This window comes from Anabas testudineus, chromosome 1 (assembly GCF_900324465.2).
Source record: "Anabas testudineus chromosome 1, fAnaTes1.2, whole genome shotgun sequence".
Lineage (NCBI taxonomy): Eukaryota > Metazoa > Chordata > Actinopteri > Anabantiformes > Anabantidae > Anabas > Anabas testudineus.
In genome coordinates this window covers 8,549-75,000 of record NC_046610.1, presented here as the reverse complement: position 1 = coordinate 75,000, position 66,452 = coordinate 8,549, and the positions used below count along the sequence as shown (strand labels likewise).

The 66,452-nt window shown below is 41.4% G+C and overlaps 5 protein-coding genes across 8 annotated transcripts; 3 read left to right on the top strand and 2 right to left on the bottom strand.

The window, feature by feature from the left end:
• The first annotated feature begins 5,752 nt into the window (after nt 1-5,752).
• On the top strand, nt 5,753-10,731 carry LOC113162220 (reticulon-3-B-like). Its single transcript, XM_026360253.1, has 8 exons — nt 5,753-5,818; nt 6,356-6,506; nt 6,652-6,708; nt 8,087-8,225; nt 9,573-9,642; nt 9,718-9,764; nt 9,988-10,046; nt 10,642-10,731. Coding segments are annotated over exons 1-8 (573 nt in total). The 5' UTR covers nt 5,753-5,817; the 3' UTR covers nt 10,691-10,731.
• Nucleotides 10,732-17,935: 7,204 nt separating this feature from the next.
• LOC113162276 (acylphosphatase-2-like) lies at nt 17,936-26,029 on the bottom strand. 2 transcript variants are annotated; one of them, XM_026360331.1, is made up of 5 exons: nt 25,930-26,010; nt 23,404-23,420; nt 22,594-22,644; nt 18,940-19,049; nt 17,936-18,335 (listed from the first exon to the last, which is right to left on the bottom strand). In XM_026360331.1, exons 1-5 carry the CDS (start codon nt 25,982-25,984, stop codon nt 18,221-18,223), a joined length of 348 nt encoding a protein of 115 aa, XP_026216116.1. In that variant the 5' UTR covers nt 25,985-26,010; the 3' UTR covers nt 17,936-18,220. The 2 variants fall into 2 exon arrangements, with proteins under 2 accessions (XP_026216116.1, XP_026216117.1); XM_026360332.1 differs by lacking the exon at nt 22,594-22,644 and having other exon boundaries at nt 25,930-26,029.
• A 1,630-nt stretch (nt 26,030-27,659) lies between these two features.
• Nucleotides 27,660-38,636, bottom strand: LOC113161959 (equilibrative nucleoside transporter 1-like). Of its 3 annotated transcripts, none has more exons than XM_026359832.1 (13): nt 38,403-38,634; nt 36,566-36,689; nt 36,054-36,135; nt 35,787-35,959; nt 31,704-31,843; nt 31,496-31,630; nt 31,257-31,354; nt 30,953-31,031; nt 30,657-30,712; nt 29,135-29,243; nt 28,801-28,886; nt 28,436-28,635; nt 27,660-28,325 (listed from the first exon to the last, which is right to left on the bottom strand). In XM_026359832.1, exons 2-13 carry the CDS (start codon nt 36,589-36,591, stop codon nt 28,214-28,216), a joined length of 1,296 nt encoding a protein of 431 aa, XP_026215617.1. In that variant the 5' UTR covers nt 36,592-36,689; nt 38,403-38,634; the 3' UTR covers nt 27,660-28,213. The 3 variants fall into 3 exon arrangements, with proteins under 3 accessions (XP_026215617.1, XP_026215618.1, XP_026215620.1); XM_026359835.1 differs by having other exon boundaries at nt 28,228-28,325; nt 28,436-28,477; nt 38,403-38,636; XM_026359833.1 differs by lacking the exon at nt 38,403-38,634 and having other exon boundaries at nt 35,787-35,913.
• A 6,276-nt stretch (nt 38,637-44,912) lies between these two features.
• On the top strand, nt 44,913-45,946 carry LOC113161748. Its single transcript, XM_026359551.1, has 2 exons — nt 44,913-45,778; nt 45,867-45,946. Exons 1-2 carry the CDS (start codon nt 45,097-45,099, stop codon nt 45,944-45,946), a joined length of 762 nt encoding a protein of 253 aa, XP_026215336.1. The 5' UTR covers nt 44,913-45,096.
• Nucleotides 45,947-48,855: 2,909 nt separating this feature from the next.
• On the top strand, nt 48,856-50,898 carry LOC113161747. The gene is made up of 3 exons (XM_026359550.1): nt 48,856-49,603; nt 49,814-50,298; nt 50,476-50,898. The coding sequence occupies exons 1-3, from the start codon at nt 48,931-48,933 to the stop codon at nt 50,896-50,898; spliced, it is 1,581 nt and encodes a 526-aa protein (XP_026215335.1). The 5' UTR covers nt 48,856-48,930.
• Nucleotides 50,899-66,452: the final 15,554 nt, after the last annotated feature.

Below are 66,452 nucleotides of genomic sequence, written 5' to 3'. Positions count from 1 at the left end.
CCACCACCTCCACCTTCTCACCCAGAATGGACACAGTGTCAAAGCTTTCTTCCTCCTGAAGTCCACAACCATCTCCTTGGTCTTGCTTACATTCAGGGTGAGATGATTGTTCCCACACCACTTCACAAAGCTGTCCACCAGACCTCTGTACTCTGTCTCCTCCCCACCGCTGATACACCCAACCACTGCAGAGTCATCTGAGAACTTCTGCAGATCGCAGGACTCAGTGTTGTACTGAAAGTCTGAGGTGTACAGGGTGAAGAGGAAAGGTGAGAGGACAGTCCCCTGAGGTGCTCCTGTACTACTGACCACCCACTCAGACTCACATCCCTGCAGTCGTACAAACTGTGGTCTGTCTGTCAGGTAGTCAGTGATCCAGGAGGCTGTGGAGGAGTCTACCTGCATCTTCAAGAGCTTCTCAAGTCAAGTCAAGAAGCTTTATTGTCATTCCAACCACATATAGCTGAAGCAGTACATAGTGAAATGAGACAACGTTTCTCCAGAACCATGGTGCTACATAAAACGACAACAAGACAAACATGGGGCTGAGGACTGCTAAGTTGTCCTAGCAAAACACATAAAGTGCATCCTGTGCAACCTAGTGCAAACAGTGCAAGAACACAAAGAAAAAGTGCAGACAGATGTCAGAAGACAGTGCAAAAACAGAACACAAAACAGCAGCGACCAGTAGCGGAAATGAATACAATTTTCATCTGAAAGATGGAAACAGTAGTACGGTAGTCATTGAGGCTGCTGATGGAGGTCTTTTTTGGCAGCGGGACAATTGTGGCTGACTTCAGGCATGGTGGGATGTAGGACTGAGACAGTGACGAGTTGAAAATGTTGGTGAAGACCCCAGCGAGCTGGTTTGGGCACTCCCTGAGGACCTTCCCAGTCATACCGTCCGGTCCTGCAGCCTTCCTGGGGTTCACTGCCCTCAGGATACACCTCACTTCATGCTCCTGCACTGTGAGACTGAAGTTGCTGCAGTCTGAAGTATGGACTTCAGCTGTCCCAGGTCTATCCACCTCGAAGCGCGCAAAGAAGTGGTTTAACTCCTCTGCGAGCACAACATCACCCACAGCCGTCATGGTGTGGCAGGACTTGTGGTTGGTTAGGTGCTGGACCCCCTGCCACACCTGTCGTGTGTTGTTGTCTCTGAAGTGGTCCTCAATCCTCCCAAGCTGCCTTGGCCTCTCTGATACCTCCTTTAAGGTTAGCCCTGGCCTTTAAGGTTAGCCCTGGCTGGGTTAGGGTTAGCACATGTTTAAGGTTATTTTAAGCTGACAATAAAAAAAAAAAAAAAAAAATGAAGCCTGCAACTGTGTGTGTGTGTGTGTGTGTGTGTGTGTGTGAGAAATTGGAGTGAAGCATAGATAGATAGATAGACAGATAGATAGATAGATAGATAGATACTTTATTGATCCCCAAGGGGAAATTTTGGTGTTGCAGCAGCCATTACACACAAAAACAACCAGTCACACTGGACAAACTTAATCCACCCCTCCCCAAAAATGACCAAATGAAAGATGCCAAGTGCATAGTTTACTAAAAACTTTGTGTACTCTGAGTTTACCCGACGATTTGCCGACTTTGAAGCCCAGAAATGGAGATTTTAACTGCTCGGTAATCTGTTTGTGGTTGACGTGGAAAGCATACCAACCAGTTTCCATGTTTCCTCCCTGACACACTGCCCCAACTCTGTGCCGAAGCTGCTCAATTGCTCTGTATGTTCGGCAGCACAAATCGAAAATAAACAAAACACCACTCAGGTGTCATCTCACTGATTAACTCCTTCACTCAATCTTGAGGATTTCCTCAGCTCAGAGCCGAACACCAGACATCTAAGAAGAGATACCAGGTACCTCGCTTGAACAAATGTGCATCAGAGTAAATCAGTGTAGCAAGCTGAACTTGAATGATGCTGTTTTTATCCACTTTTTCTACTCCAAGGCATGGACTGCTAATAGCTGAAAGATTGAAGTAAATTATTATTAGTTTGTTGTTTTGCTGTTGTCCTGTAAAAAAAAAAAAAAAAAAGATTTTCATTAAAACGGAACTCGAAAGACTACAGATAGACATAAGACACTAATACCACTGATGTGTGTTACATATCAAATTTAATTTCTCATTTGTTTATAATATTAAGCTTTGCTTGCTCCAAATTTGTTTCAGATTTGTTGACAAGTTTCTTTCCATATGAAAAGGTTTAACGTTACAAATCTGGAGAGATGGGAAAGCATGCACAATTGCAGTAATTTTTTCCATATATATTGAGTTTAGCCCACAAATTCGTCCCAGTTTTTAATTTTTGGCCCACTGCGAATTGGAGTTTGACACCCCTGGTTTAGCCCAACGAGCTGTCACTGCCAATGAACAAACATAAGACTGAAAAACTAAAACTAATCCATCAGAGACAGCGGCAGCTTTGGATGTGGACAAATCAACTATTTATGATAAGCTGATTCAGAGCTCAGAAACATCCAAAGACCCAGAAGAACACAGAAAATAAGTTTGATGGATGAATTTTTTGTAAACCCCTTTACAACAGCTGCTCGGATCCAGAAGGTCGGGGTGTGGATCAACAGAAGGCTTCCCCAAAGACACACGTGTAAACCACTCGAAAATCTCCAAACACCTTTTAGACAACCACAGAAACGCTACCATCAGCTGTTTATTTACCAATTTATTAGGAACACCTTCTGAGAGCATCTGTCTGCACACAATTTTAAACTTGCTGCGATCGACATAGTTTTTTAGCATGCCAATGTTCAGGTACATTTCAGGGACCTGTTTCTAAGCCCCCAAAAGGGGCATAATATGGTCTCTTTAAAACGGGACATGTATGATAAAAAATTGCTAATAATATAGAATAGAACAAGAGTTCTTCTCATTTCCCAGAATGCTGTGTGGCAGCCGTGTGCGTGTGGAGCTGTCCACCGGGCCCCCCCCCCCGTTGCACTCGGTATGACCGGCCCCCAACTCGCCGGCCCTTTGACCCCAACGATAAGTGCTAGGAGTGTGGCTAGAAAGGTCATTACACCTACAACTGTCACCGCTTCAGCCGTCGCTGCCTAAGGCATGTAACCATGGCAGACGCCACACCTAGGTATATCACAGTGTTTGAACCTGGTTACCTGTGAAGCTGAGCCTCCATTGCCAAGTTGGACTGTAACACCATGAAGCAGACCCAGTCCAGTTCAGTCCAGTTGGATCTGTACTTGTCCTGGTTCTGTACTGGTGTTTTGATGTGTTCAGACTAGAACACTGCTGCTGACCATAATCCATTAGTGTTCATGTTAATCTGTAGATAGATGATTCATCAGAGTCAGAACCTCCTCAGAACCAGTGTTGAATTGTCTCCACCAGGATTAACCACACTCCTGTGTTCCGCCGGTCTGGATCTATGGGTTTTTAGACGCAATCCTGAAAATGAGTCTGACTTTGTTGTTCTGGATCAGGATTCTTCCAATAATGTCTGTCTCTCTCTCTCTGCCACCACCAGTCGTTCCTCTTCAGAGAGTCTGGCTGCAGACTGACCTTCAGCTCCGTGTTTTTTGCTTCTGTCACTTTAGTTGATGTGTTTGAGTTTGTATGAACAGCATCATCAGTGATTATCGATCTTCCAGTTTGTGTGTATTTGTAGCTCAGTCACTTCCTGTTAGCATTGATGAATCAATAAAGGTTTATACAAAGACATGTCCTGTGTGGTCATACAGCTGGTTGGGGAGGGCCTGCAGGGGTCCAGGGTCGGTTCTGGTTTTCTTTGTACATTTAGTCATTTGGAAAACGCTTACAGGGGGAGATGTTTTGTCGTATGCTTTAAACCAGGGGTCACTAACAACGCGGACTGCAGTCCGGATCCGGACCCAGAAACTGTCCCATACGGACCAGGAGCTACACACCAAACCGAACGTTTTGATTCCAAATCTGGCGGGACACCTTAACCTTATAGGCGCAGCTATTGCGATTGTTATGGTAATTACTTAGTGGATGCGAGAACGCATTGGCCAATTGAATGTGAGCTAAGCCATCCCACGTGACTTCACTTAGCCAATCGATTCTGTGGATCACAGGCGGTAAAATTAGCAACTCAACAGTAGATGAGGGAAAGTTCGAGGTTGGAAAGAACTAATAAAGAAAGACGACGATAACAGATAACAGACATAGACAGAGAGGAGACATACAGACGACAGAGAGGAGAGAGACACAGACGACAGAGAGGAGAGAGACACAGACGACAGAGAGGAGAGAGAGACAGACGACAGAGAGGAGAGAGACAGAGAGGAGAGAGACAGAGAGGAGAGAGACAGACGACAGAGAGGAGAGAGACAGACGACAGAGAGGAGAGAGACAGACGACAGAGGGGAGAGAGACAGACGACAGAGAGGGGAGATACAGACGACAGAGGAGATAGAGATACAGACGACAGAGAAGGGAGAGATACAGACGACAGAGAAGGGGGAGAGACAGACGACAGAGAGGGAGAGAGACAGACGACAGAGAGGGAGAGAGACAGATGACAGAGAGGGGAGATACAGACTACAGAGAGGAAAGAGGGAGAGATAAGAGGTAAGAGTTGATAAAAGGATGGTGAGACTTAAAGAGGAAGAGATAAATATAGAAATGTCCAAAAAGAGAAGAGGGGACAGTGAAAATTGAGTTTTGAATCCAGAATGAACAGACTCCTTTCTGTTCATATTACCCACTGAACTAAACCAGTGCCTGATATGTTTAGAAACTGTGGCTCTTATTAAAAGAGCCAATGTCAAACGTCATTATGAGACAAAACACAAAGGTTTTGAACCCACATACCCACTGAAATCTGAAGTGTGATCACAGAGAGTTTCTAGTCTCAGAGCCCAGTATGAGCAGTCCACCAGGATCTGGAGCCACATGCTCAGTTTGATGTAACATAAGAATAAATTAGTCAAAGGTTTTTGAATTGTACTGAATTAATTTGATTTGACAGTCATGTATTGATTACATGCAGGGTACTTGATAATATGTTGCAGTAAATAGTTGGACATTAGAATCTTCTGGACCTTTGCTTCCAAAAATATTGTGTAACCGGACCTCTTTAAATTTTAGTTGAATACCCCTGCTTTAAATCATCCCAGCTCAAACACTATAAGGCTTTTTGTTGATTTATTACATTAGTGAGTTTCTGTGCAACTGGGATGGTTTTTGTTCTGCGATTACAGGAAACCACTGGGGAACAGTTTTCATCAAACATAACAGCTTCAGAAAGTCCAGTTCATCACTATGACAAAGCAGAATTGGTCTTTATTCTGAACTGTATATTGCAGTACTCTGTAGAGCATATTTAACCTTTTTATTCAACCCTGGAAAACGTATTTTGTACTGTATACACCAACACAGAACACATCTGGTCCAGAGCAGTCGACTGTGGAGAGTTTCATGTTCAGGTCTATGGACTATGGGCCTGTGACACAGACTGTGACTTTGGGGATTTAACCTGAACCAATCAGAGCTCTGGCAGTTGACATGTGGACTGCCCCCATAAGCTTGGCTGCTGCTGATGTCACATCCGCCAGATATGTAAAGCTGCAGAAAAGCTGCAGGTCGTCACAAATGGAGCAGACAATGGCTTCATCATCATTATCATCTAACAACTCCTCTTCAACGCTCAGAGAGCTCAAACACTCAGGTAACTGACCGAGACATCAGCTCCAGTACACTGTCTGCTTCCAGCCGTACGATACAGACTTCACATAGTAGCTGTCTGGTTGTCATGGAGACTTGTTTCCAGGATGATTGACTGTTGCTTGTGATTGTGCCATCAGTCATCTGATCAGTGAGTATTGTTAGTAATCTGATTACTTCCTCGTCATCTGCTCAATCCAGCATTTGATTAAATTAACTTTGTTGAATCCGTGTGGAGCCTGGTCTGTAACCTTCCGTGACTTAACATGTTAACGTGTTCAGGAACAGAACTGCTTTGTTCTGCAGTTAGCTTAGCATCAGCTGACTACAGAACAGTTCAAGCTGCTTACTCGTGATGCCTGGAGTGATAAATGAGTTTTCTGTGTTTTTTCACACAATATAATCTGCAGATAATTTCTGAACAAATCCAAACAAATGTTTTCTGCAGACAATAACTGGTATCGATTAATTTTACACAAGATTATTTATTTCATCGTTCTGTGTTCCAGCTTCTGCACAAACTAATGCTCATTAACAGCAGCTTGTGGCTGCAGCTTGTTAATAATATCCACATGACTTCTAATCTGGGAGGGGTGATGTGGATTACGGTTGGGAGCCCAGTGGGGGACCGATTACTGTTAAACTCTGCTGCAGAGACATAACTTTATCTGACTTTGTGTTTGTGCAGTGCTGGAGCTCGTCCACTGGAAACAACCAAAGAAGTCTGCGTCAGTGTTTGTTGCGTCTTTACTTGTTCTCTTGTCACTGGCAACACTATCTGTCATAAGTGTGGTGTCCTACCTGCTGCTGGCCTGCCTCTGTGTCACCATCACCTTCAGGTAACAACCACTGACAACAGTGGGTACGGGTAGAATGTCTCACAAAGTGCGTGGTTTGGTTCAGGGTGGAGATGTGTGGGTGGAGGGGGGGGGGGGGGGGGCTCTGACTGCTATTCCATTTACAACAGTTTGTTTCTTTCTGCAGAGTTTATAAATCTGTGATTCAAGCTGTCCAGAAATCTGAAGGCGGCCATCCATTCAGGTAACGCACACCTTTATCTTTTACAACTACCCCCTCAACACTCACAGAGACAGTGTCTGCTCCCCGACCACCTAAATAATTTATATCAAAAACCAACACAAGAGGAGTGATTCATAAGAACCTAATACAAATAAAGAACAAAATAAAAAGAAAACAATCAAATGTGGTCTGTTAAATATCAGATCTCTCTCGTCTAAATCCCTGTTAGTGAATGATTTGATAATTGAACATCAAATAGACTTATTCTGTCTTACTGAAACCTGGCTGCAGCAGGATGAATATGTCTCTCTGAATGAGTCGACCCCCTCAAGTCATGTTAATTATCATGTTCCTAGAAGCACAGGTCGGGGTGGAGGAGTAGCAGCAGTCTCCCACTCAAGTTGAACATAGTTTGAATTCATTTGAGAGCCTCACTCTTAGCCTCTCTGATCCAAAATGGAAAAGTCAAAAACCAGTCCTGTTTGTTATTGTGTACCGTCCTTCTGTCCCTTACTCTGAGTTTTAACTGAAGATCAAGTCACTATTAGACTCTAAATGGAAACAAACCCACTGTTTTAATCACACCCTTGATCTTATTCTGAAATAGTTTTTCCCCAAAACCCTCTTTTATCTGATCATTTTTTAATAACATTTGAATTTACGGTACTAAACTTTACTAAACCTACGAATAAGATTCACTACATTAGATGTTTATGTGAAAATGCTGTCAACAATTTTAAAATCATCAGATCAGACGACTCTGAACCATCTCTTAGTTATGCTGATATAGCTTAGTCTGCTGGGGGACCTCTACTGATACACTGAGCTCCTCTCCTCTCTCCTTTCTCCTCTCTCCATTCAAATTCTACCATTTCATGTCGTTAACTTTGTGTCTTCTCTCTCCTGTAGTTGTGTTTCCTCCTCTCTGTCTCCCTCTCTCTGTACTTTTCTGCAGGTATCCTCGGCCTGGAGCTGTACATCTCCAGAATCCATATAATCTGCCCAATGTTTTTGATGCTTGTTGTTGTCTTTATTGCCTGCTGTTCTTTTCTCTCTTCTCTTTCCACTCACCCCAACCGGTCAAGGCAGATGGCCGCCCACTATGAGCCTGGTTCTGCTGGAGGTTTCTTTCTCTAAAGGGAGTTTTTCCTCTCCACTGTTGCCTAAAGCTTGCTCAAATGGCATTGTTGGGTTTTCTCTATAATTTTTTGTATAAATATTTTCTGTAAGGTCTTAAACCTTAAACACTGTAAAGTGCCTTGAGATAACTTCTGTTGTAAATTGGCGCTATAAAAATAAAACTGAATTGAATTGAATTGAATCTTAAATATACACAAGTGACAGTATGTTGTCTCTTCTCCTCCTCTGTTTGACCTCCCCCTCTGTTCCCCTCTCTCAGGTCTCTGTTGGATAGGGATATTTCAGTGTCCTCAGAGTCAATCCGGCAGCTGGCAGATCAGTCTCTGTTCCATCTGAACTGGTTCACCAGTCAAACCAGGAGGTTACTGCTAGTTGAAGACCTGGTCGATTCTTTAAAGGTCAGTTAGCACATGGCTATTGCAAGGCTACTGTCTAACACTTAAATAAGGAGTCAATGTGAAGGACATGGAACATCCTCCATGTAGACCCACCAGGGCTGAAGGTGGGGGATAATGGTATAAATCCTCTTAAAGCTGGCCTATGCAATAACAAAGGCTGCATTTTAGGGTAGGAGGTATAGTCAGGTTAGCAAAGCCCCTGCTATTAAAATATGTTCTAGGTTAATGGGCCACAATGACCTGTATTTACAGCATTTGCTCTATAATCAGACTCTGGACTGTGTTGGGTCAGAAAACTGAGAGGATGAAAACAACAAAAAACATCTATAGTATGAAATCATTTTGAAATGTTACATGCTTTCAGATTTACAAAAGTGCAAACAGATTATATTCAGATCTCCCAAATATAACAAGCCATTGAATGTGGGGTTTCAAGAGTTGCAATTGAAATAGAAAAAGAAGGTTTCTTACTCTCACTGCCTCTTCGCTGGCGTGCTGCAGGGTTCGGTTCTTGGTCCTCTACTCTTTTCTATCTATACTACATCCCTAGGTTTCGTCATCCAGTCGCATAGCTTTTCTTATCATTGCTTTGCTGATGACACCCAGCTTTTGCTGTCCTTTCCGCCGGATGACTCCACAATCAACTGAGCTTTACCGACCACATCTCCTCTGTCTCTACATCATGCAGATTTGCCCTTTTCAACATCACAAAGATCAGACCCAACCTTTAGGACAATGCAATACAACTTGCTGGCTTCCTGTAGCTGCTGCATCAAGTTCAAAGTCCTGACCAGTTGTCAACTCAACAGCACTGGCCTACCTCAACGCCCTCATCCTGGTCTACAATCTCTCTCGCTCACTGAGCTCTAAAACGTCTTGTGGTCCCCTCAACTCAGCTCAAAAGATCCAAGGTTAAACTTTTCATCTTAGTGGTTCCATGATGGTGGAACGACCTAGCCATCTCTGCATGCTCAGCTGCCTCACAACAGAACTCTTCCACAACTTTCTCTGCAAAAATGATTGCACTCGCACTCCTATGAAACAGAAACAGCTCTTCTCAAAGCACTCTACTATATAGTTTGTCTCTTTGCCTTAGATATTTGCTTTGTACTACACTTGTAAATCGTTTAGGATAACAGCATCCAATAAATGACTAAATGTAAATGTTTCAGCTGTTTATAAAAATATTTTTTGTATAAATATTTTCTGTGAGGTCTTAAACCTTACACTGTAAAGTGCCTTGAGATAACTTCTGTTGTAAATTGGCGCTATACAAATAAAACTGAATTGAATTGAACTGAGTTGAACTTTATTCTCATGTTTCAGTTGTTTATTTTCATGTTTCAGCTGGCTGCTGTGATGTGGGTGCTGACATACGTCGGAGCTGTGTTTAATGGAGTTACCATCCTGATTCTTGGTGAGGCTGATTCTGAATTAAATCACATTTTATGATGACAGATCTGAAACTGAGGTTGAGCCTGTTTCTGTGCAGCTGATGTGATTGTCTTCACAATGCCACTGATCTACCCGAAGAAAAAGGTAACAAGTAGAATCTTTCCTTTTACAGCATGTTCATTTATTACCAGTGGAACATGATCAGGTTCACATAAGTCAGCACAAGCTAACAGTCCAGTTTTCAACCGTAAGATTTTACTTTGATCTTAGGCACCTAAGTGATTACTGATTATTGGCTGTTGATCCATGTTGACTGACCATTGATCATTGCTGACTGATTTATTTTATGGTCGATGACTGTGTTCAGGTTCAGATTGATCAGCACATCGAGTCACTTCGGTCCAAAGTGGAGGAGATGCTGAAGAAGTGAGTTCACATCAGATGCTACAAAAACTTAATTATTAACAGATTTGAAAACAAAGGTGTTTGACTTTGGATGGGTCACTGAACAGACCAGATGTGATTTCAGTGTTCTACAGAAATAAGAAGCAGTGTAACATCATGAGCCCTGCTTGCTGTTAAATCCCCAGACCACATGTTTTGCTTTGAATCTTCTCATGTTAACATTCAGTTCAGTATGTTTACCAACACGTGTGTTTTGAGCCTCACACAGGATAACCTGAAACTACTCACCTACTTGAGTAAATGTATATATGTATGTACTTTGTTACTTACCACCTGTACAGCTTATTGATTCACCTTCCTGTTGATCCAGCTCTGACGGGAGAGCAATGTATCCGAGTCACTGATTATGGAATTGTGTGAGTCTCTGGAGTTCTGATTAGGCTGAGGTTCAGGAGTGTCTCAGGTGTGCATGCTTTCAGGATCATTGTTTGCACCTGAAGCAACTGATTGGATTTTAAACAATTCTTGACTGTGATTGGTTGAGATCAGTCAGGCGTATGTACAGCACACAGGAAGAACAAAAAACAATATAGACAGCTTGTCTCTGTGTTTTCAGACTGCAGGACAAGTTGCCAGGAGCTGTGAAAAGAAGCAAAGCTGAGTGAACCCCGCCCACACAAACTACACTTGCACCCCTTCCTCTAATTGGTTCATTTGTCTCTGACTCACCTGCTGATAATCTTGAAATAAAGGAGGAAACTGATGTGATTTGTGTGTTTACATACTTACGCACACAATTCAATTCAATTCAATTCAATTTTATTTGTAGAGCGCTTTTTACAATTGACATTGTCACAAAGCAGCTTTACACAACCAAAGAACAGTACATGAACAGTGTATGTGTATGAGTCATAATAATGTGATTGTCCCTGATGAGCAAGCCGAGGGCAACAGTGGCAAGGAAAAACTCCCTGAGAAGGCAACAGGAAGAAACCTTGAGAGGAACCAGACTCAACAGGGAACCCATCCTCATATGGGTGATTACATGTTGTGTAGGCAGCAGTCCAGTATAACAGTTAAAGTCTTTTAAGTTAATATGGAGTCCAGTTAGTTATTGCAGGCAGACTTGTTCCATTCCTTGACTATCGAGCGTTGAGTCGAGACCTCCAAGAAACAGCTTCCGACGTCCGCCGAGGCCGGGACCGACATCATAGTAGCTTGTGACCAATCCAGTCTCCAAACGCATCCCAAAGGGCAAACGGTGGATCCAGGCGACGAGATCTCCAGCCAGAAGTTGGGCATCAGGACGAGTCAGACAGGTCCAGAGGGCAAAGGGTGGAATGACGTGTAGCTCGACAGAGAGACAGGAAGAAGGAAAAGAGAGAGGGAGAGGGAAAGAGAGAGAAGAGGAGAGATTGCAGTTAGTTGTATTCACAGTCAGATAAAGTTTGAGGTGAATGTATATTTAGTGTAGTGCAGCAGGGACTCCGGCAGGACTAATTATGACAGCCTAACTAAAAGGGTGGGTTCAGAAGGAAACACAGAGATGAGGGCGCACTGGGATGTAGAGCAACCAAACAATTCACCATCAACAAACCCGAGTGATCAGTGAGAGTTGGGAAGACAGCATCTAAACATACCAGTTCACCATAATGCTCTACGTCCATGAGTCCTTCCCAGATCTATTTACTCAAATGCTTGACTAAATAGGTAGGTTTTCAGCCTAGACTTAAACACTGAGACTGTGTCTGAGTCCCGAACGCTATTTGGAAGGCTATTCCATAACTTTGGGGCTTTGTAAGAAAAAGCTCTGCCCCCAGCTGTAGTTTTTAGGATACGAGGTACTGACAGGCAGCCAGCATCCTTTGAGCGAAGTAGGCGTGGTGGATCATAAGACACTAGCAGTTCACTTAGATAATGCGGCGCAAGACCATTTAATGCTTTAAATGTCAAAAGTAGTATTTTAAAATCAATGCAAAATTTCACGGGGAGCCAATGAAGTGTAGATAAGATAGGCGAGATGTGATCGTATCTTCTGGTTCGAGTGAGGACTCTCGCTGCTGCATTCTGAACTAACTGAAGCTTGTTTATGCACCTGGTTGAACAGCCAGACATTTAGTGACAAAATATTCCTTATCTTGGCAATATTTCTGAGGTGAAAGAAAGCTGTCCTGGTGACTTTATCTACATGAGCTTCAAATGAAAGACTGGAATCTAGAATCACACCAAGGTCTTTGACTGTTGCACTAGATGTAACGGAAAGGCCATCTAGAGTTACGGTGTGGTCTAACATCTTGCTTCTAGCTGCAGATGATCCTATAACTAGTACTTCTGTCTTATCAGGATTTAGCAGAAGGAAGTTAATTAGCATCCAGTCTCGTATATCCTTTACACATTGCTCAACTTTATTAAGCAGTTTGATCTCATCTGGTTTTGATGAAACATATAACTGTGTGTCGTCAGCATAACAATGAAAGTTAATACCATGTTTACGGATAATGTTGCCCAGAGGAAGCATGTAGAGGGAAAAAAGCAGGGGGCCTAAAACTGAACCCTGTGGAACACCAAACTCCACTGGAGAGCATGTGGAGTAATCGCCATTTAGATCTACATACTGATAACGATCAGTCAAATAGGACCTAAGCCAGGAGAGGGCCGTTCCCCTAATTCCAACAACATTTTCTAGTCTGTGAAGGAGAATACTATGGTCAATGGTGTCGAAAGCTGCACTGAGATCGAGTAGCACAAGCATAGAGACACTACCCTGATCAGCGGCCAATAGGAGGTCATTTACTACTTTAACAAGTGCCGTCTCTGTGCTGTGATGAGGCCTAAATCCTGACTGATAGAGTTCATGTATGTTATTAAGATTAAGATTAAGATACGAGGATAGCTGCCCAGCTACTATCTTTTCGAGAATCTTTGAGATAAAGGGGAGGTTTGATATCGGCCTGTAATTTGACAGCTGACAAGGGTCGAGATCAGGTTTCTTGATTAGCGGTTTAATAACTGCTAATTTAAAACACTTTGGGACATACCCACAGCTGAGTGAGGAATTTATGATTGTCAGCAGGGGTTCTATTATTTCTGGCACTATCTGTTTTAGAAAGTGTGTCGGTATAGGGTCTAATGTACAGGTTGAAGATTTTGCAGAAGAGATGAGTGAAATTAGTTCATTCTCTTCAAGAGGAGTAAAGTAATCTAGGTACTGATCTGCTGAGGTTAGCTCGTCACCTGCGTCAACTAAATTGTCTGGTTTTAAAGCTTGAATTTTCTGCCTTATATTTACAATTTTGTTATTGAAAAAGTTCATGAAGTCCTCACTACTGCACAACGTTGTTGTGGAGACATCTGCAGTAGTTTTCTTTCTAGTTAATTTGGCTACTGTATTAAATAAAAATCTAGGGTTGTTTTTGTTGTTTTCTATGAGAGTGGAGAGATACGTTGATCTAGCTGCACTAAGAGCTTTTTTATAGTTCAGGATGCTCTCCTTCCACGCTATCTGGAATACTAACAATTTAGTTTGGCGCCATTTACGTTCTAACTTTCGAGTAGTCTGTTTTAAGACACACATACAAACACACACACAAACCTGTATGGCTGATTATGTTTCAGCTGACAACAAGTTATTTAACCCAAACAGATAAACCACGTGAGCAGCTTTGCATTTCTCAAACAACCATATCAGAAGACACTTCCTGTGGTCATGAAAAATCAAAGCTAAAGGCATCAAAATATTTGACTTTTGTGACTTTTTTATTTATTTTTTATTTCTTGGATCGGCAGTATATGGAAGTTATGACATTGGGAAAATGGATTGTGTCTTTGTCCTTACTGAGCGATCACTGATCTTTTCGTGCATGATATTGAAGTAAACTCATTATACTGCTTGTACAAATTGTGACCAGCTCTTAGTTTTAAAGTACATGAGTGTACAAGGAAGTAGGCTTGAAGGCAGGGTTAACAAGGATCACCTGAAAGCACCATGAGCCCCGTTAGACCGGAAACAGCTGAAAGCGAGCGAGAGAGACCAGATCCCTCAGAAACGGATCTGAAGAAACTAGGTCCTGGAGTGTAAAACCACAATTTAATTCAATTTCATTTGTATAGTGCCAAATCCCAACAGATGTCATCTCAAGGCACTTGAGAGAGGAGAACAGAGGGGGAAGTCAAACAAAGGAGGAGAAGAGACAACACAAAGTTAATGACATGAAATGGTAGCATTTAAATGGAGAGAGGAGAGATGAGGAGCTCAGTAGAGGTCCCCCAGAAGACTAACCTATATCATTTACATTTACATTTAGTCATTTATCAGATGTTTTTATCTAAAGCGACTTACAAGTGAGGAACAAGGCAAAAAATCTAAGTCAAGGAGAAAAACATCAAAGCAAAGTGCTATTAAATAAGTTTTTCTGTTTCATGAGATGCAAGTACAAGAGAGCGTGAAACTGTATGAGTCTCTGGAGTTCTGATTAGGCTGAGGTTCAGGAGTGTCTAAGATGTGCATGCTTTGACGATCACGACCATGTTTTCGCAAGGGTCCAGCCGTTTAAACAGTCTCTTCATGTCTCCCTCTTTGATGGAGTGAGGGGTGGGGGAGAGGGCACCACTGAGGGGTGAGGCTGTGTAGGTGATCCAAGTGTAGCATTTGAATTCAAATCAAATTCAAATTTTATTTGTCACATACACAGTCATACACAGTACGATATGCAGTGAAATGCTTAGGCGACTGCCCGTGACCTTAAAAAATAAAAGACTATTGAAGACTATTTATAGGAAATAAATATAATTGAAAAAGTATAAGTAGATTTAGCTAAGAATAAAATATCTGTACAGTACAAATATAAGAAAAATATAAGAAAATAACAAAACCTGGGTGTACTTGTGCATAATAGAATAAATGGTAATGTAAAAGGTGTGCAGTGACCACTAGGGCCGATGATTGTCCTGAATGTCCAGAGAGAGTGCAAGAAACATGAGTGTGGGTGTGTAAAGTGGTGCCTGTTGAGAGACCAGAAGAAGCTCCTCCTCAGTCTCTCTGTATTGGCCTTCGGGGAGCGGAATCGCTTTCCTGACCTCAACAGAGAGAACAGTCTATTGCTGGCGTGGATGAGGTCCTTCGCAATCTTCCTGGCCTTGGTCCAGCACCGCTTGCTGTAGATTGAGTGTTGGTCAGGGAGCTAGGTGTGGATGATGCGCTCAGCTGATTGCACAACCCTCTGTAGAGCTAGTCTGTCCTGCATGGCGCTGTTCCTGAACCAGGTCATGATGTTTCCTGTCAGGATGCTCTCTATGTTGCCGGAGTAAAAGTTCCTGAGCACCTTGGAGGGCAGTCTAAAGTCTCTCAAGCGCCTGAGGTGGTAGAGACGCTGGCGGGCCTTTTTCACCACGGTGTTGATGTGACAGGACCATGACAGGTCCTGCTTGATGTGGACACCGAGGTATCTGAAGCTGTCTACTCTCTCCACTGGGCTGTTGTTGATGACAGGGGTCTGGTAGTTCCTCTCCTGCTTTGTGCTAAAGTCCTCTACCAACTCATTTGTCTTGCTGACGTTTAGAAGGAGATTGTCCCTCTGGCACCAGTGCTCCAGATTTCCAATCTCCTCCAGGTAGGCCGTCTCATCATTGTCAGTGATCAGGCTTACCACGACGGTGTCATCAGCAAACTTGATGGTGGTGGTGGCGTTGGTAGAGGCTACACAGTCATGTGTAGACACGCATGTTTTTTCGCCTGAGAACAACAGCGGGATTTTTAAACTCTACACAACATTTCTACAACATTTCTACAACTCAGGTACATTAAAATGTCTAATATTCAGCTTGTTCAGTGTGTGGAGTGCAGGATGTTTAGACCGTCTTCCTCCGTCGTTAGTGGTAATTTTACCTGAGACAGGTGTGTGCTAGTTAGCACTCTGACGGAGAAGATATCAGCGTTAGAGGAGCGCATCCAGACTTTAGAGAGGGTTAGAGAGAGTGACAGTAGTGTTATTTCTGTAGCGGAAAGTCTGGGTGCCGCAGGCGGAGATAGCGAGTCCCCGACTCCGGCGTTAGAGCCCTCACAGCGGGGCGAGTGGGTGAGGACTCAGCGGCACACTCGCGCAGCCAAAGCTAAGGCTAAGGCTAAGGCTAGCCCACCGGAGCACACCACCCCCGCGCTTCAGGTGTCTAACAAGTTTGCCCCTCTCAGTGATTCACCCGCTGAGAAACCTGGAAGAACTCTGGTCATATAGGAGACTCGATAATGAGACACGTGAAATTAGCCAGACCTTTAGGGGCTCCAGCGGCTGTGGTCAGGTGTATCCCGGGGGCCAGGGCACCAGACATTGAAGGCAATCTTAGGGCTTTAGGACAGCATAGCTTTTCTAAGATAGTGGTACATGCTGGAGCTAACGATATACGCCTTCGTCAGTCTGAGGTTACAAAGAATAACTTTAAAGAGGTGTTTAAATTAGCGAAGGCGATGTCCGAAGTGGGAAACTGCTTTGGCCCCCTCCCAATGAGACGAGGCGACATAACCTACAGCAGGTTATGGTTGCTGAACCGCTGGATGTCCAGGTGGTGCTCCGAAAACAACGTGAGCTTCATAGATAATTGGAGTACTTTTGAGGGCAAACCTGGCCTGTTAGGGCGGGACGGAGTCCATCCCACTCGGGAAGGTGCTGCTCTCATTTCTTGCAGTATAGCACATAGTCTAAGTTCAGGCCTAGCTAGTTGCTGACTACACAGAGTCCAGGCCAGGGAGCAGACAAACAGGCTAAACCAAGTGTCTGCTAGCTGCACAGAGTCGTCACTCAGGGTTCAACCTATTGAGACTGTGTCTGTTTCTCGAGCTAAACAAAAAGTTAGAAAAACCCAGAAAGTCTGTTTTAATAATTTAATTAACATAGAGACCTCAAATTCAGAGCACACTGATTGTGCAGCCAGCACCTCTGATCTGAAGTTAGGATTGTTAAATATTAGATCTCTTACATGTAAAGCTCTTACTGTTAATGAAACTATCACAGATCAGGAGTTTGATATACTCTGTTTAACAGAAACCTGGATTAAACAGGACGAGTATGTAGCTTTAAATGAAGCAACTCCTCCTGGATACAGCTACATTCACCAGCCTCGTCTGACTGATAGAGGAGGAGGTGTCGCAGTTATTTACAAAGACATACAACATACAAGACAAGGACCAGGTGAAATCTGTGCAGAGAGAGCTGAGGGTGAGTCTGAGGCAGAGTAAAGAAGCGTACAGAAGGAAGCTGGAGGACCAACTCCAGCAGAACAACATGAAGCATGTGTGGTCTGGAATGAAGAAGATCACAGGCTTCAAGGAGAAGGAGAACCAGGTGGAAGGGAACCTGGACAAGGCCAACGAGCTGAACCATTTTTTCAACAGGTTTACAGCACTACTGCCCTCCCTATCTCCCTCCTCCACCTCTACACACTCTGCTGCACCCTCCTCCCCCACCCTCATCCTACAATGAACATCAGAGATGGTCATAAAACCACACCTGTCAGCAGCATCAGAGCCAGCGACACTAAGAAACTGAATAAGCTGATCAGGAAAGCTGGCTCTGAGCTGGGGGCTTCTCTGGAACCTTTAAAGCAGCGGAGCAGTTTTAGTCAGAGACTTCTCCAGCTCCGTTGTGACAAGGAAAGGTACAGGAAGTAATTTGTGCCAACAGCCATCAGCCTGTACAATGACTTCCTGACGGAGAGTCAGTGTCCACGCTGATGGTTTAACAATATGTAACTAAATCACTTTCAGTCTAGTTCTACAGTGTGTTTTGTTGTTATTACTGTATATACTGTCTGTTATTCTTGTGCTGTGTCTCGTGTATTGTTACTCAATGTTCAATGTTTTTGTGTATAATGGCTGCTGCAACACCAAAATTTCCCCTTGGGGATCAATAAAGTATCTATCTATCTATCTATCTATCTATTGGAGGAACCAATAATGTCCTGAAACCTGTTCTAGTTCTAAGTAAACAGACTGTTTTGAATAGGAGGTAGAGCCACCCCTGGGACTGAGAAAAATATCTTAAATGCTTAAAGTTAGATTGTTTTGATATTAATACATGATAGAACATCTTTTTAATTATTTTAAATGAATGACCAAACATATAACATGAGGGAGGAGATTGATCAGTAATCAATAATATGACAGATTTTACAGGTGTCGCAATCTAGGACATGTCTGAGTATGCTCAGTAACGGGTAGAGAAGCCATGGATCTCCAGCTTAGAAATGTCTCTTTGGTTGGAGAAAACTGCTCGATCGATCCGAGAACTGGGACTGCCGACGCTCCTCAGCCACACCTTCCTAAAAACACCAAAAGAAGATGGTGACAGGTGACTGCAGGTGTTAGTTGCTGTTGTCTAACATGTCTACAGAATCAGTTGAAACTGAAGACAATGTTGATATTTAGTCAGATTGTCCCACTGAAAATATCTGTTATCTAGTTTCTGTGAGTTTATTTATAAAAATAAAATAATTAGCCTTAGCACTGTAGTGTCATTGTATTACTAAAACATGATTCCATTCCAACTACCCGGGATTCCTCAGAATAAAAAGTTTTGAAATCCACATAAGGTCTGTAGAGCTTCATTCATAATCTCGATGTTTTAAGTTTTATTTAGTACCACAGTAAAACAGTGTAATTTGTCTGTATGTCCATGACACACTGCAAACGAGAGTTTGGATACTATTAATGGAACCGATTGACTAGGTAAAAAAAAAAAACTATTTTATCTGTTTACACCTAACAAAGTATCAAGGGAACTTACAGCATGAGTAACTCCCAAATAAAAGTTTAAAAAACCTACCATGATAGAAAAATCCATGAATTTCACTTTGTTTCATGTTGCATGACTGTATTTTACAGTAGTGAAAATAAGACTGAGCTGACTGGTGAGCATGGACTCACATGTCATTGACTTTGTCCTGGGGTCCCTGGATTTGACCAACCACTGTCCCCTGTCTGGTGTTCTTCACCCAGCCACTCAGTCCCAGACTCTGGCCCTGATCCTCTGTGTACTGACACACAATGAAAAGCATTTTTAATCAAGTGGTAAAGGAGGTACTAAGTATAATTTTCTACTCTTATAGTTTGGACAGCTATTTTAACCATTATTTTTCAACATGATAATTTGATAAATATTAAGTGACCATATTTAGAGTTTATATTAAATTCTGGGCTGTACTGACACAGGATTATATACATTTTAAAACAGGTTATAATGCTTCCTGAAGCAGCTTCTGTGACCTTAAGACCAAAAAGACTCGTTTAAGCACCTCTGTCGTTTAGGCCCCTTTTCCAGCCATCCCACTCTGTTCTGATTGGCCGGCTTGTGAAAATCTTCCTCTGGGCTAAACTGTGCATCTTTCAGCAACAACCTAGCTGAAAATCCCGCTGCAGGCTGTAGAGTAGATTGTGAAAAAAGTTTGAAAAAAGTGTTGTTAACTGTTAAAACATTGCTCTTTCTGGCCTGTAACAGTCTTCATTGTTTTATGGTTATGTTTTTGATAAAAGTAATTTAATTATCCTGTAATTTTCTCTTGTACTCGTTGTCTGATTAATTATCTTCTGTATTTTAATGCAACTTTAGTCACTTTTTAAAATGGGCTTTGTATGCTAAGTATATATTCACAGTGTTAGAGTAAAAATGATTTACTCAGTGATAATTATCTAATTCTCTTATTACATTTTTGTTTGATTATTGTTTCTTACTTCTTGTCATTATGAAGGATATTTGTTTTTGATGTTTAATCCTGTCAGCAACAGGAACATGTTATACTCTGCTGATGCTGCACTCTGCACACAGACATAAAACAGGACAGGTCAGATAAAGGTCAGCATTCTCAGAGTTGACCAGTTCTTGTTGCTATACACCTATGAGCAGTGTTTTATCCTTATATGGAGTTCTTTTTCCTTGTAAAATGATCATCCTTTAACCATACCAGCCCACATCTGTGACTTCAGGGTGTGTCTCATTTGTAATAAAACGCTTCCAACGTTGATGATAATTTAAAGATACTGACATCACATAGGTCTCAACAGTGGACCCCAGACACCACCACTAGTTTAGAAAACATTGTTTGCCATGTCGGTACCAATTGCTTAAGAAGAAAGCAGTGTCAAATAATTAGATGTCTTCAACAACAAAAAAAAAAAAAAAAATAAAGAAAACAAACCAAAAAACAAAAAAGACACCTTTTACATTTTAATTACAGATATTTGTCTTCCTGCACAGTTGTGCATCAGGGCCTCCCACTCCTTTTTCTGTCCCTGTTAGAGCCGGTTTGTGCTGCTTTCTGAAGGGAGTAGTTTTAGCATTATAAGACATTTTAAGATTCCTTGTTATTTCTTGCATTGAGAAGCCTTCCCTTCTAATGACAACAATAGACTGTCCTTAGAAGGGAAGTTCCTTCTTTCATCCCTGCAGTTTGTACGACTGCAGGGATGTGAGTCTGAGAGGGTGGTCAGTAGCACAGGAGCACCTCAGGGGACTGTCCTCTCACCTTTCCTCTTCACCCTGTACACCTCAGACTTTCAGTACAACACTGAGTCCTGCCATCTGCAGAAGTTCTCAGATGACTCTGCAGTGGTTGGGTGTATCAGCGGTGGGGAGGAGACAGAGTACAGAGGTCTGGTGGACAGCTTTGTGAAGTGGTGTGGGAACAATCATCTCACCTTGAATGTAAGCAAGACCAAGGAGATGGTTGTGGACTTCAGGAGGAAGAAAACTGGCTTTGAAACTGTGTCCATTCTGGGTGAGAAGGTGGAGGTGGTGGAGAGGTACAAATACCTGGGAGTTCACCTGGACAACAGACTGGACTGGAAGTTCAACACAGAGGCTGTATACAGGAAGGGACAGAGTAGACTCTACTTTCTGAGGAAGCTCAGGTCCTTTAATGTGTGCGACAAGATGCTGCAGATCTTCTACCAGTCTGTTGTAGCCAGTGTGATATTCTTTGCTGTTGTCTGCTGGGGCAGCAGCATCAGAGCCAGCGACACTAAGAAACTGAATAAGCTGATCAGGAAAGCTGGCTCTGTGCTGGGGGCTCCTCTGGAACCTTTAGAGCAGGTGGTGGAGAGGAGGATGCTGCACAAACTGCTGAGCATCATGGAGAACAGCTCACATCCTCTCCACAGCCTGCTTATCAAACAGCGGAGCAGTTTTAGACTTCTCCAGCTCCGCTGTGACAAGGAAAGGTTCAGGAAGTCATTTGTGCCAACAGCCATCAGCCTGTACAATGACTCCCTGACAGAGAGTCAGTGTCCACGCTGATGGTTTAACAATGTGTAACTAAGTCACCTTACATTCAAGTCCTACTGTGTGTTTTGTTGGTATTACTGTCTATTCTCTGTGTTATTCTTGTACTGTGTCTCGTGTATTGTTGCGTAGATCATGTTACTCAATGTTCAAATGTTTTTGTGTGTTATGGCTGCTGCAACACCAAAATTTCCCCTTGGGGATCAATAAAGTATCTATCTATCTATCTATCTAGACTGACAGGTCTCTAGTGAAAGTTCCTTCTTTCTGCCTATTGGTACCTATTGGGACCTGTAAACAAACAAACTGCTGATGTTCAGATACTAAACCTGTCATAATTCCAGCCTCGTTGTTGCCTATATTTCCCCCATGCTCTTATTTTGGCAGCTTCCTGTTTCCTCTTCCCAGTCTGATCACATGCACTCACCTGTTTGGTTACACCTGGTTTTCCCCACAGTATAAATACCGGCCTGCTCACCTGTTTCCTGTGCCAGATAGTCTGTTCTCAGCTCTCGGACACTATCCAGCGTTTCTATTGGACTAACTTTTGAATTTTATGGACTCTGCAGGCCCTGGACCTTGTCTCTTGCCTGACCCCTCCTGGTGCTGTGGGTTCTGCTTATTCCCCCCCGCTCACAGTACCAGACCTGGACCTGTATCTCCCTGATTCCCCCACCTGGACCTGCACCCCTTCGGACCTGTTTGTGTGATTCCTCTCACCAGACCTGAACCTGCCTTTGCGTGAGTGTTTTTCCCTAATCTGATCCCCTCCTTGTTGTTCCTACCCTGTCTCTACTCTGTGTGGACCTCCTAGTGTTTTCGACCTGGACTGTCTGTTCTGTTGTGGATTTTGCCTTCCGGACTTGTCCCTGAACTGACTTCTGTGTATGACCTGGATTACCCCTGACCTCCGAGTTTGGCCTTGTGGATTTACTGTTTGGACTTCCTTATTCACCACCTTTAGACTGTTTTCTTACACTGTGTTTTGGACATTTGGTATCCGTCACATTCTGTGACTATTTTACATTGTGCTTCTGTGATACTCCGGTTACACTCCTGGACACTCCCCACCGTTTGTCAGTCGCCACCAATCACCATCTCCATTGTCCTCCATTTTGTTCCATGTGCTCCCCGTCGTTGGTCTGCCATCTTGGTCGCGACGTCACTTCCGGTCATCGATCGCTTTCGGGTTTCCACCCAGACTACACTCACCCTCCACTGACAAATTACCTACAAGAACTCATCTGACTCATTCCCCTGTGCCTTTTGTTATTAATAAAACCCCTGAAAACCTTCTCCTGTACCTTGTTATCTCTGGCCATGGTGTACTTCCTCCAGCTCGTGACAAAACCAACCTAAAGAATACCATGCTCTATTAGTACAACTGTACTAAACTCAGCTGAGCAACATAATTGCAAAGGGGTTTTCTTGTAATCAATTAGCCTTAACAAATGATTACATTGAATTGGCAGCCATACCAGGAGATTGATGCAGAGGACTGACAATGGCTAATAACAGGCCTCTCTGCAAAAATGTAGATCATCTGGATAAAATAGTTTGTGAATTGCATGAAATGTGTTTTTCTTTTGAAAACAAAGACATTTGCAAGTAATCCCAAACTTCTGAGCGGTCAGTTATGGATTTGCACAGTTATGATTTCAGACAGTGTAGCATTTAGCAAAAACTCTTCAGAACATAGCAAGTTGTCCTGGGCACCCAGCTTGAAAAAAAGTAACATCAGGAAATAACAAACATAATATGAACTTTCCAACAGTAACATGTAGCGGCCTAGACTAATATCTTAGGCAGCTAAATAACAATCTTTAAGTTTAGGAAACTATGCATAACCACTTCTTTTGTTTTGTAAAAATGTTAGATGTGCTCTGTTTCTTTATTTCTTCATTTGGTGTTGATGGCAATAGAAATAATTTACATTGGGGTTAAAGTGTATATTGTAGTTTGGTTGCAAAGTACCATGTACAATGTGCTTGTTCTTTGTCCTGAGCTTGTCCTCATTCTATTAGAGGGTGAGGGAAGCGCTGCAAACATAATGAAATTCTCTGTTGTGATGTGATAATGCCATTAATATTTAACAGTAAAATAATGAAACTCACCATTCTGAAGCAGACACCTGAAAACAGAATAAGAACTTCTTCAGAAATGTTAAATACTGTTCAATTTACAATTTTGTTCCTAAACGTTGTATGTAATCTTCAAGTCAAACACATCTGAACACAAGCAAATAAGACTGTTCACTGTAGCTTCATACAGTGATGTGTCAGTTATTTTTATTTATTTACCTCTGTTCTCCACAATTTTAGATTTGTAGAATAACACCCATTTTGGGGAAAAAAACATCCACTGCTTTCTCAACCAAAAAATCTGGATGAACAGCAAAGTCCAGCACCTGTTGCACAATAAAACCGCTGCTTCAGGTATGGTGAGGGGGCACAATATAGAGCTGCAAGAGCCAATCTGAGGAGGCATCCAACAACAAGAGGCAGATAAAGCAGATGTGGCAGGGGTCCAGGAAATAAGCAATTACAGATCCAGAAACATCATGGCCACAGATGAGAATGCTTTTCTGGCAGAAGAGTTGCTCCACCTCTTTGAGGCAGCTGCATCACAGCAATGAACCCATGACAGCCCCTTCCTCATTGTGGTGCAGCATGAGGTAAGGAGCACCCTGCTTATGCAGGTGGAGACTCCCAGGAAGGTGACTGAACCTGGTGGTATCACTGCATGAGGGTTTAAAGGACTATGCAGACCAGGTGGCTGGGGTCTTCACTAGTCTTCCATCATAGTCCTGCTACTAAAGAAGCCTTTCATTAGCAGCCTCAGTGAGTTTAGACCAGTGGCACGTACCCTCATCATCAAGAAGGGCATTAAAAAGCCATAGTCACATTATTTCCTGCCTCCCATACACATTTGACAGACACCAGTCTGCATGCAGAGCCAATAGATCTACAGAAGATCGCGTAGCCACCACTCTCCATACTGCTCTGGCCCATCAGAAGGGAACCTACATGGGGATGCGCATGCAGAGCCAATAGATCTACAGAAGATGGTATAGCCACCGCTCTCCATACTGCTCTGCCCCATCAGAGGGGAACCTACATGAGGATGCGCATACTGCTCTGGCCCATCAGAAGGGAACCTACATGAGGATGCGCATGCAGAGTCAATAGATCTACAGAACATGGCATAGCCACCACTCTCCATACTGTTCTGGCCCATCAGAAGGGAACCTACATGAGGATGCAGACTGGTGACCTCAGCTATACTTTCAATATAGTCTTTATCTCGACAATCTCTATAGTCTATTTACTGATTTAGCACGAGTTCTTTTTATGTACTTGCACTAAAGGATGCATTAATCTCATAGTATTGTATAAAATGACAATAAAATATAAATAAATAATATCCTATCCAAAAAAGACATTCTGAGTTTTTTTTATTTTATTTAAGTTTTTAGCTAGTTTTACCTTTACGAAAATATAGTTGTGTCAGATATACAGTATGTTTTCTCTTGAGTGTGTGAAAGGTTCAGCTGGCTTTAGATAGATTGATTGAATTGGTTAGCGATTAATTGACAATTTTTAGCTTTATTAACCTTCTGTGTCTCTGTAGCAGGATGTTTGGGCTCACTACACAACTATCTAAACTGCACTAACTCATAAATCACTAATTTCAGAATGACCACATTCACCTGTTCATGAGGAATTGCACACCCATGAAATTTGATCATTTATTTTCTTTAAATCACCATACTGCATCTGAAGATTTGTGGTACAGTTTTATTCTTAAACAGAAGAATGTGACCATGGGAATCTTCAAGTCTGTGTCTGAAAACAGCGAACTAAAACAGGATTCATGTAACAGAGTCAGTCGTTGTATCAGAGGAACCAGTCCATAGTTCTGCAGACCTCCAGAATTCTCGTGGCTCTTTTATATTCGATCTCCTGTCTCTGGGTCTAGCCACAGGTTTGCAACTTGCCAAGGATCTTCTGTACTTCTGATCATGATGTGTTATAGAGAGATTTTTCTCCATTTTATATTGTACTGATGCTAAAGTGTTACACCACTTTTAAATTTGTTGTTCTGAAATTGCTATTATGTCCATATGTTTAATTTGTTATTATTTATTAGTTGGAATACAGTTAGGAAACATAGGAAATATGTACACAGTATCAAAATCTGCTTCTTTAGACTAAAGTGACAACTACTGTGCTACTGTTTTTCTCCTATCTTCCCAATTTATTGCTACTTGCCAGATCGACTCTCACGCCGGTGTTACCTGGTCTATGTTAGACTCCTGAGACCGACCAAGTTTGGTAATTCTCATCCCCTGTTATTCATGTTGTCCGGTCACCCCACTTCTTCCTGTATATTAATCAAATGGTGGCACAATACTGTCCATTTATTATATATAATTCTTCCTCACTTTATGGAGCACTAAAAAGGAAAACTTGTGCAAACACACTTGCCTGATCATACCTTTAAACAAATTTGAGAATATTTAAATTTGTTAATAATTTAAATAACAGATGTGAACTTGTGGAGAACAGAGACAAATTGATAAATAAAGGGCATCCATTCACAGACATTATAAACAGTGTTGTATATAATGTGTGACTTACCCTGCACATTGCCAAAAATCTCAAAATCCACTGAAGTCAGTTTGTTTTCAGCCATGGCAACAGTAAAGAGACAAAATAAAATCCCAGATAGAAACATGTCTGTCCACCTTAAATGTAACTCTGAACTCAAGTTTATTTTTGTCTCTGATATTTAAAACCTATGACACCACTATCAAAATAAAAGTGGCTTCCTGCAAAGTCTGTCAGAATAAAATAATCTATGTTAGTGAAAATCTTAAATAACAATAACAATAACAATGGTTTTTCAGTTAATTAGATAGTTGGAAATAATTATTATTGTTCTAAAAAGCATGTGTGGTGAGACACAGTTATTTATGTATAAAATATGCATGTCATGGTTTGCTCCTCAACTTCCAGATTCAGGGCAGTGCACCATCTTGCCACCAGTTAATCTTTGTTCCTCCTTCTCTACAACGGTTTCTCCCCCCAATTATTGTTTTCACCTGCTCTATTTAGCTTCTCTTTATGCTGCTCCAGTGTTTGTTGCCTCACTGCAGAGACTGACTGTGAAGTGATGTCTCTCATCTATTGAGTAACTAATCGATCGATTAAGCCTGCTCCCTGTCGGCTCTGTAAGTCTTGTGTACTTTTTAAATTTTGTGGATTTGTTACTGATCTATTATCAAGCCATAAAAGACAGAAAAATGACTTTTGGTCTTTTTGGAAACTACTTTCCATAACATACAGACTAAACAAGTTTCGTCTTACAAATATTTGTGTACGTATGTGGATGCCTGGAGCAAACATTTTAATTTTATGTTTAACAAAGTACTAGAGAAAACTGAAACCGATTAAAAATGCTTTTGTTCAATCCATCAAACTATTATGCCACAGTTGTGGTTCTCAGTAGGTCTCAGGGACTGCAATTGAATGTTTGACCCGCACGTGTCTTTCCACAGGGAAATATCTGTTATGATAAATGTTGGTGTATGTGATAATGTAATTTGTGGTGTTGGGTATTAGTTAAATGTTTTTGTTCTATAATATGTCACAGGAGAATCTGATCATAAGTGATTGAGCCTTAGTAGCCTATGCCTATCTTGGAAGGTGACTGCATTTAACTACATAACTTTGTTTCTATGCTTCACCATCTTGAACCAATTGTGATTTGATCACACTGGCATGACTGTATACTCCTAAGGTTTATTCAATCAACTTATATACTGGATCCTGGATAATGGATATGTGATTGTGTAAACTATACTGTGGATATTTACTACATTTTGACTTAGATTTAGAGTAGGAGTGAGATAAGATTTTTGCATCCTGGATCTTGTGCAAGATTGTTTATGAGCAATTGGTGTGTCTCTCTCAATTCAATTCAATTTTATTTGTATAGCGCTTTTTACATTTGACATTGTCGCAAAGCAGCTTTACACAAGCAAAGAAACTATGGAAGTTTACATGAACAGTGAATGTGTATAAATCATAATAAACAGATTGTCATAATAAACAGAATGTCCCTGATGAGCAAGCCGAGGGCGACAGTGGCAAGGATAAACTCCCCGAGTTGTTGCTGCATACAGAGTACTGGAGCTGCCATCTTGTCGCTCTGCCATTTTGTCAAGAGACCACCTGTCTAAACCAACTTAACTGCTTTTCTCCCTCGTGCATCATTGGCTATCCCGTTCATCTATGCAGCACTATGATTCTTCAAGTTGCCATGCCTTCAATGGAATTCATTGACCAGTGTTACCACTCTACTCATGTCTGTTTCATAAATCCTCAGACTTTATTTCCACATTTATATGAATATGTCTAAAGTTTTCAGATCCTACTGTAAGTAAAAACATTTAGCTCCCAACAATGTAGAATTTTATTTTATTTTACATAACAAATAATATAAAAAGAGCACAAATTATTTTCCCATGACTTGTTCCATCATCATTGAAGCATTTTAATACTCATAATTAATGAGCTAATCTTTGAATATATATTAAATGTTTGCTGTCAGACAGGAAGAAAAAAAAATATTTTAGCACTTAGAAATTTATATTTTAAACATTTCACATGTACTGTGTGTACTACTTTACTGAATTCCAAGCATCCTTTTAAGTGTTAACACACCATCAGGACAAAAACTGTCAAGTTTTAGATGCATGTTGAAACAAAGTGAGAGGCTGTTTTTCAGGGTCTGACAATCAGCTGTAAACTGAACGTTAAGGATAATTTCTTCCAATCAGACCAGTAACAAGCGGGTAGGGTTTCATTTCAACCGATGTTATGTTAAAGTCAGACCAGTAGTATCTATGTACGTTCCCAGCTAGACCAGTGCTCTGAAGAGAAAGGACAGAGCAGCTCCTGAAGCCAAACCCAGACACAGAAAGAAAGCCATGATAGCTCCAGCAGTTTCTGCTTCATGAGGAAGAACGTTTCTGTGGGACAGATTTTATAATTAATTTTCTTCACACATATTAAAATGAAGTATACTACCACACAGTTAACTATGATGATGTAAAAAACATGCACGTTTTCAGGCTCTTACTTTGGTCCATAGCACATGCACAGGCTGGCCAGGTACCCATTACTAAAGGCAAAGAAGATCATGAAAACAATGAAGAAACCGTCATGATGGAAGAAGACGGGCAGGTGGAGACGAGGCTGCACGTTACATAACATGAAGAGAGGGACGAAGGCTAGGCGACACAGGATGGCCAGGGGGAGCAACACACTGTCCTTTTGAGGCTGAAGACATGATGACTAATCAGAAATTGGTTTATACTCCACAGTAGGAGACAGAATAAAGATAATGCAGAGGAGATTGATATAGAATAATTATCAACACTGCATGAAGCGGTGCCTGCATCCCATGTGATAAAATCAAGGATATGCTGTTGCTATCAAACTCACCCACATACATATGGCTGTTAAGCTCCGCCCAGCCCAGTCACATAGGTTAAAAAGCAGGAAACAGCTGACGGGGATGAAGTACAAGTCTGTAAAATGGATAAAAACATCATAAAACAGTTCAAGTGTGCACAGTGGTCATGCAGGATAAAACCTTTAACCCCAACCCTGGCTCCCCGAGCTCTAAAGCAAACAGATGGCAACAGAAACCAGAGATAAGAGAGATCAAATTAAATTATGCTGGGGGGGGGGGCTTTTTTCTCCCCTTAATGCACAGCCCTCAGCATGTCATTGATGCTGCATTAAAACTACAGAAGAAGAAGAGGTGAAGACTGACCCCAGGAGCCTCCATCAGCAATGGTGGATGTTGTGTCAGCTGTGATGGCAGGAAATGTGCCAATGGTGACAGTAAAGGTGAAACAGACGGAGAAAGCCAGCAGCCAGATCTGAAGGTCATTGGGCATGAAGGAATTTAAGAGTTAAAGACATTCTTATTTAAATCTGTGCCGAACAAAACATTCTTATTTGTTTGTCGTTGTGATAAGTAACCTACTGTAACCCCAAGACCCTAACCCCTAACCACAGACTACAACAAAATATTGCTATTGCAAAAAGTTCACTTCTCCCCAATACTGGTTTGTTTGTGTGCAAGTTTTAACCTACCATCTGGTAAAAAACAGTTATGTTTGTCAGTCTGAAACCCTCTGGTTTACAGGTTATACAGTAGCTTAGAACCCAATGTCACCACAGTAACAAATTAAGCCCTCTTGGTGGAACCTTGGACTTGGACTTCATCATCATCATCATTACCAAACCTTTCTACTCGCTCTGCGAGTTCTGCTCAGTCATTCTTATCAGTGTTTACATCAGTTTATTAAGTACCCAACCAGAGAGGAGAATCTACTGGACTAGAAAGGGCTTGAGGCAATCACAAACAACAAGCCTAGGGCCCCCCACTCTGTGAATTAACTATCCATAAACATTATTACTAGGCTACTGTCAAGGCAACAGGATGGTCAGGATGTGATTGGAAATAGGTCTTTGTAAATTGGCTCTATGTCTCCAGCCATTACATGTTGCTTATGTGACATTTGGTGACTGGTTTATAATGGATCTTCACTTCAGACATGTCAGTACAAAGAGCATTTTCGGACAATCTGAATCAATACGCTGTATAGTTAGTTTGGGTGTCGATTACCACTTGAAATTTGTGATGCGGTATGATCACTGTAATGCTCTTATGTATTTAGAGATGTAAAGTGATTAAAAGCCTGACACTCAGTGAGCAGACGACAATTAACCTATAAAGTATAGTGTTTGAGTAGATTTATTTAAGCATCTAGACAGAGATGGACTGAACTTGAAAGCAGCTGTTGAACACGGTTGAAAACGGTAAATTGAGAGCACAAATGAATTAATGTGTGCACAGAGATTACTTGATTTGTGCTCCCAGTGTAGTAATAGTAGTATCTCTGCACATTTCTTCTCTCTCCCCCCCCCCCCCCCCCCATTGCACCTCCCAGGTTCAGTATAGCCACTTTAGAATAACAAGTGCAAACATATTTAATTGTCACCGTTTACAGAAAATCTAATGTTGTAAATTAGTTAGTAAAGCAGATGTCTATGATTCTTGGGGTCAAGGGTTTGAGTCCTTGGACAAGGTCATTAGACACAGAAATCTTGTAATAGTGCTATCTCCTGTTTGACAGCTAAACTACATGTAAATATATATGTAAATAAATAATAAATATAATAATAAATTGTAATAACCAACTGAAGTGTTTAACCACATCACACAGGCTCTGAACTGAAGCTGTCAATCATAAATGTAATCAGGGATTTTATTAAAGCCATCTGACCTTTTTAAATATTTTCACCATGGAGAGGTTTGGATCAGCTGTTTCCTGTTTCTTCTCTGAAGAACAAAATGTCAGAAAATTAAACCAAACAATAACTGTAACAAAAATTTGAATGGAGATAAAGTGTTAGATACAAGTGTCTCTGAATAAAATAGAAATAAAATGGCTGAGCAATTCTTGACATCAGAAATAAAATATTAATTACTCTGTAAATCCAACTGTTGATGGCAACATAATCTCCAACAAATGGGCTTAACTCAGTTTCATTGTACAATGTCAATTAGTTGATTGTGTACCTGCGGTCATCAGATTGACAGAGTTCTCCTGGTTTGGTTTCTGCTTCTTATTTCTGTCTTGGTAAAACTGAAAAAACTCCTGAAACACAAACACTTGGCTATAACCTTGGTGTGTTTTGCATGTCATCTAATATCTGCTTCTAGATTGGGTTGTTAATGTCTGCCTCACACATCTATGGATTGGACATACTGTATTTATTGAACTGGTATTAATCGTACTGGTAGCTCCTTGTTTTAGACTTGTGGCGCTGACTTGGTTGATGTGTCTCATGGTGAATGTATGTGATGTAAATGTGTGAGTTACCAGTTTGGGCAGTACAATATAGGAGATGATGGAGAGAAAAATAACAAAACAGGCTGTGATGAAATAACCAAATGCTGCATCATGAAGTTCAGATCCACCTAAAGGAGTTGGGTGGTGAGAAAATAAATAGAATTATTGATCATTTTAACATGACCATTGTTTTATTTTTCAACATTTTACAACTTTAATGAAGTCAATGACAGGGAAATATTTAAAGGTTATTGAAATTTTGATCAGACTTGCAATGGCGCAGATCATGGCAAAGGCAGCAAATGTCCCAGCGAGTCCCTGACCACTCATGATTGGAGTTGTATAGGAAGCTGGTAGTAAACCAGCCATCCCAAACAGACTACCCTGCAAAATGGCCCCAAATGCTGGAACAAACAAAAAAACAGACAGATGAATAAACAAATTAATACACCAAAAAAGTGCTAAACAAAAACTCACAGTTGATGATGACGATCTTCACCATGGTAATGGAGAAAAAGGGCAGTGGTTCCAAAGGAACTTTGACGAGGACAGCAGTGACAATGAAGACTAACATAATGATGAGGAGACTGCCCATCACACGCAGACGCTGAGAAATACTGATAATGTGAGGAGAACAGAGTAAGAAGAATTTCAAGAATAGAGTTAGAGCTCAGAGTAAGAAGCAGGTCTTCATTGAAACAGAATTAAAATATGTAAAAACCTTAGAATCAGAATCAGCTTTATTGGCCAAGTTTGCACAAGACAAGCAAGGAATTGGATGTGGTCTGACTCCGTCTTTTGTACCCTCTGATTGCACGAAACATTAATCATTTACATACATAGTTGCAATTATTTACATAATACACACAGTTTGCTATGTTACATGGGGTTATTGCACTGAGTCCTTACATTATGGGTTTGGACAGTTCAGCTCAGACAAAGCTTGGGGGAAGAAGCTGACTCTGTGTCTGGTGGTTCTGGTGGCTATAGCTCTGTGGTGCCTGCCAAAGGGGAGGAGCTTGAACAGTTTGTGTGCAGGGTGTGTGGGGTCAGCAGTGATACTGACAGGCCGTTTTCCGAGTCTGGACCGGTACAGGTGTTGGATGGAAGGAAGCTCAGTCCCAATGATCTTCTCTGCTGACCGGATCACCCGCTGGAGTCTGTGCCTGTCCTGCTTGGTGGCTGAACCAAACCACACAGTGATGGAGGTGCAGAGGACAGACTGGATGATGGCGGTATAAAACATGGTCAGCAGCTCCTGGGGCAGATTGAACTTCATGAGCTGTCTCAGGAAGTACAGCCTCTGGTGAGACTTTTTGCGGACTGTTTCTATGTGGGAGGACCACTTCATGTCCTGGGAGATTGTGGATCCTAGGAACCTGAATGAGGTCACAGTAGATACTGTGGTATTGTGAATGGTGAGGGGGAGGGGAGCCAGGCGGTTCTTCCTAAAGTCCACTGTCATCTCCACAGTCTTGAGCGTGTTGAGCTCCAGCTGGTTCTGACTACACCACTGGACCAGCTGCTCCACCTCCTGCCTGTATGCAGACTCATCACCGTCCCGGATCAGTCCAATAACGGTCATGTCATCTGCATACTTCAGGAGTTTCACAGACGGGTCCCCTGAGGTGACGTCATTAGTGTACAGGGAGAAGAGTAGTGGAGAAAGGACACACCCCTGTGGTGCGCCGGTGCTGATGGTGCGGGTGCCGGATGTGATGCTGCCCAGCCGCACCTGCTGCCTCCTGTCAGTCAGGGAGCTCTTGATCCACTGACACGTGGGAGCAGGTACAGTAAGCTGGGTCAGTTTATGGTCAAGTATCCCAGGGGTGATCGTGTTAAAGGCTGAACTGAAGTCCACAAACAGGATCCTGACATACATGCCAGGGAGGTCCAGGTGCTGCAGGATGTAGTGGAGACCTAGGTTTACTGCATCATCAGCTGACCTGTTTTTCCTGTAGGCGAACTGCAGGGGGTCCAGCAGTGGGTCTGTGATGTCCTTCAGGTGGTTCATCACCAGCCTCTCAAATGCCTTCATGACCACAGAAGTCAGGGCGACAGGTCTGTAGTCGTTCAGGCTGGTGATGGTTGACTTCTTAGGCAGCGGCACGATGGTGGGCTGTCTGAAGCAGTTGGGCACTGTACACAGCTGCAGAGAACGGTGAAGATCTGAGTGAAGATCGGTGCCAGCTGGTCAGCGCAGACTTTCAGACAGGTTGGGGACACACCGTCGGGTCCCGTAGCCTTCCTGATTTTCTGCCTTTGAAGGAGGGAGCAGACGTCTTCTTCACAAATCTTTAGTGCAGGTAGGGGGTCTGAAGACGGGAGGGTGTGAATGTTGGGGGATGCAGGTAAGCCTATTGTGTGGCCAGGAGGTGTGAGGTGGTTCTTTTCAAACCGGCAGTAAAAGTTGTTCAGGTCGTCTGCCAGGCGTTTGCTAGCCTCATGGTGTGGAGATGGTTTCCTGTAGTTGGTGATGTGCTGCAGGCCTCTCCAGACAGATGCAGGATCATTTAATGATAAGTTGTTCTGCTGCTTCTCACCATAGCTCCTTTTAGCTGCTTTGATCTCCTTTGTCAGCCTGTTTCTGGCCTGCCTGTACGGGGACCGGTCACCACTTCTATAGGCTTCTTCCTTGGCCTGGCGCAGCTTCCTTAAGTTTGGAGTGAACCATGGCTTGTTGTTATTGAATGTGCGCACAGTCTTGGTCCTGACGCACATATCTTCACAAAAACTGATGTAAGATATCACAGTGTCAGTGAGCTCATGGATGTCTCTCGCTCCAGCTTCAAAAACCTCCCAGACAGTGCAATCAAAACAGCCCTGCAACTCCCGTTTTGACTCCTCCATCTACCTTTCACCATCCTGACCACAGGTTTATTGATTTTAGATTTCTGCCTGTAAATTGGGATGAGGTGAAGCAGACAGTGATCAGAGAGTCCCAGTGCTGCACGTGGGACAGAGTGGTAGGCACTACCACTACAACCAGGGAATCTGGATATTTTTAGGTTTTCAAAACCTAAGTAATCTAAAGTATCTTTCATGACTACTTTTAGGTTCTACAAGAACTAAACGATGGGACACCTTATCTAGTTTGTTTTGAGCGGTTTAAGAGGACAAGCGCTTAAGGCAATGGAAGACTTTGTTTTTTTTAAAACAAAGTCTTTTTTATGAAGGATAAGTAACAGTTAAATAGATTAAAAAGACTGAGAGGTTAAAGATAAAAATAGATGCACCAACTGTTTGCAGTTTGATAAATCTTCTGAGTAACATGTACTTCAACTGTTCACATTTATGAATGTGGACAACTGTTAATTATATCAATGCCTGGAGCTGTACATCTCCAGAATCCAGTTCATCTGCCCAATGTTCTTGATGCTTGTTGTTGTCTTTATTGCCTGCTGTTCTTTTCTCTCTTCTCTTTCCACTCACCCCAACCGGTCGAGGCAGATGGCCGCCCACTATGAGCCTGGTTCTGCTGGAGGTTTCTTCCTCTAAAGGGAGTTTTTCCTCCCCACTGTTGCCTACAGCATGCTCAAATGGGATTGTTGGGTTTTCTCTATAATTTTTTGTATAAATTTTGCCTGTAAGGTCTTAAACCTTACACTGTAAAGTGCCTTGAGATAACTTCTGTTGTAAATTGGCGCTATACAAATAAAATTGAATTGAATTGAATATCAATGCAAATGCCACCATTGCACGTCATTAACTTTGTGTCTTCTCTCTCTCTTGTAGTTGTGTTTCCTCCTCTCTGTCTCCCTCTCTCTGTACTTTTCTGCAGGTATCCTCCACCTGGAGCTGTACATCTCCACAATCCAGTTGACCTGCCCAATGTTCTTGCTGCTTGTTGTCGCCTGCTGTTCTTTTCTCTCCTCTTTCCACTCACCCCAACCCGTCGGGGCAGATGGCCACCCATTATGAGCCTGATTGTGCTGGAGGTTTCTTACTCTAAAGGGAGTTTTTTCTCTCCACTGTTGACTAAAGCTTGCTCAAATGGGTAAGGACTGGGTGCGACTCCCCCATCATCAACACAAGATCTGCAGAAATTGTTAGTTAGCAAGCCAACTAGCTTCCCAGTGTCGCTTATTTCAGTGTCCTCCATAACGTTTGAAATAAAATCTTATACTTTAGCAACCTTTAGCAAGCTAACTAGCTCTTGAGAGGTGATGCATGCAAAACTTGCTGGGTGCTGAAGCAGATTATGATATGATGTAAGATGACCACATCACCTTTGTCTCCACATCATGCAGATTTGCCCTTTTTAACATAAAGAATCTGAGGCTACCTTTTGGACTATACAACACAACTCACTGAGCAGGCTCTGGTCATATCTCAGCTTGATTACTTCAGTGTCTTACTGATGGGGTTACCAGCTGCACCATCAAACCCCCCAGATTATCCAAAATCTATCAGCTAAAAGGGACATGTTATGCCTCTTTACAGAGCTTCCTGTAGCTGCTGCATCAGGTTTTTTTTTTTGCCAGAACACCGGGCAATGGGTAGTCTTCCCTGATCCTAATACATGTGTAAACATTTCTGTGCAGCTGTCGTAATACTTACAGCGTGTGTAGGAAGGAGTTGAGGCAGGTACATATCAGCAGCGGAAGCATGGCACACAATGTCATCACATTGTTGAATTTAGACTGAAGGATGTTGTGTTGATCACCTCCCATTTCTGTCTGATTTGCTGATGAATTGAACAATGAGGCATCTTTCAGACGGCTGGTAAAGTACTGTAGTATCAGGAAAGCACATATTTCAGCAATTTTTACAGTATTTGTTTTCAAAATAGTGTTTTTTTTTCTGTTACCAGAAGTGATATCATACCACAGTAGCAGTTATGAAGAAGTTCCATGGCAACAGTGTCCCCAAACCAAGCAAGAAGAAAATCAGCCACACCCCAGAATACCTTTCAAAATAAATTAACATTAACATTTCATTATGAAATAGGGAAAGAATTAGCTATAGTCTAAAACACCTGCAGGAAAACTTTAAAAAAACTATTTCTTTAAAATGGTCATAGGAATAGACTGCAGTGTGTCCAGATTAGATTTAGTCATTTGGGATTTTATCAAATGTGACAGGTGAAGAACACACTGATCACCAAAGATACTCTGATACAATGTGCACGAGGAACTAGGATTGGTACTAAAAAGGACCTGCTCTTTTGCCTGATCCACAGCCTGCCATGGCTTTCATCCACAACTTTGGAGTAGTGATCCTTTTAGTTTATGACAACTCATCAATAACACTTACACAAACAATAACATGGTAACTAATAAACCTGCAGAGGTGATTAATACATCACAAAGACTCATCCATAAATCAGTAGAACTCACTTGTCTCTTGGTGAACAGAAGGTCATGTTCCAGGACTGAAGAACTGATTGACTGATGAATTGAGGGACTGAGAGACTGACGGAGGATCTTTGTGTATCAGTGTTCAGAGCACATCAGAGTTGAACTTGATCAGCAGTCAGTGATCAAAATGATAAATTAATAAATTGTGATTAGATTAACTATTAAACATATGTTAGAGGTTCTAAAAGCTACTGCAACAAAATGTTTTCATAAACATTCATCAACAATTTCTATCTTTGAACTTGGTATATAATCATGTTTCTCCCTAACTTGGGAAGACAGACTACCTCATAGTCATACTTATATATATATATATATATATATATATATATATATATATATATATATATATATATATATATATATATATATATATACTAAAAACATATATCATAGAAGAACATAACTCTAATATACATTTCCAGACAAGCAGTTTCTTCTGAAAGTACTGAACGAGTCTGAGAAATTTCTAGACCTGCCTTCTTCCACATGAGGAATATTGGTAAACTGGACAATTGTAATTCACTATTAATAGTTTGTCCCAATTATCAACCCAATCCTCCGGTCAATACAAAATGCTGCAAGAGAGATCATATTTAAATCCAGAATAGTTTCAAACACTTCTTCTCACCTATAAAGCTCCATTATATCTTAAAGACCTTATAGTTCTAAATTTCCGTTCTCTATCAAGCTCCTCTCCTGTGGAACCAGCTCCCAGTTCAGGTTCTGGAGGCAGATACCCTCGCCATATTCAAGACTAGACTTAAACCTTTCCTTTTCTATAAAGCTTATAGTTAGAGATGGATCAGGTGACTATGAACCATCTCTTAGTTATACTGCCATAGATTAGTCTGCTGGGGGACCTCTACTGATACACTGAGCTCCTCTCCTATCCATTCAACTGCTACTATTGCATGTTATTAACTTTGTAATTTCTCTCTCCTATAGTTGTTCCCTCCTCTCTGTCTCCCTTTCTCTGTTTTTCTCTGCAGGTATCCTCCTCCTTGGAGCTGTATATCTCCAGAGTGCAGTGTTTCTGCTGCTTGTTGTTTTTTGTTGCCTGCTGTTCTTTTTTCTCTCCTCTTTCCACTCACCCCAACCAGTCGAGGCAGATGGTTGCCCACCCTGATTCTGCTGGAGGTTTCTGAGTTTTTCCTCTCTGTCTCCTAAAGCTTGCTCAAGTGGGGTTATTGGGTTTTCTATATAATTCTGTAATTCTGTTATATTTTGTAAGGTCTTAAACCTTAAACTGTAAAGTGTCTTAAGATGGCTTCTGTTGCAGACTGAGAAAAGAAACAATTATCTTTATATCTCCTCCACAGAACCTAAGCTTTGTGCTTGTTTAGAATGTTAGTGTATAATAACCATGGCAACAACCCCCACAACCTCCAGCTATCTGAACCTGAATGCAACGTCCACTGTGAGTCACTGAAGGGCAGTGTGAAACCTGATACATTTAAACCACAAGAGAAATTGGTTTCAGTTAAAGAAGCATGTACTTGGTCACATAAAAGGTCTTAAAGGCAGTTTGGAAAATTAAAACAAATGCATCTATGTTTTAAATGTGATTTAGGTGTGATGTGGAGGAAGTGATTTCTATATTTAGAAATGGTTTCGTAAAGTTTTCTGTGAATTTAAAATCAATTAATTTCAATACATTTTTAATCAATTACAACTAAAAACAACCTAAAAATATTAAAGCTAATAAAAGTTTTAGAAATTTGCTACTGAATAGTTCTGTCTAATGGTACTAATCTTTGAAATTTTGAAAAAGATAAGTTTGAAATCATTAGCAAATAAAACTTCAGGTTTTTACCTTCAGTGGTTGTCTAACAGCAGGTTGTACTTCCAGGTGTTGTCCAGGTGATTTCTCTGTGTTTGGGTATTTTCCTTACAAGTGAAGTGTTGGTGCTGGTGGTGATAAAACCTGTGAGCAGTTTCTGACTAATTATTAAATGTCCAGTTTTGGTTTTGTCTCCTCACGTGAATCGTGTGACTGTCTGTGTTAAAGTTTTGGCTGGCTTTCTTGTTGTGAAATCCTTTTTCCTCTGTCACGTTGCTTAAAATCCTCTTTTTTTTTTTTGCACAAGTTTCGTTGTGCAGATTCAGCATAATCAGTTCTCCAGTTTGCAGGGACCCTTGAACTGTGATATCAGCTCAGTGGACTTTGTTTCTGTGCAAATGGTGACATGTTGATAATAGAGTTTATCTGTTCAGAAGAAAAAAAAACGTAACATAGTCTACACACTAACTTTCTAACTACATTTACTTTTTATTACTGTACAAAAAATAAATGATAAATAAAAATAAGAAATGTAAATAGTGCTTACCTTAACTGTAGTAATGTCCACTCAGATATTTGTATATTTAATTACAATTATTTATACTTATATTATCATTAATTCTATATCATTATTATAAGGTGGCTGGATAGTGAAGTGGCAAATGAGATTGTTGAGTTTTCTGTATCATTTCGTATAGTTATTCTCTGTAAGGTCTTAAACCTTACACTGTAAAGTGCCTTGAGATCATTTCTGTTGTGAATTGGCGCTATACAAATAAAACTGAATTGAATTGAATTGAACTTTATATTCTCTTAAATCTAAGTAGATTGTGATTTAATCTGTTAAACGTGTGTTTGAGGTGGAAGTTAATGTTTTCTTTTTAGCATAGCACGATTGTTTGTTGGTCTTGGAATTCTGGCCTTTGCATGTGGTTGTGTATAAAAAGTGGACTGATGTGAGACTGGTAGACCTTAATGCCATGGAAGCATTGTATTTGAAGCAGAGTGGTAAAATGTATTCAAAGCCCTCTTCAGTATTATCAGGTAGTTAATCATTATCAGGTGTAAGATTTGAAAGTAGTGTGAGCTATGAGGCAATGAAAAGATGATTATGAAGTTAGACAAGATGAATGGTTATTTGGTTGTGGACATTTTTTCATTTTTGTTTTGTGTTCCATTAATAGATAAGTAAATGAACTGAATGGAAAAGCCTGTGCCAGATCTGTTCTGAGGCAAGGCAGGTGTGGCGAGTAAGGTTTGGCCAGAGATCCCATAGTGACCAGGCTGAAGCCTCGTGAGCCCACACAGAGGATAGCATGGCCACAAATGAAGCCAGAGGATAGATACCAATTCAATTTTGGCATCAAATCACAACACAAGTCATCTCAAGACACTTTACAGTGTTTAAGACCTTACAAAATAGACCATATACAAATAATCTTACAAAAATAAACCTAATATAAATTTAACCCTGGAAATAATTTTTAATCCTTAGATTTCCTGTCTTTTAAATATCCTGTCTGGGTTAGGGTTAGGTAAAAGGTGTTTGATTTTTAAATTGGTCATATATATGGCTAAGGTGCACTGACAAACAGGGGCCCAAGGGCACAAGCTCACCAGGCCCCCTCCTTCTCCCTCTAAACAGGTAAGTTACGATGTTTTATATATAAATTTTATTTGTTTCAATATAAAAATATATGTCCAATAGGATCTTATTTGATTAATTAAAAAAGAGGTGAGTAACTGTATTTACATGTTGACTAATATCATTCTCTATTACAGGTTCTCTTCACGGAGTAGGTAAGTATTCATTTAATAATTTAGGAGAAGAGGGTTGGAAGACAGCATGACCGGTGCAGGCCAATGGATTCCGGAGCTGGTAATGGTATTAAAAGACGATAAAAAGGAGAAATAAAGAGAAATAAAAGACAAAAAAATTTAATGTTAAGATCATTGGCAGTGTTGCCATATATTAATATATAAAAAATCATGAAATATAATAAATATATATTAAAAAGTGCTTTCTGTAAGTGCTAGATAAACCCGTCAAACAAATATGCAATACTTAAAAAAAAAACATGCAACACCATAAAATCAATAAAAATTAAATTAGTCAATTCATATTAAGAAACACATGCAATTCATAATCTATATACACAATGAAAACATATCCGTGTTCTGTAATGGGTAGGTATCCATTCTGTGATATTTCCTAGTCCTCCAAAGCTTGTTGACTTCCACCGGCTATCTTCACGTGAAGGGAGTATACAGGGATCGAACCATTGAACCTCGGATTCCCAGGTGGTTGCTTATTTCCTTGTGGTATCTTCCAACCCATATACACAAACAGTTCTTTAATAAATTTAAAAGACTAAAGGGTGAGGAATAAGACTATAATAAAAAGATAATCCTAAAACCTCAATAAAATAGAAAAACAACAACAAGTCTGGTTTCTTGTCAGGCCTATAATGTTTCTTACAGGATCCTGTGTAGGACTTAAGGGGGATGAGGAGGCGAACCACTGATCTCAGGGTTCACAGGTATGTGTTTATCCCACTGAGCTATGTTCCAGAACATGATGATCCATCTACATATAAGTCTTATATAAAAAGGGAAGAATAAGAGTAAGGGAAGAGGGGTTAAGGTTAAGGGAAGGATGGGTTAGGGTTAGGATTAGGGGGTTAGGGTTAGGTAAGAAGAGTTTAATTTTTTAATTTCCATATTTGTGGCCAAAGCGCACTGGCATCAGGGGTCTGCACAAGATCGCTGGGACCCCTCCTCCTCCTGCTGTAAAACAAAGGGTAAGTATAAAAGGTAAGTATAAGATAATCTGTATAGATTTATAATATCAAATGTTAAAAAATAACTCCAATAAAATAACATTTATAAAATTTAAAAAGAGGTGTTGCTACCATTGTATTTTAATGCTTTCCTAGGAGTATGTGTGTGTTCTTTATTTTAAAGGAATAAAAAGATGAAGGTCGGAAAGCAGCGTGTGTCCAGTCAAGAAAGGTTCCAGAGTGGGAGATGGTATAAAATTAAAATAAATAAATAGAATATAAAATAAATAAATAGAATAAAAAGATGTAATAATACTCGTAAAACTGATCATTGGCCATATTGCCACTTATGAATAATAAATAATAAAATTACAATAAATATGTACAATAATATATAAAATGGTATAAAAGTGCTATTTGTAAGTGCTGAATGTTAAAACATCACATAAAACCATGCAATATTAGTTAGAAATAAAACATGCAAAATCATAACATCAATAATTTAATAGTTAATCATTTCATAATATATTTACAAGACAATCATCTCCCAAGTCTGTTTCAAGTAGACATTCATTCTGTGTATGGGCAGCTCAATGAGGTGGCACTTGCGTGTTTTGGGATGACACTCGATAAACTTCCCCGTATGAACCCATGCACTTGGATTTCTAGGGCGGCTGCTCATCCCATTGAGCTATATCTCAGCCCATGCATTCTTCCAACTTTTTAATGAATTTAGCCAACATACAAAAGGGTGAAGCAATTAGGATAATGAAAACTCTTTAAAATAAAATAAATGGACAATAAAAGCAAGTCTGGTTTCATGTCAAAGCTGTTATAGGGTCCTGTGTAGAACAAGGAATCGAACCACTGGTCTCAGGATTCACAGGTAGGTGCTTATCCCAATGAACTATATTCCAGAACATGATGTTACATCTGTGTGTAAATGTCCATATAAAAGAAAATAAATAGAGGAAGGGAAGAAATTAGATTTAGAAGGGGGCAGGGGCAGGGGGGGGGGGGGGGGGGGGGTTTAGGGTTAGGGTTGAGGAGGGGAGAGGTTAAGGTTTGGAAAGGAGGGGTAGGGGTTGGATTAAGGAGAGGGAGAGGAGGAGGTTAAGGTTAGGAAAGGAGGGGTAGGGGGAAAGGTTAGGGTTAGGAAAGGAAGGGTAGGGGTTGGGTTTAGGAAAAGGGGGGGGGAGGTTAAGGTTAGGATTAAAGAGGAGAGAGGTTAAGGTTAGGAAAGGAGGGGTAGGGGTTGGGTTTAGGAGAGGGAGGGGGAAAGGTTAAGGTTAGGAAAGGAGGGGTAGGGGTTGGGTTTAGGAGAGGGAGGGGGAAAGGTTAAGGGTTAGGGTTAGGTAAAGGAAGCCTAATTTTTAATTTTGCCATGTATGTGGCCGAAGTGCACTGGCATACAGGGGCCTGAACAGGATCGCCAGACCCCCTCCTCATCCTGTTAAAAAGGTAAGTAATAAATAAAATAATCTGCATAGATTTATAATTCCAATAGTTAAAACTGTAATTCCAATAAAATATTGCTTATGTAATTTAAAAAGAGGTGGTGTTATGATTCTCCTATATAATATTTTATTCTAATGTTTTTCTTGGAGCATGTGTTTGTTCTTTTTTAGGAATAAAAAGAAGAAGGTCCATGCAAAATCATAATATTATTACATAAATAAAACTTATCATTCCATAGAACACCATGCAAATTAATTTATATTTACAACAAGACCATCCCCCCCATACTGTTTCAACTGGACATCCATTTCGTGCATGGGCAGTCCGAGGCTTCTGAATATACTCCCCGCATAGTGCGGGGATCGAACTCCTGAACTTGGAACTCCAGGGCGGCTGCTTATCCATCCATTCAACCTTTTCATGAATTTAAAAGGCATACAAAAGGGTGAAGTGGCTGAAATAATAAAAAAGATCCTAGGATGAGATACATGGACAATGAAACTAAGTCTGGTTTCCTGTCATGTCATTATATGTCTTTATAGGGGCCTGTGTAGGACTCAGGGGGGACGAGGAACCGAACCACTGGTTTCAGGGTTCACAAGTAGGTGCTTATCCCAGTGAGCTATATCCCAGGGCCTGATGCTACACCTGTATACAAGTGTCCATATATAAAAAGAAAATAAATAGGAAAGTTGAGGTTGGAATTAAGGAGGGAAGAGGTTAAGGTTAGGAAAGAAGGGGAAGGGGGTTGGTTATAGGAGAGGGAGGGGGAAGGTTGAGGTTAGGGGTAAAGAGGGGAAAGGTTAAGTTTAGGAAAGAAGGGGTGGGGGTTGGGCTTAGGACAAGGGGGGGGGGGGGGGGGGGTGGTGAAATCAAAATAAAGATGAAATGAAAGTGTTGTGGGTTAGGTTAGAAAATTTAGATTTAAAATGATTCATTATGATGATTAAAATTGCACTGGCATACAAGGGTCTGTATCAAGTCACCCATCCTAGATCTCCATTTTGAATCTTGTTGTGTCTGTGTTATCTTCCCAATTAAAAAATTGTATTAAAAGTTTTTTAAGGGTGTGTGAGTGTCTGTGTGTCATTCTTAGTTAATTGTTTGAAGATAAACCTGTATTAAAAAGAATCAATTCATAAATACAATAAAATTTACCATTATAAAGTGCTACAAAATAAAATAATTATATCATTTTAAAACCATGCAACATGCATCATACATATATATATATACTTTACAATTTTGTAAAGAAAGAAGGAGAGAAAACCACACATATATACAAAAACCATAAATCCATGAACATGCATATAATAATAATAATAATAATAATAATAATAATAATAAACGTCCAAATCATGCAAATTATTACCAACAAACCTCAATCATAAATATTACTATTAATATAAAATTACTTAAAAACCAGCCGGCCTCCATAGACGCTCTTTATTATAGGTAAGTTGGACCCATCAGTATATTCCTATTCTGTTTTGATTTTCTGTCACAGTGGATGACTCGGTGTATCTGGGGATCGAACCAGCGACCCCGCGCGGAGGCGGCGGATTCTTTAGCTAAACTCCCTAAAACGTTTCCCATTCATTTCCAATGGTAGTGCTAAACCACTACGGATGCGATATATTCTTGGCCGCTAGCACGCGCTGTGGCGCCTTCTGGCCGCCCCGGTCCCTCCCCCTCCCTCCTGCCCGGTTTGTTCAAACGCCGAACGGAGCTCCGCTGTGTGGACGTTGCATCGCTAACCGGTAAGTGATGTTTAACTATTAATTAGTGCATTATTATAAGAAAATGTGATGACGAGATGGCGGTATTGATGTTTCGTCCACTCCGTGAAGTTTGTTTCGTGTTGTTTCGTACGGAGTTTACTGTTGTTTACTGTTACGTCGGGGGTGGGGGAGGGGGTCTCCACAGTAATTACACGTGAATTAACAGCTAACTCGTTATAAAGTTAGCATTTCTGTCAGCAGTAGTTCAGTGTTTTTGTTTGCTTTGAATTCGGAGTTGCAAATGAGCAGACTTCATTCATTCATTCATTCATTCATTCATGATTCATTCATTCAGTGAATTTGTCGTGTTTACAATACTCAAGTAAAGGTCCAAGTAAAGTCAATACTGCCTTTAATACTCTGCAAAGCAAGTAGAAGCTCAAATGTAGTAAAATCAAAGTGGAAAACAAATACAAAGTTCCCATCTGTAAATGTACTTAAGTTTCTCTGCATTAGTTTTGTTCATGTGTCTGAATTGTTTCACACTGTGGGTCATTACAAATGCTGCCAGCAAATGATAAAGCTACATTGTTGTTAGTGGAGAGTTTGTTGTAGAGAGCAGTGAGAATATGAAAGTCATAAAAGGACCAGCGGTTATGTATGTATTTCAACTTCCCACTTCACATTAAGCCCATACCAGCAAACATATGTTTAAAAAAAAAACCCTATTCATGTGTTTACTAAATCATTTTCTTCTTTACAGGTAAAATGCGCAAATTAAATTTTTTCCCCGGGAGAATCAGTGTTGTATTCCGCAAGGGACCACTTGGATATCTCCGCCAAGACCCCTCTGATGCAGCCAGACTGATTAAAGACAACCCGTCTCTACAGGACAGGTCTGCACCTGTGAAGGAGGAGCTGGTCAGACAGAATGCCCTCGCTGCTGTCCGTCAGAGAGGAGGAGATGCTTCAGACAAAACTGAGGTGTTAGGAGAATACATTCTACAGTTTGGGAAGTATAAGGGGAAGTCTTTTCGCTGGCTCCTTGAGAATGACATTGGGTATACCATCTACCTAATCAAAACCCAGCAGAAAGAAGAGGCTGCAGGAAGCTTCAAGGCCGAGGGGAACAGCAAGGACAGCCTACTGTCATTTCTGAGTTATGCCCACAGCTTTAAAGAAATACAGTCGCTTCTAAACTACGAGTCAACAAAGCCAGTTACAACAGCAGCAGCAGCATCAGAAGATGACCAGCTGGTTGGTTTTGGTTCCCGTATGAACAATACCTGGCGAGAGATTTGGGACAGCAGGGACGATGGCTATGCAGCCTTCATACTTAAGGCCAGCTGCGTTCCAGGGACAAAGATGCACAAGCTACAGCAGTACCTGAAAAAGAAGCAGTGCTCAGCCTCTGTGACGCACCCCTCACACACTCCTACAGAAGCCATGGGTGAGTGGGTTTTTTTTTTTCTTTCAAAGAAGTACAAAATATTTTAGTACACAAAAAGACAACTAAATAATTTATGTCTGTGCCACAGTGATGGATGAAGATGAAGAGCTGGAGAGGGCGATGCTAAGTATTTCTCCTTCCAAGAAGTCTGCACAGAGTTGTGAGTGATTTGATTTCATTTTAAAAAGTCACAGTTTCACAAAAAGCTGAAATAAGGTGTGTAGAATCTACACTTTAATTTTTACTAATTGTATTATTTTTGTATCCCTGTTACAGCTGCTGCTGCTGCTGCTGCACCCTCAACCACCAGACAACCACATGCTTCAGGACTAAAAAGAGGTTTATTAATGAAACTGCGCTGCTTCAACCGACAACTCTGGGACAATGAACTGCTCTCCCAAACCGAAGCACGACTTAAATCTTTCTTTCTCGTGTTGACCACATTCTGGTCCTGTTTGTGTTCTGGTGTTTTATTTGCTGTCCTAGTGACTATGAATTGATACCGCTCATGATGAGGGTAAGTATCAAGTTTTATTTTCTTAAATGGTTGTTGGGGGGGAGGAACAACTTGATTACTAACACTTGAATGCATGTGTTTGCAGTGTGCCTGTGTGTTGCTTTACCTGCTTAGGCTAAATTGTTATGAGTGTGACAACTGTATAAATAAATTCACATCTTACACATGTATATTAATTTAAGAAACCATTCAGTGTTGGTGACAAGCAGGTAAAGTAACATCTGTGTATGTGTGTGTTTGATTTCTGTCTCTACTAACACCAGATTTTGTATCATACCTAACTATAAATGCCTGACAAGACCTTTTCTGTTTTAGTACCATCTGCTACTCTGTCCTCGCTGTCCACATCCACTGTACACCAGGGTTCAGAACTAGATGGTAATTATATTTCTTAATACTTTCCAGTGCATCCCTTACAGCTAAACTGTACTTGATTAATTCTTGTTATTCTTTCTTGTTTCAGCCCCAGTTCAGCCACCTTTAAAGAAACCTTTGCCACTTCCACAGGAGTTGATGTTTCTAATGCCAGAAACAGCAGGTGAGTTACCTGTTAGTTTACCTGCATACATCATGTTTAAAATAACCACCAGTTTAAGATTTCAAAAAACCTCAGGTTTGTATTTGAACAACTACACTGTAGAGACTTAATGTCCTGATTTATTCTTCCTTTATTGTAAATAACAAATCTTTAAACATGTCTGTCCTAGCAGAGACACATTCTTCTCCTGAAAGAGCTACAGTGACCAGTCCACTACATTCACCCCCTGCAAAGAGAGCTCAAAGTAAGTAGTAAAATATGTTATATTTGCTTGTGCTCATCCTAAAGAGATACAGTCAAGTCACACAGAAATAATTTACACTTTCTTTGTTCTTGTCTGACTAGGCCAGCCATCATCAACAGCCCCAAGCTGTTCTCCTCCTCCTCCTCCTCCTCCTCCTCCTCCTCCTCCTCAGCTTCCTGGCTACGATCATGATGTAAGTCAGTGGAACTGTTCTCACTTCCAGAAGATCTGGATGAAGACAGAGCTGGAATCCCTGGGCGTCTGGCCAGGTTCGCTTCCTGTGAGCAACCCCATGAAGATGGTGTCACTGTGGCGTTTCCCTCCCCAGCCAGAATTGATTGACAGCATCTCTGATTTCCCATCTCCAAAGTACTTTCAGCTTCACCCCTTTTTCATATGGAAGCCAGAGAACGATGACCTCATGGGCAGACTGAGGAACAACTACAGTTTGCCCTGCATTGAAGGTTGTGTCCAGCCACAGGTTGCCTCTGCAGGTGTCGGCAGACCACGTGTGATTGTGGGACTCACTGGACAGTACTACCTGTTGTCATCCAGGCTGTGTTGCAAAGTTTGTCGGAAGAGATGGTATGCTGACAACCCACTGTGGCTTGACAAACTTCCAAAGAGGTTCACAAATGTGTTGCCAGCAATACTTACCTACAAGAAGGCAATATGCAAGTCAGTTATGGATGAACTCAGGCGCACTGGTAACTCACCCACAGACATGGCAAGCCAGATCACAGAGATAATGCACCTTAAATATGAACGTGCCAACCTGGCCTACCTCCTCAGCTGCCAAAACATCATAGATGGTGAGTCTGGAAAGTATGGGCAAAAAACCATCACTCAGTTCATAAGGCAAGAGACAAAACCAGCTCCTTTTGGTGACTACTCTGACTCAGATGGCTGGAATGGGATCTCTGTTTCGGCACACTACCTAACTGACTGTCTGCTTTATGAGTACCAGCACCAGGAGGAGCCAATCAAAAAACTGCTGCAGGGAACGTTTGGCCAGGCATTCCGCTCAGACCACACCCGTAAAGTTGCTCGGAAGGTCACCTTTTCATCTGGAACCATGTCATCATATGCAGTGATGAATGAAAACTGGATGATTGTTTCATGGGTGATGGTACAGTCCGAGGCAGAGAAGTCACTGGGGCCAATGTTTGAGGGACTTGCGAACCGCTACAGCAACGCAGGAATAGAGAAGGGTCAGTACCACTGGGTAGACAGGTAAGAAATTATTTACTACTTACCAATAATTATAAATTACATTTCATATAATATTTTGCAGCTTGGTGCCAGTTCATTTAGAATAAGCAAGTTTCATAATTAGTGCTGAACGCTGAGGGGTATATTGTTCCCTTTTTATCTCCTTCAGGGATTGCTGTGCAGCATTTAAGGTTGCAGAATGTGCTCCAGGAGAGCACCTGAACTGGGATGCTTGGCGGACATCTGATGCCATTGCTGCTGAGGCCACTTCGGGCAACCTGTTGAACACATGTGCATCAAGGTCCCATTACAATACAGACATCATCGTCAAGCTGGACTTGTTCCACTGTATGAGGAGGTTTCTTCGTGAGTGTGTCTCAGAGCATCATCCCCTGTACAGTTCTTTTGCCCAGTTCTTGTCGGCAGCCTTTTCTGTGGTGGATCAGGAAGACCTGCAGCGGCTTAAAGACGCTTATAAGTTATGTAGGATTCAACCTGCCAACCCCACAAAACAGCACATTCGTGAGCACTGCAGGACCAAGATTCCACCACCGGATGTGCTGATCCAGAGAGTTGAGGGGGTTTTCCAGCACTTCTATCTTGCTAAAGACCCAAATGGTGTGTCTCTCTTTAAGCCCTCAATGCTGAAGGTGTGGCGGATTCAGCGGGTGCACATCCTCCGTGGTTGCCTTAGTGATCCTGAGGTGTTAGGTGGGATCTTGTACAGACATGGAGGAACAGTGCAGCTGAACCACGTACCAGGTGAGGGAGCTAAAGTTCCTGTTTGGATCCCCATCAGAGGCACATCTCAACAAGAGGGTTACCACTTTCATCAGGCTCAGTGGGTCACTGGAACTCGTGTTTCTCCAGAGCTGTTTCAAGCTCAGGGGATGACTGGGGTGGCCCGGTGGAATTACCAACGTCTGGTGGACTTGAAACTGCCAGGGGTTTGCCTTCCAGCTGCCTTTGACCCAGCTCTAATTGCAGATCTCAATGCAGCCTCTGAACGTGTGCTTGGACAAGTTAAATATCCTGTCCTTCATCTGTCTGCCACCGACACCGGGGAGAAGTTTGGACTGGGGTACGTGGAGCCTGGTTCTCGTCCAATTCCTCTTGACTGGGATAAGCACAGGACCAAGACAGGCTCTACCCATAACCCCCCTCCTCCTCAAGACAGCTCAACTGTAACACGGTCTGAGCTTCTGCAGGCCTCCTCCGTGGCTTCAGCAAAGCTGTTTCAGTTTCCAGCCTGCCCTCCAGCTGATGCTGCAGATGAGACTCCAACACCAGTTTTTGAACCTAAGACTGAGCCAGGTAAACATTTGTAAGACATTAGTGGAGATTAATGTATGATATTTCATTTTTCACCTGTAGTTTTTAAAAAGATATTTAATGTATTACTAAACTTTCACGTACACAGATCAGACAGTGATTTATTTTCATCCATAAGAGTGTGTAACTTTAGTTTGTCCCCTTACTTTTCCAGAAATACTTACTGCTCGCTCTCTTGTCTTGTTATTGTAGGAAGCACATATCCACCACCTCTGCCCCTGCTGTCCACACCAACTGCTGCTCGCACTGGACCTGTAAAGACTGGAGGAAGGGTCTTTGTTTTGGACCACAAGCGCTGGCCAGCACCTATGAAAAAGACTATTGATGATCTGCTCATTAAATACCATGGGCAGAAAGACATGCTGAAGCTCGTAGACCAGGATTATGCAGCTCTAGTTCATAACTCCTGTAGAGACCCAAACAGCATGCTTCACCCCACAACCAAATTACACATCTCACAGTACGTTAAGCACCTGAGCAAACTGATGAACACCAGCTCCTCTCTAAATACAAGCCCAGAAAAACTTCAAGAAAGGCAACAACTGTGGCACGCTCTGACAGTAGGGAGTGAGACTACCTCTGTGCCAGTAGTTACCATGCCGGTCCCAGTGGTTAATCCACCTCCACCTGTACAGCCCCTTGCCACACCTCTAACCCCAGACTCCATTGAAAAAATAGTTCTAGACATCATGGAGAAGCAACAACAGCAGCAGCAGCAGCAGCAGCAACAGCTACCACCACCACAACAACAACAACAAGGGCAAAAGAAGACACAGACAAAAACTTGTCTCTCCTGTGGTCAGCCGAAGTCACGATATGAAAATGATGGTTCTTCCGTCCACTTTTTTTACCAGCAAGGTCCTGTCAGGTATTTCTACTGCTCCACAAAAGTTTTTAAAGCTTACGGTGGTGAAGGTCTGACAAATCCAAAAATGCCCTTTGAAGATTTTACCAAGTCACAGTTCTTTCAACGGGAACTGGATGCCACTAAGAAAAAGGTGGAGGAGAGAGACAAACAGAAAAGAAAAAGGACTGAATCACAGCCCACAGGACGCAAGTGTCGGTTTTGTAAAACGGAACTGAAACAGGGACCAAACAGCCGTCACATTCATACAGGTTTCTCAGGAATTGCGGGAAAGTATATTTACTGCCCAGCAAAAGTCTTTTCCCTCTACAGAGATCAGGGCATGGAGAGGGAGATGACCTGGAAAGAGTTTCAGGAAACTCCTTTTTATGACAAAGAAAGACAGAGATGGATGGGGGAAAAGAGAAAATAAGAGAGTATCTTTATGTTGAACTCTCTTAATGGTCAAATGAGAGGACCAGCAGAATATATTTATTTATTATTATCTATATATTGTCTATCTATTATCTATTGTACATTTAATGCTTAAATGTGAATATGTGTGTGTGTGTGTGTGTTTAACTTTGCACCAAGTGTTTTGTGTGACTATTTAATACTGTGACTGTTACTCTTGATGATATGGTCATTAAACACCATTTAATTCATTAATGTTTACATGTCTCATTAAGATGGTAAAAAAAATAATTGCAAATTTAAATGAATTACAACTAAGTAATAAAATATTTAAAATGTACAAATTTTCAAATGATCTAAATGCCAGGTCTTTAGTTTTTTGTTTATATTCACTTAGATGAGAAATTGTGCATTTAAATTATTAAAACATCACTCCTCATCTCTCTGCCACAAAAAAGGTTATTTAAATTAGTTAAGAAAGTAAGAGTCGCGTTAATTGAATCAAACTGAACCATATAATCTTAAAATATGTTTTATCAACTTTGCCTCGACTGGGATTCGAACCAGGATTCAGGCAAAAATGACCGGATTAAGAGCGTGGTTCAGCACCTTGGACAGCAACAAAAATGCTGCAATTTCATTGGCTGTCACTGCGCTCCACCTACACGCGACTGGCCCCCGCGAGTCCATAGGCGGTTGCTCTACCAACCGAGCCATCATCACACACACGATGTTTTCTTTATTTTCCCTTTATATCTTACTGGCAATCCAGGTAAGGATTAGAATTATACTTAAAAAGTAGACTATCTGGTCTTCTGTTAAATAACAATGTAATGTTTCCTAAAATCCACTACATTACTAGTTCAGTGAAAACCATTAGACGAGGCCGTTACGAATGTTTAAAAAAATGGCTAAAAAGGGGTGGTAAAAAGTGATGAAAAAAAAAAAAAAGGGGGACAAAGGGTTGGGGTTAGAAGAAAGGGGGGTTGAGGTTAGGGGAGAGGGGGTGGGAGGGTAAAGGTTGAGATTAGGAGAGGGAGGGGGAAAGGTTAAAGTTAGGAGAAAGGGGGTTGAGGTTAGGAGAAGGAGGGGGAACGGTTAGGGTTAGGAGGAAGGGGGGTTGAGGTTAGGGAAGGAGGAGTAAGGGTTGAGATTAGGAGAAGGAGGGAGAAAAGTTAAGGTTAGGGGGAAGGGAGGTTGAGGTTAGGGGAGAAGGGGTGAGGGGGTTTAAGGGTTGAGGTTAGGAGAGGGAGGGGGGAAGGTTAAGGTTAGGAGGAAGGGGGTTGAGGTTAGGGGAGGGGGAGTAAGGGTTGAGGTTAGGAGAAGGAGGGGGAACGGTTAAGGTTAGGGGGAAGGGGGGTTGAGGTTAGGGGAGAGGGAGTGAGGGTTAAGTTTAGGAAAAGAAAGAGAGAAGGAGGGGTAAAGGTTGAGGTTAGGAGGGGGAGGGGGGGGGGTTGAGGTTAGGGGAGGGGGGGGGGGGGGTAAAGGTTGAGGTTAGGAAAGGGAGGGGGGAAGGTTAGGGTTAAGGGGAAGGGGGGTTGAGGTTAGGGGAGAAGGAGTAGAGGTTAAGTTTAGGAGGGGAAGGGGAAGGTTAAAATAAGGTATAAGGGGGAGGGGGTTTATTTGCTATAACTGGTTTGTGCCTGATGGCAGTGAAGTTAAAATTAAAATTAAATTAAAATAAAATTATATAAAGTATTGACTCAATAATAAATTCCACCTGTCAGGACCGAGACTCGAACCACCACTTTTCAGGTCCAAAGACCGCTGCTTAATTTCATGAGCTATTTCTGCAGCAGGTCTGAAATGAAGTCAGTGGCTCTATTAAGGAGCAGACAGAGGTAAGTGCATCTATTGGCATCTGATCTAACTATCAGATAAATAATATAAAAAAATGAGAATGAAATTAGACCTAGGTAATTTTAGCTTTAATCAGATAAGCTACACCTTGTCTTTTAAAAAAAAAAAAAAAAAAAAAAAGGGGGGGGGGGGGGATACAGTAAATTACAATTAGCAAATAACAATACGACAGACAACATATCATTTCACACCTATGGAAGAATCACACAGACGTCTCTCATACAATTTACTCTTTATTCAATCCTTATCATTTCCCCCATCACACATCACATTGACTCATCCTGTAGAAGTTATATATACAAAAAATTATTTTAAATGTTATATATTCAAACCTAAGGGAATATTTGTTTTCAATTTCTCTATCCACAGTCTCTCTTGTCTTCTGCGTTGGCCCTCAGTCCACGTAGCACATGTTTGGACGCCTGTGATTGTTAGGCATCGAAGAGGGTGTATCTGGAAATGTTTAACCAAGGGGGTGGGCAGCCTAGCTATCTTAATACTACGTATGTGTTGTAGAAGTCTAGTGAGAAGGGTGTTCCCTGTTTCCCCCATATACATTATACCGCACTTTTGACAAGTAATACAATAAACCAAGTTAGAGCTGTGAAGGTTAAAGTCACCAATAATTGGTATTCCCATATTCCCATGTATATTAAACAAGTAGTTCTTTTGAAAAAATGCCCAATGTTTGCTTGATCTATCAGTAGTCGCCTCCTTACAAAATTTAGCTCTAACCAATAGATCCTTGAGGTTTTTATTTCTGCGAAATGCAGAAATTATTTTATAATTTTGAAATTGATCATGGTCTGCCATTGTTGTGTAAAAATTATTTTTCCATAGATTTTGTAATTTCACATAGGGCCTAGAATATGTAATTACCAGAGGAATCAGATACGTCTAAGTAATCTCCTTGAGTAACCCCTTTGTCTGAGACTGTGAAACAAAATAGAGATGGCCTGGTTTAAATCTGCCTCCCGTGATGAAATTCTACAAAATCTAATGATTTGGGATTTAACTATGCCCTGAAATGTGTGTTTTGGATGATAACTAAGTTTATGAAGTAATGCGTGTGTATCAGTGGGTTTGAAATAGACCCGACTTAATAGTCTCTTGCTAGTATCATCTATATGTTCAAAGAAGACCGTCGTGTCTAAAAAAGTAATTTCCTCTGAATGTATATTATGTTTTATTTTTATGGAAGAATGATGTTTATTCAGGATGTCAACAAATATGTAGAAATTATCCTCCCCATGTTCCCAAGCTCCAATAATATCGTCCAGGAAACGAAGATAAAATATGGGTTTTAAAGGACATTTATCTAGGGCTTCCCGTTCCCATTCGCTCATGTATATATTAGCATAAGAGGGAGCGTATCTATGACCCATAGCCGTGGTCCATGTATATTCTCCGGACGCGTATTAGAAACCGGCTCGTCTAAACTTATGTTCGGTATGGGATCTGGAGAGCGTGTGCGGGTCGAGATGGTCTCACTCACACATCTCATAGAGGAGTTATGGGTGGAATCAGATGGGGTCTTTCTACTAGAGAATTGTAGGAGAAAAAGAGCAACTTCAGTGTGAAAGATGATAGGAGATACCAGACAGGACAAGGGTTCATAGATAGGACAGGGGTAGGAGAGGAGTTCTGGGTTACAAGGTCATGAGTGAAAAAACAGACTTGTAGTGGGAATTTATGGTATAAACATTCAGCCTATATGCAGAAGAAATGTATGTCTTCCTTATGGTTCACATATACTTAGTGCCTTAGGAATGTTATCTGGAGGTGGCCCTGAGAAGTATAAGTATGAGGGTTAGAGAGAGGTAGGGGAGAAGACATACATGATTGTGGTGTTTTCTCCATGCCGGCATGTACGCATGAAACTGAGATGGTTCATCACACTGAGTCCTTCCTTGAAGTCTACTAAGATTGAGCAATATAGAAAGGAAGAGGAAAATTTTCTACTACATGTTGGAGGTTCCACCGAGATGGACATGCTGCTGATCGACGCCTGAGTCCAGACTGAAGGTTACTGCGGGCCCAGGGAAAGTTCCGCTCCGACAAACGGAGGACTGGATTCCCACCTGACGTTGGGACAGGCGGCGGACAGCAGATGTTTCATCCAAACTGAGTGAGTACAGCGTTATGAACCATTTCTTTTAATAGTGATTACCTAGGTTAGGCAAGTCGATAAATCCTGTGTGGTCCGATTGCTGATATTTGTGTGTTGAAATGGTCGATAAATCCTGTGTGGTACGACAGATAGGCCTATTACTGTGTGGAAACTAATCATGTAAATCCTTTGTGGTCTTGATTGAGGGATATTCTTGGGATCCTGTGTGGAAAGAATATCGTTTTGGTTCGTAGTAGATCCAGTGGGGTCCGAACTGAGTTTTGTAAGAAAAAGGAAAAGTAAAGAAAAAAGGAGACTATATATGCATGTTTATATGGATATAAACGTGTGTAGTATTAAATTAAATTAAATTAAAACAAATCCTAAAGTATATAAACCCTGAATAAGAAGTCTGACATATAGCTTTATAACAGTGTAACAGTCTAGGTCCCACATGAATAAAATGGGCGTGTGACTGGAAATAAGTTATAACAAAATAAGCTTTGTGACGACGTCTTCAGTGTCTAGTTTGCGCATCTTGTGCATTCCATAGGACAGTAATAGACTGTCTGGCTGGGAAGTCGTCCAGAGTTAGTGTATGTGTGATAAGATTTGACCATACGATGAGATGGGAAAATCAGTGTGAATTAATGAAATAGTGTGTGATTGATAAGCCCATTGAATGTTTAAGCACCAGTCCAAGTGAATCTAGAAAAACATGGGAAACAAAACGGGGAAATTAGAGAAATTATCTGATCCTCTTACGGGCCCTGCTAAATTAATGGCAGATAAATGGGGAAAAGATGTGGTTGAGGATGTTCCACTTTGGCACTATATCACAAAAGGGGTATTTCCTTTACAAGGCACCTTAAGTGTAGATGGTTTAAAACGTTGCAGAATAATATTAGAAGAGAAAGAAGAGGAAGTGAAGAAGAAGGGAAAGAAAGTAGGGAAAGGTGATATAAAGTGGCATGTTTTCCAGAAATGGGAAAGAGAGGCAGACATAAAGGCAGAAAAAACTGCTGCTGGAGTGATGTTAAAAATGGAAGAGTTAAGCATAGAGGAGAAAAAGAAGAATAAACATAAACGCAGGGACAGAGATAGGGTCCTGCCCCCTCCATATGCTGTCTCCACACCAGGTGCCCCTCCTCCATCAGGAATGCATCCTCCTCAGGCTCAGGCTGGAACCTCTGCAAGTGGCCATGCACAGAAGGATTCAGAAGAGGAGGAGGAAAGTGAGAAACTCTACCCTGACCTCTCTACTGTTTTAAATACTCCAGAAGCATCTAAAGTACAGATAAAGAAAAAGTCCAGCACTTTGTCTGATTCTACTAGTAAACCTCTGTCTCCTCTAGCAGTCTCATTTGAATATTGGCTCAGGAGCCAGGGTGACAGAAAAGAAATCAATCAATTGCCTATGATGGTTTTCCCTAATCCGCAACCTATGCCACAAAATGCTCAAGCACAAGCTAACTGGGATCCAGAGGTATTTGTCTACAGACCTTGGCAACCAGACGAGCTGAAGGAAGTGGCTGAGGAGTTACCTGATCCTCAAAAGACTGGTGGGGAAAAATGGGTCACAGCAATGCAGCAATTACTGGCTATGTATAACCCAACATTACAGGAAGTGGAAGCTGTGTGTCGCAGGTTTTTCAAGCTTCGATGGGCCAACATCAGACCTGCTAACTGGTCCACTACTGCACCTGTGGGTTCACCAGCATTCAGCACCATGATGGACACACTGTATGATGCTGTGAAGGTTGCCTTCCCTTTGAGAGTCTGCTGGCCTGAGATTCACAACACCAAGCAGAAGGAAGGTGAGTCAGCTACTGACTATCGTACCCGTATGGAAAGTATTTTCTCAGCTCATTCAGGTATTGATCCAAGTAATCCTGCACATGGTCATCTGCTGAAAACTGCCCTGGTGAATGGTCTTCATCCTGATCTGAAGAGCCGTGTCATGATGTCATGCGTAGGCTGGGAAACAGAGACTTTGGCAACTGTGTGGACACATGTCTTACATGCTGAGAGAAACAAGGTGGACTGTGACAACAAACAGGTAAAGAAACTCCAAACTGCTCAGTTGATGTTCTATCAGCAGGGTAGTGGGAAAAGTCCTGGACACAGACCACTACAACACAGCAGTGCCAGAGGAAGAAGCAGAGGAAGAGGGCAGTCAGGGCCGTATAACAGGCTGCATGGACGGAACCAGATGGATAATCAGAGTGACCTGCGATGTTACACCTGTGGAGGTTTTGGACACATGTCCCGAGTCTGTCCAACAAACAGAGGAAATGCTCAACAAGAAGAGAGCAACAGAGAGGGATCTTGGCCATACGCACCTCCCCAGGGCATTGCAGTTCACTCACCAGGATTCCAGGCACCTCAGCAATAGGAAGCAGCGGGGGCAGGTCAGAGCAGTAAGCAACACATTGACACACTTACAGACACAGTTCCTAATGACACCCCAACTATTACATATAGTCAGTATTTACAGTTAACATCTAATTATAAAACACCACCTAGATTAAACCTCACTATACAAGGGAAAAGTGTGATGTTCCTTGTAGATTCAGGCGCAGAAATTTCTGTGATTCAATCTAAAATATTTCCTAGTGCTCCAAAAACAACAAATTATCTTAAAACAATAGGAGCATCAGGGGTTCCTGGATTTGAACCACTATCTGAGCCTTTAACTGTCTGTTTTGGAGATTACATAGGAGAACATGTGTTCCTCATATCTGATGTTTGTCCTGTTAACTTGATGGGTCGTGATCTCATGTGTGCATTAAGTCTTGAGGTTCAGTGTGAACCTACTGGAATTAAAGTAACATGTGCAACTGCGGGTCTATATCCCATCTGCTTATCAGCAGTTCATAGTTCAGAAACAGACATAACACTTATGACACTGACATCAGAGGATGAAGCTCTGCTTTCATCAGTACCGGACAAATTGTGGGCTACAAGCAAATTTGATTTTGGAGATATGAAGGGTGCAACTCCTGTTGTTGTACAGCCAAAATCTAGTTTTAGACCATGTAAACAACAATATCCACTGAGTCCTGAAGCTGTTGAAGGCATTGCTCCTGTCATCCAATCACTGATAGATAAAGGTGCTATAGTGGAATGTCCCCATTCACCATGCAACACTCCCCTCGTGCCTGTAAAGAAACCAAATGGGGGCTGGAGGCCAGTTCAAGATCTTAGGGCTGTGAATGAAGCAGTTCACCATCCGGCTCCAACAGTGCCGAATGTAACCACACTGATGTGTCAGGTTCCAGGGAATGCCTGTTGGTTTTCTGTTATTGATTTGGCAAATGCATATTTCAGTATTCCTGTTCATCCTGATTCACAATTCTGGTTTGCTTTCACTTTCAATGGTAAACGTTATACTTGGACGCGGCTAGCCCAGGGATTTTCTTCCAGTCCCACCTTGTTTGCAATGGCGGTGGCAGAAAATCTCTCACACTGGGTGCCACCATGTAAGAGTACATTAATCAGTTATGTGGATGATCTCTTACTATGTTCAACATCAAAGCATGCATGTGAAACTGACACTGTGTCTTTACTTTGTTTTCTGGCAGAAAACGGCCACAAGGTTGCGAAAGACAAAATACAATTTGTCTCGCAATCTGTGCGCTACCTTGGCCATACTATAACTCCGGAGGGTCGCAAATTGGGTCCTGAACGCATCCAGGCAATTTTGGATGTGCCAAAACCAAAGAATAAAAAACAAATGATGTCTTTTTTAGGTCTAGTAGGCTATTGCCGTCCATGGATTCAAAATTATGCGGAGATCTCCCAACCCCTGTATGACATCACATATGGGGGAAAACATATGGCCATGACTGACATTCTGACTTGGACTACAGAAGCAGAGACTGCTTTTACTGACTTAAAACAAGCTCTTGCAAGCACACCGTGCTTAGGACTTCCAGACCATACAAAACCGTTTAATCTTTTTGTGTCTGAACGTGATGGATTTATGTCAGCTGTTCTTACGCAGCTCCATGGTGACAAACAGAGACCTGTGGGTTATTATTCCAAACGCCTCTCAACTACAGAGAGAGGAATGGTTGCATGTTTGAGAGCAGTAGCGGCTGCTACTGAAGCCGTCTTGGCTACAACAGACATTGTTGCTATGTGTCCTCTCATAGTTCATGTTCCACATGCAGTGCACTCGCTTATTCTTCAAGCAAAAACAGCTCATCTTTCACCAGCTAGGTTATTGCATTGGCAAAATGTCTTACTAACCATGTCTCATGTCACTCTTAAAAGGTGCACTGTTCTTAATCCGTCAACTTTACTCCCTACAGCTGAAGATGGAGAACCACACTCATGCTTGGAAGTTGTGGAAATGACATCAACTCCACGTGATAAGCTGTTTGATACACCTTTGTGTAATCCTGACTGTGTTTTTTGTAGATGGATCTGCAATGAGAAATCCTTCAGATGGCTTGCCTTGTGTTGCTTATGCTATCTGTAGCGACATTGATGTGCTTGAAAGTGCCAGATTACCTGTTAATTTGTCTGCTCAAGCTGCAGAATTGTTTGCTTTAACCCGTGCTTTCATTCTAGGAGCAGGGAAAAACATCACAGTTTACACTGATTCACAATATGCTTTTAATGTGTGTCATAACTTCTATGCTTTGTGGAAAAATCGAGGTTTTCTAACTTCTACGGGTAAACCTATTGCTCATAGGATTCTCATTATTAACCTTCTGAATGCATTATTGCTTCCTGCATCAGTAGCAGTATGTAAGTGTCAAGCGCACACAAATGCTAAAGATTCAGTGTCACGTGGGAATGCTGTGGCAGATGCAGCTGCAAAAGCGGCATCGCTCTCTCCTGTCTCCCCAATTCTGCAAGTGCCTGTTTCTGTCCAGGATGATGTTTTTTCCCTTAATGATGTCTCTTTGTTGCAAGCAGGGACTGATGCTGGTGAACAAGCTTCTTGGACAAGGAAGGGTTGCAAAAAACTTTCCTCAGGTGTCTGGGTGAATCCAGAGGGTCTCCCAGTACTACCGAGATCCATTTTTCCTTTCTTAGCAAAGTTGACTCATGGTCCTGATCATGTGTCAAAAGGGGGGATGATGGATATTGTAAATAGACTGTGGTATGCACCAGGTTTTTCGGTTTTTGCTGATAATTTTTGTAGGAAATGTGTAATTTGTGCTACTAACAACATTGGTAGAACTAAAGAGATGTCTTTTTCAGCACATCCAAAACCTGAAGGTCCTTTTGAGCATTTAATGATGGATTTCATTGAGTTAACACCATGTTCTGGCTACAAATATTGCCTAGTGATAATAGATATGTTTTCAAAGTGGATTGAATGTTTTCCATGTAAAAATGCATCAGCTATTTCAGTAGCAAAGGCATTGCTTAGGGAGTATATCCCTCGATGGGGTCTACCCTCACGTTTAAGCAGTGACAATGGCTCACATTTTGTAAATAATGTCATACAGAGCCTGTCAGAAAGTCTTCAGATAAATCTGAAAACGCACTGTGCCTACCATCCAGCTAGTGGTGGTGCAGTAGAAAGAGCAAATCAGACTCTTAAAACCAAACTGACAAAACTGATGGCTGAAACACAGTTATCGTGGGTTAAAGTTTTACCCTTGGCATTAATGTTTATGAGGGGTCGCCCACATAAAGCAACAGGACTCTCTCCATATGAAATACTCACTGGTCGACCTATGAGAATGACTAATACACCGTTTCCCCAAAATAGGTTGACTTTGGCAGGCATGGATGATGAGATGGTAAACTACTGTTGTGCTCTAAACCGTGCTCTAAAGCGTATATTTCCTAAGGTCAAAGCTGCCCTTCCTGAGCCTGCAGTGGGGCAACTCCACAACATACAGCCAGGGGACTGGATTGTAGTGAAAGACCTGAGAAGGAAGCACTGGCACCAGCCTCGGTGGAGAGGACCATATCAAGTGTTGCTGACCACGCCAACTGCGGTCCGGGTGGCAGAGAGAGATACGTGGATCCAGGCATCTCACTGCAAACCATTTCCAAACGATGCCTCGAACACGATGGTGGCCGGGAGCTGAAAGGAGGCTGTGCTGGAGGATCGTGACAGCAGTTTTCGTCATCGGTATGATAACAATGGGGGTTATCATTCAAAGGGAACGACAAGACCATCAAGGAAAGGACAGTAACTACTACACATCTGCACCAAATGTTGCATTGAGAGATTAAATCAGGAAACCAGAGGGAAGAAGTGACAGTGCCATGTCACCAGGAACAAGTGACAGTACAACACCAAAAAGAAAGAATCTCTTACGACAAAAGAGACAACTATTTGACCACACTGACTGGAAACCCTGGGGGTTTGATGCGACAGAGATGTTCTCTGAAAGTTCTATCCGTGCTAATAGTTGGTATTCTTACATTCAGTGGCAGAAAACTAAGTTGTATGGACCAAATTCCAATGTCTTAGCCATCCAAGGACCACCTGCAAATTGGCATTCAATGTTTGAATTGGAAACAAGACCATGTCCCTGTTTAGATCCTGTTATTAGTCTAGTACAGTCTTTTTCAAGGTATAAAGAGATGAGTGCTACCTTAAGAGAATACTGTAAGTTTTCTCATCGCATGTGGTATGAGGCACGTCCAAATGCTCAAAATCATTCGAAAGATCAGAAACACATTTATCTAACTTGTGTAAATTGGTTTTGTGATCACATGTTGCCTGCTCCACTCCCACTGAACTCTACTCAAGCTGATCCTGTAGAAACTCCTATCCAGGAGGCAAACATTACACACTCCACATGTTTATGTTCTAATGGTGATGGACAATTTATGGGTTTGTCAAGATGTGAGAAACCTGTTGCTGGTCTGACAACCAAGATAACTGTTTCAACTTCTAGACCAGTAAACATCACCTTCAAAGATGGACAGATTGTCTCTGTACATAATTCTCTTCATGCTCCTGCATATAAGGGTATACTACCTATTGAAAATTTCTATTGGTTTTGCGGAGCTCAAGCATTTTTATTCTTGCCATCAGGTTGGTCAGGATGTTGTTTTTTTGTCAACCTTACAACAGTGAATTTAGCCTTAGTTCCAGTAAACATAGAAAATACTATGAACCATGTCCACAAAAGAGAAATGGCACAATTTGCGAACATTGACTCATATCATTGGCGTGTTTCATTGGGTGAAAAATGGGGTATTGGTCTATTTCCATGGTATGGGGTTACATTTTTAGCTGACCACATTGATAATATTACATATTCAATGTCAGCTTTTGCAAATGAAACCATAAAAGCATTCCATTATTTGGCTGCTAATGATAAATCACACAGATTAACATTACTAAAGCACGAGATGGCCCTTGACTACCTCTTAGCTAAAACTGGGGGTATATGCCTAACGTTAAACTTAACAGGAGAGGCATGTGTGACTCTCATTCCTGATAACTCTGATAATGTCACTACTGTAATCACAGCACTGGAAAAGATCCGAGATGCTTTTGGTCCTTCTGAATCTGCAGGTTTTAGTTTTAACAAATGGCTCATAGACAATTTTGGTCCTTGGGGTGCTGGAATTGTGCAACTATTAATTCCTGTTGTTGTTGTGTTTGGACTTATGATATGTTTTTGTACTTGTTCACTCACTTGCATGCGAGCTCTCATATATAAATGGATAGGAGGAATTCTTGGTCAAGAGCAAACATCACTCTATGTAAAAATACCAACCAACTCCACAGATACTAATGCATTAAACATCAATGCTGTGTCTGAATGGGCCCCGGGAAACCCATTTAGTGAAAGTGACATAGAGGATGAATGCTAAGTTTTTATTTTTATTTTGGGTTTATGTTATTCTGATCATTATATTGTATCACTATATCTTGTGTATTATTTTCTGTTCATTTACATTTTTTGTTCATTCTTATTTCATTATAAGCTGTATGGTTACTTGCATGTGTTAGGTGGAAGTTGCTCTTTGTGTTGACACTTTGTGTCAAAAGGGAGGAAATGTAGGAGAAAAAGAGCAACTTCAGTGTGAAAGATGATAGGAGATACCAGACAGGACAAGGGTTCATAGATAGGACAGGGGTAGGAGAGGAGTTCTGGGTTACAAGGTCATGAGTGAAAAAACAGACTTGTAGTGGGAATTTATGGTATAAACATTCAGCCTATATGCAGAAGAAATGTATGTCTTCCTTATGGTTCACATATACTTAGTGCCTTAGGAATGTTATCTGGAGGTGGCCCTGAGAAGTATAAGTATGAGGGTTAGAGAGAGGTAGGGGAGAAGACATACATGATTGTGGTGTTTTCTCCATGCCGGCATGTACGCATGAAACTGAGATGGTTCATCACACTGAGTCCTTCCTTGAAGTCTACTAAGATTGAGCAATATAGAGAGGAAGAGGAAAATTTTCTACTACAGAATTCAGTGTGTTTATCCACTTTTGACCCTTGTTTCCTCATACTTTCACCCATAGCCTCTGATGTTTGTGAGGCTGAGTTAAGATGTGTAGGAGGATGATGTTTCTCTCTCTCCAGTCTCGACCTCGCATTACGCTGTGGAAAAATAGAAGAGCCCGGGTTATTATCCATCGTCTCTTGGGAAATTGTTTGGATGTTAATATTACATTCCCTTACAGCTACGTTTGAGTAGAATGACTTCGAAATTTGATGTAATTTATTTTCACGTGTGTACTTATGTCTGTTTTGAATTTTAAGTTGTAGATATCCCTCACTCCTATTGTTTTTATCTGTCGTTGTTATCGCCATCTCCTTTCGAGTAGAAAAATCATCCCCTGATGAGGGTGATGATATAGTTTGTCTACTGTCCTGTCTAGGATCTGGGAGAAGGCGAAGAGTAGTAGATGGTGGGGCTACGGGAGCCTGTATGGACGGGATCGTTGTCAGTGATCCGTTCTTGGTGATCTGCACGATAGGAGACAGCGCAAGAGGGAGCGGAGGAGGAGCCGGACAGGTATTCACCATTTTATCTACCACACTGATGTCATCCATTTCGTGTCTCACCGGGGTGGACTGAGAGTTTAAAGGGCCCTTGCGTAGATTTCGTGTAGGTCGCAATATTTCCTGTCTTAATGTTTTTTCCGGTGCCACTATGGTATTATGCTGGGATGCTAAGTCTCTGCCGGTTTGAGGCAATAGTGGAAATACATCTCTATCCTCTATGTTCAAAACCTGCAGAGAATCGGCTCCGGAGGATCCGTCCTGGACAGAAGAGAGGGGTTCTGAAATATGTGATAAGTCAGAGCCGTTTGCTAACAAAGAGCGGACTGTGTCAATTGTAATTTGGGCCAGTCTCGCTCTGTAGCGTTTCTGGGCCCAGTTGATTGCGATCTGAAAGGCTGATTCCTCCCAGGGTAAGTGATTATGTTCTAGAATGATATTAAAATAATGTTCCTGTAGGATAAGCAAATTATTTTGCATCCATTGCTGTGTATTCTTTTCAACCGCTGTTCTGACAGATTCTGTAGGAGAGGAGGGTTTGATGAAACCTGTCAATTTTTTGACATGTTTAATCATCCCCTTAGGAGGCGATTCAGTAGTGATGGCGTTGTCAATAATGTTTTTGTGGTGCACCGCTTGTATCAATTTAAAATATCCTTTACAAAGCTGTCTAGTGGCATCATCTAATTGTCTAGGAGGAATTTCGGAACGGGGAGGATTTTTAGAAGTTGAAGTGTATTTATTTCTATGACTTTCCCTGTTTTCTAGTGTTGTTTTAGTCCCTGCTGGCAGGCTGGAGTAGGTTCTTTTGGATTTCTGAAAAAAAGACATGGTCAGTCCAGGACATACCTTGAAGCCGACACTGTCGGGGCTTGATGTAGATTCTTTTGCTGTTCCAGCGTCCTGTCGATGGTGAGTAGCGAGGAGAAGGCCTGGTGTCCAGTCGATCTATATCACTGAAAACTCAGTCCTGGTAACTTGAACAGAGGAGTCTTTAACAAAGTTATGTCCTTATCGGCAAGCCGATTGTCCTTGATGTTACACAGTCTCCGTGGAAAAACACAAAAAAATAGATAGTCCTATAATTCTAGTGTGGGCCTGTAGATAGGTCCCCGACTGACGTGTTTTTAAAATTTTTAGTTTTTATTAATTTAAACTGTGCGTTAAAACCAAATCAATGCAGGCCTAAGCGGCCATGCTACTCAAAATATAAAAGCCAAATTAGATAATATCCAAGTAGTTTCACCTAATTCAGCCTGGAATCCCTAACGTTTCGCAAAATGTTGCTTCTTCAGAGGGATGTGTGGCAAGGACTAAACAAGGGGTAGATAAAACCTTGGAGGGAGATGGGGAGTCTCACCTCCAGTGTCCAATCTACTCTGTGATTGGTGGAGACCTGTCCTGCTCCATCATAGTTTGGCCTTTTAGCCAATCCTACGATATTTCCTATTATATAGGGGAGGAGGTTATCAGTGATAGGATATATTCAAAACGGTCTTTTGGAGGGAAAGTCTAAGAAAGGATGGCACTACAGGAAGGGGAGGAGGTTTATGCCCATTGTGGGGATGAGGAAAATACGATATATAAGAGATATTTATGCGTCACTGGTGGGTATCAGTGATAAGGGATACCTTTATTCTTCAAGTTTAAGGAGGAAATCCTGATAAAGTCTAAGCAAAGGTTTTATTATGGATGAGTCATATAATGTTGTAATGGAGGAAATTTAAAGGAACAATAACAGGGGGAGGGGATCTATATGGTGAGTTGTCCAGGCCCTTGGCATCTGGCTAGGTTAGGTTAGAAAATTTAGATTTAAAATGATTCATTATGATGATTAAAATTGCACTGGCATACAAGGGTCTGTATCAAGTCACCCATCCTAGATCTCCATTTTGAATCTTGTTGTGTCTGTGTTATCTTCCCAATTAAAAAATTGTATTAAAAGTTTTTTAAGGGTGTGTGAGTGTCTGTGTGTCATTCTTAGTTAATTGTTTGAAGATAAACCTGTATTAAAAAGAATCAATTCATAAATACAATAAAATTTACCATTATAAAGTGCTACAAAATAAAATAATTATATCATTTTAAAACCATGCAACATGCATCATACATATATATATATACTTTACAATTTTGTAAAGAAGGAAGGAGAGAAAACCACACATATATACAAAAGCCATAAATCCATGAACATGCATATAATAATAATAATAATAATAATAAACGTCCAAATCATGCAAATTGTTACCAACAAACCTCAATCATAAATATTACTATTAATATAAAATTACTTAAAAAACAGCCGGCCTCCATAGACGCTCTTTATTATAGGTAAGTTGGACCCATCAGTATATTCTTATTCTGTTTTGGTTTTCTGTCACAGTGGATGACTCGGGGTATGTGGGGATCGAACCAGCGACCTTAGAGTCCATAGGCGGTTGCCCTACCAACTGAGCCATCATCACACACACAATACTTTCTGTATTTTCCCTTTACATTTTACTGGCAATCCAGGTAAGGATTAGACTTATAATTAAAAAGTAGACTATCTGGTCTTCTATTAAATAACAATGTAATGTTTCTTAAACTCCACTACACTACTAGTTCAGTGAAAACCATTAGACGGGAACGGGGATCGAACCAGCAATCCCCAGG

Coding starts and splice junctions, on each gene's coding strand:
- LOC113162220 (XM_026360253.1), top strand. Junction 8,226..9,572: donor ACCTGGTCGATTCTTTAAAG/GTCAGTTAGCAC, acceptor TTCATGTTTCAG/CTGGCTGCTGTGATGTGGGT. Junction 10,047..10,641: donor GTGGAGGAGATGCTGAAGAA/GTGAGTTCACAT, acceptor CTGTGTTTTCAG/ACTGCAGGACAAGTTGCCAG.
- LOC113162276 (XM_026360331.1), bottom strand. CDS start 25,984: ATGGCTGAAAACAAACTGACTTCAGTGGATTTTGAGATTTTTGGCAAT. Junction 19,050..22,593: donor CCATGGCCAGAGATAACAAG/GTACAGGAGAAG, acceptor ATTGTGTGTCAG/TACACAGAGGATCAGGGCCA. Junction 18,336..18,939: donor CAGGACAAAGTCAATGACAT/GTGAGTCCATGC, acceptor TGGTGTTTTTAG/GAAGGTGTGGCTGAGGAGCG.
- LOC113161959 (XM_026359832.1), bottom strand. CDS start 36,591: ATGACCTTCTGTTCACCAAGAGACAA. Junction 35,960..36,053: donor TCTTCATAACTGCTACTGTG/GTATGATATCAC, acceptor CTGATACTACAG/TACTTTACCAGCCGTCTGAA. Junction 31,844..35,786: donor AACTCCTTCCTACACACGCT/GTAAGTATTACG, acceptor TCACATTATCAG/TATTTCTCAGCGTCTGCGTG.
- LOC113161748 (XM_026359551.1), top strand. CDS start 45,097: ATGCGCAAATTAAATTTTTTCCCCGGGAGAATCAGTGTTGTATTCCGC. Junction 45,779..45,866: donor CACTCCTACAGAAGCCATGG/GTGAGTGGGTTT, acceptor TCTGTGCCACAG/TGATGGATGAAGATGAAGAG.
- LOC113161747 (XM_026359550.1), top strand. CDS start 48,931: ATGCTGAAGGTGTGGCGGATTCAGCGGGTGCACATCCTCCGTGGTTGC. Junction 49,604..49,813: donor TGAACCTAAGACTGAGCCAG/GTAAACATTTGT, acceptor TTGTTATTGTAG/GAAGCACATATCCACCACCT. Junction 50,299..50,475: donor CAGACTCCATTGAAAAAATA/GTTCTAGACATC, acceptor TTTTTTTACCAG/CAAGGTCCTGTCAGGTATTT.